Below are 72089 nucleotides of genomic sequence, written 5' to 3'. Positions count from 1 at the left end.
AGGAAAGAGGGAGAGAAATGGGATAGGTAGATGGAGGAAGGAAAGATGAAGGGATTTAGGGAGGAGGAGAGGCGGTGAAATGAAAAGGAAGATGGAGGTAGGGAAGGAGGGAGGGAGAAAGATCAAGAGAAAGGAGAGAGGGGCGGAGAGAGGTAAGGGATAAAAGAGAGTTATAAAGAGAAAGAAAGAGGATGGTTAAAGGAAAAAATAAGATAAATGTAGAGAAGGATGGAGGGAGAAAGAGGGAAAGAGAGGGGAGAGGCAACATGGGAGAGCTCATTTAATATGTATTTGCATAAAATAATTCTAGAATTTGACATTAATTTTAACGAAGGAGAACACAATCTTAGGTCTCATGTTATGACTTTTTGCTCCAATCCATGTTTTTTTTAAAATGATAGAGAGTAAATGAGAGAGAAATGTGAAAATAAAATATTTTTGTTGCACAAAAAGTGAAAAAAAATATAGTTATACAGAAATCTCCAATGATATAATTTGTTCAAAATAATTATATAAATGTTATGAATATTTTATAGATTAATATTCATTTTACAAAAAAAAATTATGATTATTAAACATTAACACTTAATAAAATTTAAACAAAAAATAATTAACTACTTTGTGTCTAAAATCTAAATTTTCATTTTTATAATTTTCACAAATAGAAATATAATCTACAAAATAAACTATAAAGCAACACCTCAAAGAAAATTATTAAAAAATGAAATAAAACTATTAAAATGTCCACTAATAATGACTACTAAACAAGATCATAATGAAAATCCTTGTTTTCATTAACACAATTTCTCCCACATTTTAGCAAGAATGATATTTACAAATTTGAAATAATAATACTAACCTTATTCTTGAGGTTGGATGATCGCAATATGCAAAGAAATCTGTCTAAAAAAGCTTTTCGTACCACAGTTGGCTTTGGGTTTTCTGAATCACCGTCTCGCAGACACTCAAATTCTCCATTATTATAATCACTGATGTTGCATTCATCAAAGTCAGTGTCTGTCATATACTCTCTTGAATTTTGGGAGCCACTAAATGCAATGATCCAAACGTTTTTATATTCAAATTTATAGAAATCTCTGTACTTGTAAGCGTTTTGGCATGCTTCCCAAGCTTTTAAAATGAGATGGCTGCCCACAAAATAGGTGATGTTCTCTTCAGCCCTGTAAACAAAAGCCATTGCAAATTGAAACAAAATTAAACCTCCCAATAAAATACAACAACAATAATGATAATTATAGTTTCATTTAATTTTCTTACTTGGAATTGGAAATCTTTGAGGTATCCATTTGATCTGGAATTAAGTTGAGTTGCCTGCACTTCCTCTGTTCTCAACTGCAATTGTACTGCTATTTCATTAACATGCATTGGCATTTATACTGTTAATTATTATCAATTTCTTCTATGTTCGAAGGAAATCAATTTGGTGAAGGAATTTAATATTCTTTCTTAACCATTGCACAATTCAATATTCTATGCTTGATCATGGAAAATCATTTAAAAGAATTCTTTACTTTATGTTTCTATTTCTATATATTCTTTCTTAACCATTGCACACTTCAATATTCTATGCTTGATCATGGAAAATCATTTAAAAGAATTCTTTACTTTACGTTTCTATTTCTTTTTTTTTGTTTAATAAAAGATGTCAAATAAATTTGGAGACTTCCAACTTTTTTGTGTGGTGGAAGTTTATATATTTTTGAAAGTTAAAAAAAGTTAAATATCAATATTTGATTATAAAAAATTGAAAAATAATCATAAAACATGTTTAGCTTTCAAAGTTAGTAAAGACAATTCTTTTCTTTATTGGGTCTAGTTGAAGTAAAGGATAAACAAACATCTATATTTGATTGTATTGGAAAATAAATAATAGAACATGTTAAGCTTTTAAAGTTGGAAAAGACAATACTTTTCTTTATTAGACTTATTGAAGTAAAGGATGTACAAAATGATTAAAATAGAAAAGTATGAAGATAGTTATCTCCACATTCTTTAATATTACACGTGAATTCCACTTAGTTAATTAACTCTAAACACCACCATGGACAATTATTTAATTGATCTTACTAATTCCATCACGTTCTCTTATCAATTAATCAACTAGTTCTTAAGTAGATCCTCATGTATTTAACTTAACTAGTTACATTTTAACTATTACCAACACTTCACAATAAATCTATTTTAACTCTTAACAACACCATAATAAAGAAGTGATTAGTCACTATTAATTATTTATTCAATTCTTAACTAAATCAATACACATAATTAATTAAATATATAAAAAATGAATCAATTATCTTTGTTAGGATTATATGTTGTATAGAGTTGTATATAACATTAGACAAGCCTTATGTTTCAAAAATATTCATGAAAACTCTCTAAGCACAAATTCACCATTGCAAGTTCAGCCAGAGGTGTAGATACATGATTTTTAGAGCAAAAAGGCATATTCCCTTATACATTTCAAGGTGAGTACTTCATCATTCATTGCACTTTTAGTCTAGACCTATTTTCATATCTTAATTAGGTTAATTGCATATATTTAGCACCTAGATCTATCTTACTCTTCTCATTTAATCAATTGGTTCAATTTCACATTTACATTTACACATCTTTAATCAAATTAACATTACATAAAAGAGGACTTGTGTGCATGTTTAATTGATGCAATTTGAGTTTAGCATTGACATCCCTTGAGTTTTGCTAATCTAACTTGGATTATATTGAGAGTTGTGTTTGGAAGCCCCTATTTCTCTTGTCTTTTAAATTTTAGTGTAAAAGTGGTTAGTTAAAGAAATTATTTCACATAATTTATATTACTAAATTCATTGGTCTCCATTTCACCACTAAACACTTACATTTGCACTTTTAACAATCTTCTTTGGCCTTAAATTATAACATTTGTAACCCTTACTTTTAGTAGAATATCCAAGAAATATACCTTCATCACTTCTAAGATCAAACTTCCATATTTTATCATCTCTTTTGATATAACATTTGCTTCCAAAAATTATGAAAGATTTAATAGTAGATGTATGACCAAACCAAAGTTCATAAGGTAACATGTTCCTTTTCTAATCTAAACTCTGTTCATGGTGTATATGGCTTCTCTCAAATGCACATATGTCACTTACCCTCAAGCAACATTTCTCTTATTGCCTCACAAACTGTCCTATTTCTTCTATCTACTATTTCATTATGTTGTGGTGTTTTAGGGGCTGAAGTTTGTCCCTGAATTCTATTATCCTCACAATATGTGTTGAACTAATTAGATGTTAATTATGTATCTTTTTCTGATGCCTGGTGCAAGGAAAAAGAATTCCCAAAGGAGATGTCCTAGCCCCCAACAATTAACCAAACGACAGAAACACAATACAAGATACAAGATCTGATACCAAACTCAATCCTTTATTTATAAAAAAGAACTGATTACATGTAGTGTGTTGAGTTGTAAAGCCTTCCCGGTTATGAAAGAGTACAAAGAAACTAATAGTTCTACAAGATCCCTCAAGATCCAACCTAAACCCTAGCTAATCCAAATCTGTAACACAACAACATTCTAGTTGAAACCTCCAATGAGATCTAAACTTGTGCTCGCAAGCCTACAAGTCATCTCCTTGTTCCCCAAGCCATAGCTACTAGCTCTACCAACAAAATTCACCCTATCAGCTATTCCATCTTCTTCATGTTGGATCATAATGATTGAAGACTTCACAAGACCTTATACTTATACCCAACTAAGCCACAGGTTGACCTAGAGTTACAAAATAATTAAACCCTTACATTGAATACATATTTGAGCCACAAGTCAATGTACAACAAAAATTAAATACAAAATGTCTTAGTCGGCTTACAACACCCATTAAATGCACCTAGGACAAAGATCCAAGGCCTAAATAAATTCATACATCCCACAATCGATCCACATCATGATCACACACATTAAATATGCCAAGTTGATCGATCCAATCCACAAGAACTCCATTCAATGTGCCACACTATCGAGCATCTGCAAAAACCACAAGCATCGTCAAGCTCACACAAGCACTACCAAGTTCCACAGGTGCCGAACAACCAACACACATCGATCACTACAATGAATACCGAGCAACATAGTATAAGCCAAGAAATGTAGTACATGTCTAGTTCCCTTAGTTTCTGAGCACCTTTAATGACCAAGCTCCTTCAATGATTGAGCTCATCGGTCAATACTGCATCCAAAACTACCCAATAACAACTAAGTTCTCCAACTCCAAGATGAGAACCATTCCAGAATATAGGATTGCCGACTACCCTAGGATGCTCCTACATCAGACACCCTAGGTATGAAAAGATGTTCTTAACAACTCGAAGAACATCTTATGGGATTCAATGCATAAATCTTGAAATGGTTCTTCGCATACATATCCTCCAAGTTATCACCTTTCACACTCTTCCCTTAATTCCACTTATGTCAATCCTTTTTAGCAACACTCACATGGTTTCTCTAATTCTACACATCCTTGCTCACTGTAGCACATGTTTATTTTCTATATTGATCTTTAACCCTCTAAGAATCCGTCATCTCAACTCGGTTCCCAAAGCTCAGGTTCCTACTATTGAGTTCTTCATTTTTCAAATGAATTAGTGAAAAATTCCTGCCAACTTTCTCGATTGTAAATATATTCTTAACACAATCATGCATAGCCCTGCAATCATACTACCAAGGTCTACCAAGTAATATGTGACAACTAATCATGTCCACAATATCACACAACACTTAATCCTTATACTTCCCAATATGAGAATCAACAAGACACTAGTTGCTCCCTTACTTCCAAAGCATGTTCATCTTGTAACCAACCAATCCTATAAGGACAAGGATGTCTCACTCTCTTCAAACCAAGTTTCTAAACCATTTCCTTAGGAACAAGGTTATCAATACTACCACCATCCACAATCACATTGCAAATTTTACCATTAGACTTACAACGAGTTCTAAACAAATTACTCCTTTGATAAGGTTCCAAAATTCATTTACCAAATAGTACTTGTCAGGCTAGTAAGCTCTCTCCTTCCCTTTTGGGTTCATTGACTGAGCCTTTAGCCTCATTCACAATAGCATCTCTTCCATCACCAGTCTTCTGTGAATATTCATAAGCTCTATATCCTTCTTCACCACAACAGAAACAATTACGTTTAAAGGAAACCTTACCCATCCTCTTCCTTGGGTCAATGGGTTTTGGTTCGTCTTCTACACTCTATTTATCCTTTTTCGAGTTATCTTGCTTCTCCTTTGAACTACCTTGATTTCTTCTTTTTAACTTATCTTCTTCCTTTAGAGCATATTGATAAACATCCTCAATCGAATATTAAATCTCAAACCATTAATGTACTAAGCCACCTTCTCCTTAGAAAGTTCTATGCCCAGGCCGAGTTGTTAACTTGTAGAACTCCTTAGTATAATCCTTCATAGACAAATCCTTCTGCTTCAAATTTTGTAATCTCTTATACAACTCAAGTTCATAATTAGTAGGAATGAACTTAGCCTTCGATTTAGTCACCATTAATCTCCATCTAGTGATTTTTATTTCACCTTCTTCCTCTATCCCTTTGTAATTTTTTCCACCATAAAGAAGCATGTCCTTTCAACTTAGTTTGTGCCAACCTCACTCTGACTAGATCACTAATATCCTCTAACTCAAAGTAGTCTTCCAATTCACCAATCCAATCAATCAAGTCTTCAAGATTTAAAGTACCTGAGAAATTAGAAATATTAATCTAATGTTTCAACTTCAATTAAGATCCAAACCCATCCAATCAACCATCCCTATCTTCCATAGGTCTCTTTATTCGATCAGTTATGTCTTCACCACTAGATCCAACAATTTCAAAGTCGTCAAGAGCTTCCTCATATCCATCCTCACAACCCACATTCCTAAGTACACCATAAATAACTCTCATGATATCATTCTTCATCAACTGTAGCTCTTATCTAAAATCTGATCTCACCTTCTCTGAAATCATGATCTCTACAGCGTCACAGAGATCATAAATTTCCCTAGGGTCCAATCTTCTTGAGGAATCTTCCAAGATCTTCGTAAACCCAAAGAAACAAATCCACAAGATCAACCAAATCCAACCTTCAACTCCACAAAGTCAACTAGGCTTTGATACTACTTGATGTAGTGCAAGGTGGGAGAATCCCCAAAGTAGATGTTCTAGCCCCCAAAAAATTAACCACACAACAAAAACACAACACAAGATACAATATTTGATACCAAACGCAATCCCTTATTCCTAAAAAAAATTTATTACATGCAATGTGAGCAAATACAAAGCAATAATAGTTCTACAAGATCCCTCGAGATCCAACCCAAACCCTAGGTAGTTGAGATCTATAACACAACAACACTTTGGTAAAAACCTCCAACGAGATCTAAACTTATGCTCGTAGGCCATCAAGTAATCTCCTCATTCCCCAAGCTGCAACTATTGGCTCTACTAACAAACTTCTCTCTCTCATCTACTCCATCTTCTCCATGTTGGATAATAATGATCCAAGACTCCACAAGACCCTCTACTTATACCCAACTAAGCCACAAGTTGGCCTAGAAAGTTACAATTAAATAAACCTTTACATTAAATACATGTATTTGAGCCACAAGTCATCCTGCAACAGATACTAAATACAAAATTCCTTAGTCATCTTACAACACCCATTAAATGTACCTAGGATAAAGAACCAAGGCCCAAATAAGTACATACATCCCCACAACCGATCCACATCGTGATCACACACATTGAATACACCAAGTCATTTGATCCAATCCACAAGAACTCCATTCGATGTGCCACGCTACCGAGAATCAACAAAAATGACAAGCATTGTCAAGCTCCCACAAGCATTGCCAAGTTCCACAGGTGCCAAACAACCAACACACATCGATCAATATAGTGAATATTTAGAAACATAGTATAAGCCAAACAATGCAGTATATGCCTACCTCCCTTAGTAGCCTAGTACCTTTAGCGACTGAGCTCCTTCAGTGACCAAACTCCTCAGTCAATACCGCACTAATAATGACCGCATTCTCCAAAGTTCCAAGATCAAAACCACTCTAGCATGTAGGATTTCCAACTACCCTAGGATTCTCCTACATCAGTCTTAGACCTTAAACATTTTATCTTTAATTCATTATCAAATTTTATTTTAAGGATCTTGTCAAATGCTAAATATTTCTCTCTTAAGAGAGTAACACACATCATTCTACTAAAATCATTAATGAAATGAATAAAAAACCCCTCAACATAGATTTTTCTTGTCTTGGTAGGTCCACACAAGTCTATGTGTATAATCTCCAAATTCTTTGAAGTAATAAATGCTTTACTCTGAAATTTACTTCTTTTTTGCATTGTCATCACACACTCTTTACACATCATGTTAGAAGGTTTCATAATCTTAGGTAGATATCCGACTGCATTGGAATTATTGACCTTCACTATGTTATCAAAATTGTTATGACAAAATCTTCTATGCCATAGCCAACTATCATCAACTTTTGCAATAAAACAACTTATCTCATAGGGATGTAACTAAAATACATTAGCTCTAGTCATAGTGTTAGTCAAAATCTCATTTCCTTCCTTATCCTTGATTAAACATTTCTTATCACTAAATTTTAAACAATAACCCTTGTCCAAAAGCTAATCACTACTTAAAAGTGTTTCAAGTCATCAAAAAATAAAACATCATCACTATTAGTCTTACCATCAAGTGATATCGAATGTTTTCCTTTTATCAAGAAATGTGCATTCTCATAAACTCTGACAACACCTCCATCATACTTTTTCTACTCCATAATCTTTGTCACCTGTCATATGATGTGAACATTCATTTTCTATAATCTAGTTTTTTCTCTTTCTCTAAACATGTGAAACACGTGTTTTTTTCTTCTTTAATGAGACTTTCCTCTTTAATAGAAATAAAACTCATTTCATCTTCATTATCACAACCTTCAAACTTAATATCCTTAATCTCAATCTCATCATTACTAACATAAAGATATTCTTTAGAAAAATTTGACTTTTAGGGTCTAGGTTTAATCTTAGATTTTCTTTTAGGACATTTTGATACAAACTAAGCGATTTTATTGTATGTATAATAGTGTATAGGTAAATTGTCTTTAAATACTCCCTTACCTCTATGTTCTCTCTTCACAATCAAAGCTTAAAGTTCATCCAATTTTATTTCTTCTTCTTCTTCAATTTCTACCCATTGTTGGCATGTTCTCACAGATTTATGTTGTTGGTGCTTGCACTCTTGTTTAGTACTCTTTTATCCTTATATTGTACACTATCTTTAAATGTGGTCTCAATTCTAGGCAAAAAATATTTCAATAGTGTGGTTTCAAAAGCTTGTAACTTATCAATTAACATTTCCATATTAAAATTTCCAATGAGAGGAATGCCTTCCTCAATTGCACTGGCCTTGTTCTCGTAGGCTAGTATTAAAGATCTAAGAGTTTTCAGAACAACTTCATGTTTTGTTATAGTTCCTCCTATTCTCTTTATCCCTATTACAATTTAAGTAATCCTTTGAATATATTCTCTAATGGTTTCATCAACCTGCATTCTAGCATTCTCTAATCTAGTTTTCCAATTTTGTGACTTCAATTTCTTTGTATATTCATCAATTGATATAGTTTTCCTAATTTAGCCTAAATATCACATGTTAGGTTAAGTTCCTTTACCTCAATGAGTTTTTATTTAAATAGGGAACCTTTCAAGGCTTCCCTTAAAATTATGTTGTACTAAAATTCCTTCTTTTCTTCTCTAGTGCATGAAGACAACTTGCTTTCTATTTTAACATCAACTTTGTCTTTTGTGATCAACCACTTACTGATTGCCATACAAATCAGATGTGTTCACATCTTGTTCTTCCAATTTTTAAAGTTATCACCATCAAATTTAGAACTCTCCTCTAGAATCAATTGTTCATCTCCTCAAGTTGTTAATATTACTTCTCAAAGAGAACATTGCAAGAATTTGGTATAACTCTGATACCATGTAATAATTTTTCTTAGGGAAAAATTACCCAAGATCAAGGAACTCAAGCACAAGCACAACAATAGACCAAAGAGTATGATCAATATGAGAATCAATATCTTAGAACATGTGCATACACACTAGGATGCCTGTATATAAAGGCCTCTAAGATGCATCTAGAATGGTTCTAGAAAAAACTAGGAGATAAGCATGACAATTGAGCACACATCCTCCATTGTGCATGAATGTACCTGCATTAATGAGAGGATAAGTATGACAAGGTGTCTCATGTGTAGAGATGTTGTAGACACCATGTGCTCAAACAAAGTGCGAACTCGTGTGTTTTCAACATGACAACTCACAAGAGTGTGCATACTCCTAGCTAACTAACTAATAAATAATAAAATAATGCATTAAACTAAGTAAAATTAAGTAAAGTGTAAATAGTAAATACTTATTTACACCAACACCCCCCCTAAGTGTAACTTAGGGAAATGTACTTAAGCTCACAAAGTCTAGGATGAAATGCAAAATGGGTTCCGGCTACTAGGCCATGTTAGGTACCCATGTACAAAATGAAATGCAATCTCTCATAAAGCAGAGAAAGAGGGAAAATCTCATGGGAAAAATCCTCCCCCAAAAAGAGAGATGAAAAAATAGGATGCATGGATGGATGGAGTAATCAAGACCCCCTCATAATGACATACATCAAATATATACAATAGAGAAATAAGAAAAGGACAAAACCCCATAAGAGGAAAAAGTTCCCCCATAAAAGAGAAGAAGGAGACAAGGTAGTCCCCCCCTTAAATGTAGTGTGTCGATCAGTGATAGTTGCTCCAATGTAGAAGCTAATCCATGACTGTTGAATAATGTTCCTCCCCTTTGGAAGAAACAATGGCAGAGGCACAAGTGAGATGCTTTCCCTATGTGTAGAAAGAATCTCGATGACGAATGGTATCTCTAAAACCTGCTCAATTGTCCCTGTGTTGATGTTGACGGTCGCCCCTTCCAATAATGCAGAAAAGAATGAGTGCAGTTCTAGCAAGGATGGATGTAGAACATGTCCCAAAGAATGAATTGTCTCCTCAAATGATAAAGAGACTTCCTACAACTGGTGTTCATAAGAATCCACAATCACATCAACTTGAGAAGACTGATCATGTAGAGGATGGATAGGAGGGTCAAAGTGAGCCCTCACATCAACTGAAGAAGATTCTTCTTCATCAAAGAGAAGGTGTAAATCATCAATTATGTCCTCCAAATCTGCTATGTGTGACTCTACAAACAAACCTACAATATCTGTCAAGAAGTCATCCACTAATGCTAGAGTTGGAAGACTAGGTGTATCCTGTTGTGCTAGACCTATCACTGTAGCAATGGATGAAGTATTCACCTCATCAAAGAGAAGACGAATATCATCGATGATGTCTCCTACATCTTCAATGTGAGACTCCACGAACAACTTTGCAATGTCTGGAAGGAAGTCATCCCATGAAGCTAAAGTAGGAAGACATAATTTATCCTGTTGCACTGAATCAAAAGCATCTGTGGCTGGAACTAGATCAATAGAATCAACAGGAGCATTAGGATGTGGGATCTCATCTAGAGTTGAAGGAAGCATGACTGAAGCAACAGAAGATATAATGTCATTTGGAAAAGGAGGAACTGTAGGATCTCCATATTCTTTCCAAAGAGCCATCCACATATCATACGAGTGAATGAACTTTTTAATGACATGCCAAGGATCAAAACTCATATTCATTATAATAATATCCAAGAGTCTGTTAATAGGTGGTTGTCTTTTAGTGTCAGAGATCAGTTCGTTGGAACATAAATAAAGAAATACTCCCTTATGCTCACTTCTTAGATGATCAATGACTAAAGAACTCCATTTTTTATAGTTCCTTTTTGTCAATGGGGGTCTAATCCCAAAATGACATATAAAAAAAACTCCTCCATAAGATCAATGAATGTAAGCACCCCCAAAAATGCAAAAATAATCAATCAACCCCCCCTAATATATGATTTGGCACTTAGTGCAATAGCCACATGCCAATTTAGGGACAATTTATGAAAGCAGTATTTTTGTCCATAGAACCTATAATCTGATTGCAGATCTAGAAAGTAAACAAAAAAAATGCACTTTCAAAAAAAAATGTAACCTAATTTGGAGTCCAGATGAGCCCGTACTAAGCATTTGAAGTGGCAAAGATTAGGATTCACAAGTTGTAGAAAAATTCAAGCATAGAGATCTCAAACCACTTGCACCAATGTGTAGATCATGAAATTCTAGCCCAAAACAAAAAAAATTGCTCGCAAAAAGGAGTCCGTATGAGGGAGATATCATTGTTTGAAAATCATTGCTATAATTATTTTTCCTGAATCGCCGTTGTCACGCCTCCAAAAAAAAATGGTTCTAGATTTTGCCTCAAATGTCTGATTTGGATGAAACAAAATTTGATTTGATGGTTTTTTGACCTTTTGAATCTGATGCAAATATCGGATTTGCACTAGCAAGCTTCAATTTTCACCTACAAAAAATCTCTCCTACTGGCCGGATGGCCAAACAATTTTCTTAAAATAATGTAGATCTTAAAAAAATTGTAGAGATGCCAATGAAAAAAATGCAGATCTAAAAGTTAAATGTACAGATCTTAAATGATCATACCAATTCACAAATTAGGCCTTTGGGTTGCTAGTTTGCAAAAAAAAATTGCCTCAATTTTGACTATTGTCCAACATAGGCGAATTTATAGTCAATTTTCATTGAATCGACATTTAAGATGCAATGGCAAGGTTTTCTTTGGCTCTAAATGCTCTCAATATTTGTGGATTCTCTAGATCTGAGTCGAGGTGCTAAAGTAAGAATGGTCTTGAATGACTATGTGAAGAGAAATTCCCCGAGCTTTGATACCATGTAAGAATTTTCTTTAGGGAAAAATCACCCAAGATCAAGAAACTCAAGCACAAGCACAATAGTAGACCAAAGAGTACGATCAATATGAGAACCACTATCTCAAAAAATGTGTATACGCACTAGCAGTGCCTATATATAAAGGCCTCTAAGATGCATCTAGAATGGTTCTAGAAAGAACTAGGAGATAAGCATGACAACTAAGCACATGCCCTCCATTGTGCATGAATGTATGTGCATAAATGAGAGGATAAGAATGACAAGGTGTCTCATGTGTAGAGATGTTATAGACACCATGTGCATAATTATAGTGCTAACTCCTGTGTTGTCAACATGAAAACTCACAAGAGTGCACATACTCCTAGGTGACTAACTAATAAATAATAAAATAATGCATTAACCTAAGTAAACTTAAGTAAAGTATAAATAGTAAATACTTATTTACACCAACAAACATGATGTTCTCATACCAATTAATAACAAGTGAAGTCCACACACAATTGAGAGTGGGGAGGGGGGGGGCGACGCTAAACTAATCTCCAACAATTAAACTAATGATGCATAACAATAAGAAACCATACACTTCAACATAGTGGTTTTTTGATTAGGCAAACCCTTGATCAGAGAGAAAACCTCAGTGGGGATGGTACTCGCAAGATAATATACTAATATACAAGTTCCTTATGAAAAATGTGACCCTATTAGGAGTCCAATACAATTCATTTAGTATAACATCCCTGTTAAAGGACCAATCCCTATTAGGAGACCTTGAACCATTATTAGAAGGCTCTAATGTTGTTAAAGGCTAAAAAGAAAAAAAAAGGCTCCAAAAAAAGTGTGTTGGAAATGTGTATTGGAAATGTAGAGTGTAACTGAGAGGGGAGGGGTGAATCAGTTACCACAAAAACAATTCCTTGTCCCTTAGATGTCAATACAAACTTTCATTGATTATGCAATATTGTCCATCTCAATCAACACCAAAATATTACTAATACTCGGTTAACAAAGAAATCTTATCATTATTAATATGTTTTAACCTTTTGTAACTTAGTTGTAAAAACATAAAGCATAAGAAAATAACATGAACATAGATGACACCAAAATTTAACATTGAAACCCAATTTGGGAAAACCACCTTGTAACTAGTCACAATATTTTTCACTCTTTTGAAGTAAGCCCTATTAGGAGCCAACCCTGTTAAAGGTTACAAAACACACTATTAAGTATGACCTTGTTAGAGGATTTAGATTACCCTGTTAGGAGTGGCTTGGTTAGAGGTCTTTAAACACTTCAATCTTGAAATGTCACATTGTTAAAGGATTTACAATATGACTGTTAGGTCAACTTTGTTAAGAGATTTCTTTATTGCTACAATGGTTAGAAAGCAACAACAAGTTGACCTGATTTTTGAACAAACTTCCTTTGTAGATTTAGATCTCTATTTTGGCTTAACCTCTGGATCCTGACTAATCAGAATATTCTTTGCAGCTTGACTTTCGCACTTTCTTTCTCTTCCTTTGCCTTCTCTCACATGTCCATCTTATTTCATGTTCCACTACTTCCTCTTATCCTCACATCTTGACCTTTCCTATAAATCATAAGCTAGGATAAGTCATCTTGAATACTTTTCCAAAACATTAATAAACATCTAAATAGTCGACCTTAATTAATTAACTAATGGGTAAAAGTACAAAGTTGTGTCACCTTTCATGATGACTTATCAGAATGATTGAATTTGAGTATTTCTATCTAAAAATATATTTTCTTCAAACATATGATCTTGATAAATTTAGCTAAGTTATATATGATCTCACACTTTTTCAATTGGAAATTTCTATTAAAAGCATGTTTTATACTATTTTGTATCCAATTACTAAAGAAATAAAATTATTTTAGAAAACTAACATTTCAATAACTCTTACTAATTTTTATGATATTTTTTTAATAACATATAAACCACATTTTATAGAGCTCAAAGTCAAGATTTTTATCATATAGAGTTCATAGAGTTTTAATTAGATACAATATATTGTAATTAAAAATTCTACTAGTATATATATTAACACTTGAAAAGATGTTGATTTTGAGAAAGAAAGAAATATTAAAAAAATAAAAAATTATATGACATTCTAGAGTAGAGAGTCCTCTTCTAGAATGTACAATTTTTCTTTTGGTTGGAATAGATTTATTTTGAAAAATGTGGTGGGAGATGAAAATTATCAATTTGAAATGAGTTGAAAATTGAATCATTATAGAAGAGAAAATATAGGTCTAAAGCCCATTTTTATTTTTGATTGTTCTAGATACATATGTTATCTATAACATAATCTGAGATCAAAGGGAAATAAGTTCATTTCCATGTAGTTTTGTGGTGGGAACTAGACCCCTAATTTCCAACATTTTTCAGCAACGAAAAAGTTATCTTTAAAAAAAAGGAAAATATATAGTTTCTTATTTCAAATAATTACTAAAAATTATAATCCTAAACTTAATCCATTTCTACATATTTTATTAGTTTACTTCATTTTTCAAATTCTAAATAATAATACCAGTTTTATGGCATTGAAGGTGAACAATTATACGTTTCTTAGCCTTTTCCTTTGTAAAAGAGTGATACAGGTTTGTGCTTTTACCCTAATATAAAAATGCTTTCTGTTGTCACTCGGTCAATACTAGGATTGAACGCTTGGTCAAAACTGTGACTCCTTTGATGCCTGACCACTCGGTCAAAACTGCAAGCAAGAATCCCTTCATTAACCAACTGCTTGGTTAATACTGGAAAGTCTTCTTTTCCCAATTACTTAGTTAATACTAAGATATACACGCTTAACAATACAAACTCTACATTGCTCAGTTAATACTGATATTTGTGTAGCATCAATGGCAACATACAATTGAATAATTATTTCCAACAAAGTGAAATATAATACTTTTAGGATAACATATCCAACAAACACGAACTAAATGATCTATAACTTATTAGCCAAAATAGTTTCTTTAAAGTCCATGCAATCATCCAACGTCATCATTTCTCTATAATGCTAATCTAACATCAAGGCTTGTATCATATGTATCAAGACATATAACTATTACTCTCAAACATGGAAAACTTATTTCTTTTATAAATTTTACAAATAATTAATTAGGTCATCCTATTAGAGATTCCCTAATATATAATTAATTACATAGGACCATGTTAAGGCATGCATGTCTCCATAAGTATTAATAAAACCATTACATTAAGTTTTCCACACTTTACAATAAGAATATTATATTTTGCACTGATAACTCATACACTGCAATAACTCAGTTTTCAATAACATACATCATATTTTACACACTAGCAACCTTTATAGAATAATCCAAATGCTTCACACTTTGGAAAATACATTCATTAACATGTCATTGGAAATAATTCTTCAATTGTATGTAGTCATTGATGTTACACAAATGTCAGTATAAACCTAGAAATGAAGAGTTTGCAGTATTAACCTTGCATATTTTAGTATTGACCGAGTAGTTGGGTAAAGAAGAACATTTAGTATTAACCAAGCAGTTGGTTAATGAAGGATATCCTGCTTGCAATATTGACAGAGTGGTTGGGCATCAAAGGAATCATAGTATTAACCGAGAATTCAATCTCAGTATTGACTAAGGACAAAAAAAATGCAATTGTCTAATATTTAATTCATTGAGGCTGACTATTTTGATGTTTACTAATTATTTGAAAGGGTATTCAAGCCAACTTGTCCCAACTTATGATATATAAGAAAGATCAAGTTGTGACGATAAGATAAAGAAGTGGAATATGGAATAAGATGGCTATGTGAGCGAAGGAAAAAGTAGAGAAGGAAATTGTGGAAGATAAGCTGCAAAGAACATTTGATTCATAAGGATCTAGAAGTCAAGCTAGAACAAAGATCAAAATTTGCAAAGATAGTTGCTTCATAAATTAGTTCAAATTATTGTTACCTTTTAACCATTGTAGCAATAAATAATCTCTTAGTAGAGTTGACTTAATAGTCATATTGTAAATCATCTAACAAGGTGACATTTCAAGATTGAATTATTTGAAGACTTCTAACCAAGATACTCCTAACAGGGTGATCTAAATCCTCTAATAAGATCATATGAATAGTATGGTTTGTAAACTTTAATAGAGTTGGCTCCTAATAGGGCTCACTTCAAAAGAGTGAAAAATATTGTGACTAGTTGCAAGGTGGTTTTCCCAAATTGGGTTTCAATGTTAAATTTTGGCATCATCTATGTTCATGTTATTTTCTTATGCTTTATGTTTTTGCAACTAAGTTACAAAATGTTAAAACATATTAATAATCATTAGATTGCTTTTTTAACCAAGTATCAGTAATATTTTAGTGTTGATCAAGATGGACAATATTGCATGATCAATGAAAGTTTGTATTGACATATAAGGGACAAGGAATTATTTTTGTGGTAACTAATTCACCCCTCCCCTCTCAATTACACTACAAGAAGAAGAAGAAGAAGAAGAGGTGGAATGGGACGGAGAGAATGAGAAATGGAAATGATGGAAAGTGAGAGGCATATATAGAGATATAGAGGTGATATAGATAAAGAGAAGTGAAAATTAAGACTTGGATGGAAAGATAAAGAGGTATAGGAGGGAGCGGGGATAAACCTAGAGAATAGAGAGAAAGAGAGATGGTATGAGGAAGATATAGTGAAACAAACAATAGAGGAGGATGAGAGAGAGAGAGAGAAGAGAGGAGTGACTTAGAAAATAAGAGATTGGTGTGACAAAGAAGAGAGAGAAAATGGAGAGATAGAAATAAATATCAATATGGACAATACTAATCTTCCTTTTGTATCCTAAACCATGCACCTGTTTAGTGGGAAATGTGAATCAAGGAAATAAACCCCAAGTTCATCACATAACCTATCGCCTTAAGAGGATGTGATCAAGGAGAAAGACTCTTTCCAACCAATTCTCAAGGATGTTAAATCTTAGTAGGTTAATGTAATCCAAATGATAGTGGAGCACCAATTCAAACCAAGGTCTAACAATTATGAAGATAGGTAAAAGAATGTGTCATGTCCTTGAATCCAAGTAAATTGCTTCTAAATACATGAATACAAATTCAAGGTAAAGTAAAAATTACTAAATTGACAAAAGGAAAATGGAGTATTTATCTTGAAGAATGAGCCAAATAGTTAGAATCTAAATTTATGCTTGTTGTGCTACTCTCATCAACAAACAAAGTTTGATTTGGGCCTAAAAATATCAACAAATCTTCCAAACCTAGAAATCTTTTATCATTCTGGTAGAGTCAATTTTTTTAAGAAGGGGTGACTTTTCTTAGTAGTGAATAAATAACACACTGATATGTTGTGTCTGAAAATGAATTTGATTTCACACTTCCAAAGTTCTATAGAAAGGGTATATAGATCTATACTTTATTTTGCCTTTCGATATATATATTTATTTCTAAAATAGGTGGTTATGAAGGGGTCTACCTTAGTCAACCCCAAGTTTTGGTGGTTTTCACCCCCATAGATAGTCAATGAATCAATTGTAATGTTTGTGATACTCCTGTATGAGCTTTGAATTCAAAATTCCATGATCTAAATCCCTAGATCCAAATGATAGCATGAAGTTTTAACTTGAATGATGAAGAAGTAACAATGCATAGATTTGAGGATAACCTACAAATCATACCAAACCTCCAAGGCTACTCTAATCCATACTTATAATCTATATTTTTTATTCCATGATTTAATCTTGAATTCTTGAATGATAGAATGGAAGGGAAAAAATAAGAGATCTCTTTCTTCAAAGGGTGTTTCCAAGTCTCCTTGCTTTCACCTTGAAAATGTACTAAGACAAATTGGGATGTCCAAAATGTCTTGTATACATGTATATGTGTTCTTTCTTCCTCTTTCTTGTTTGATAACTTGAGGTGTGCTCACCTATCATTGCATGTGCATGAACAAAATTAAGAAATTGAGAGTGTATATAAAGGATATCAGATTAACTTTCTCATGTTAGTCAACTGGGAAGGAAACAAAGCCTCAGTTCAACCCCCAATATAGGGCCTAAAAGGGAGGACCCAAGATAGGATCCAAGTAGGGACACATTGTATCCCTGATTGGTCTATCTGGGATGCATTTTATTCCTTACTAAGTAGGAATGAACTATGTCCTTTCTTATTAGATCCATCAACCCTTGGGACTTCCTCAAGATACTAGAATAGGTCTCAGAACTCTAAAATCATGTGCAGATTTTGAGGAAATCTCATTTTGGTGCAATAAAGGAGTTAAGATGATTGAAAGAAGAGAAAGGGGAGGACCTAAGTAAATAGATCCTACCTCAAGTTTTGTATTATAGGATAGGAATGAGAAGGAGGACTTATTAGGTCCTACCTAGTGTATCACCTAGATCAGCAGTGCAAATTGAATACTAACTAATTAAATAGAAGCATCAACAATACTAAGCAAGCTAATACTTAAGATAGGACTTAGGGTTATCACCACAAAAAGGAAGCAAACCAAGAATGGTAGGCTCCTAATGGCATAACACAATGATGGAATGGATTTGTCCTTGATTGTAGGAATGTATGCTCACAAGTTGTGCTTCAAACTTCAAATGGATGGGTGGAGTAAGTGAAACAAGGTTTCAATAATGGAGTCATGAAGGGATTTTGCATTATAATGGTATTTTGATAGTGTTTGTGCTCTCAAAATAGCATTATAACTTTGCAATGGAGGATGGATGATTTTTTCAAGAGAGGGGGTTCAATTTATAGGCTAAGGGCTGGAGGGATGGATGGCTAAGATGCAAGGAGAGATGAAAGCTTATGGAAGGCTAGGATGCACTCAAAGGGGAGCACATGGATTGTGCTTGTTTAGCACCAATCAGGGAGTGACACATGTCATAGGGTCATTGGGTAGAGGAAAGGGCAAGGATAAGTAAACAAAGGTGGCTCAAGGCCTTAAATGACCCTCATAAGTGCTTGTAAGAGCATTCATTGGGTTTGTAAGAGCATTGAAGGCTTATGGTTGGGATAAAGTTTTATGGTTGGGATATTTTGAGGGAGGAGACTTTGATTTGGTTTAGGAAAGTCTTAAGCTCACTTAAGGAATGTGACAAGGTTGGGGGGGGATTAGGCTTGGGTTAGGATTAGATTAAGGATGTTAGAGATGTGCAAGTGGATGGCATTCATGAGGGTGGGTGAGTTAGTAGCTAAGCTAGGTTAGTATGGGTGGATGGTGTGGATTATGCCAAATGGAGGATTAGGGATAAGTTAGAGGTTATTAGATTTTAGGGTTTTATTTATCAAATAGATTTATTTAATAAATGGGGATTTTGGAATTAGATAGGAGAATAATATTAATTGATAAATAATGGGTTATTTGATTTATCAATTAGGACTATAGATGATTAATTAAATTAATCAGCTAGGGGATGGCAAAGGATTAATTAAATAAGAATTTAATTAATGATGCCTTTAGAGATGGCTAAATTAGATTACCAAAGTGGTGTAATCAAATTTAGGTGTCTACACCTAGATCCCATTTTAAAAAGTGCAAGGGAGATATGCAAATGCATCCTAAATATAGATCATTTAACATTAAATTACATTAAATAGGTTATAAATAGTTATAAATTAAAGTCCCTCCAATTTAAGATGGTAAATTTAGCCCTTACTTTAGATGGATATGACACTACATAAATATTGTTAATCTCAAATTGGTTTTGACATATGAGTGACAACACACTTAAATCATTTGCTTAGTTCATGACAAAAAAATAGTGTATATTGAGCGTAAGTTGTCAGATATACAGTATGTGTCGAGTGACTAGTAAGTTCCAAGTCACTCAAGTGATGAGAAGACAATAGATGTCGAGTCATTCAAATGCCAAGTGATCAATGGATGTCGAGTCATTTAGAGGTTGAGTTACAACATTGAATATACAATGGATGTCGAGCATCAGGCACTTCAAGTGTCAAGTAAACAGTTTTGGACATAGTTGTTTGTAATGGCACACAATTATATGTAAACCATTTTTGAGCCAACTTAAATATTGTTTTACAATTCTAAGATGATAAGGAAAAATATATATTATAGATCCCTATGCAATGCATGCAACCAATCAATTGAAGGGATGTTTTAAGTGGCAAAATGGGTGAATCACAATCATTGATTCATACCTAACCCTAAGTTACCTAGGTCTTCTTAAGGAGGAAAAACCCTAAAATATGAAGGAGTAGAATGCGAGAAAAGAGAAGTTTTTCATGCAGAAACAGAGCATTCATGGTGGCTAAGGAGTTGTGAATTTAGATACATTGCAGAATCATTTAGAGGAGAATAGAGGAAAGGAGTTAGAGGACAAAAATGATGCATCTGATCAGAGAGGATCAAGTACACATCAGTAAAAAGGTAATTTTTTATCTAGTAGTATAGTGTTAACCAAAAGATCATTGTTGATATTCTAACATACACTTAATTTGGGTCCTAATTAACAACTAACATATCAAAGAAATATAGTTATTACTTCATTTTCATAGGAAGTCAGTTAAATCAGTTACGTTCATATGAATGAGATTAATAGTTAACAATATTTAAATAAAATTTCATAAATTAAGAATTGAAAACACCATCAATAAATTTACTATGGAAATTAAAATCTACATACCATGGAAATCGAGATTGAATCATTCTAGGGATGCTTCTGTAACCACCCAGGTTAGTCCAAAAATATCAATATTAAATAACAATTGACAACTACCATCTAATGCCACTATTTCAAATTCAAATGACGATTACCATCAAATACAACTATATTGTTTAGGGCATCACATACCACTATATCAATTAGGGCATCAATTACCATTGGATTATTTAGGGCATCAGATACCACTGTATCATTTGGGGTGTCAATACCACTATATCATTCCTTTCCTTCTGATTTGCTTAACTGTAGCAATAACATAAGATTAGAAAATATGCTCATAATAATTAATATTATAAATGAAATACTAAAATAGTAATTCATCAAATAAATCTATCTTTCGCAAATAAATATATTCCACATTTAGTTAGAAGATCAACCGATCTAACTGGTTGCCAATTATATTGATGATAAGAGTTGCTTTCATTTAAAGAAGTAATTGTAACGATGATACAACTCAATTAATCTTACCTTCTACTTGAATATATATCACAAAAGTAAAAATATCTATTTCTGACAAATGTTTGAATGCATAGCTTATCTTTGTCTGTTGCATGTTCGACAACTTGTGGAGAGGTGAAACATTGTCAGGGGCTTAACCGCCCAACCTTAGATCATAACTTATCTCCACACAATATCTAACGAGAAAGGCCCTCCCTACCTAGAATAGATAAGCATTTTATGTCATATCTGATTCTATTTCATGTTATTATAGGTTCTTTTCTCTCAAATCTTCACCCTTTTCCTTGGCTATATAGTTGGGTGAGTCCCAGGTGTTTGAATCTCAGAGTAACCTACTCTTTCTATTGATCCTTAACTGGTAAAAGAATATTATATGTTTCTAGCTTATCACAAACTATGACTTGAAAGAATTTGTTCTTTAAAACTAGCAGAAATATCATTGATTCTTATTTCCAAAATATATATTTAAATCATGATTTTATTGCATCTTTAATAACTCTTTCTCAAGAGGTTCCGCCCAATGATTATAACTATGATTTAGATATTATGGAAATTGGAAACCAGTAGGAAATGATAAGAAGTAAATAGCTATGCTTGGACCATGATTGATTATGTACTTCTAGCTTTTACAACCAATGATTTGAGAGGTTATATTCTTAAAGATTACATAATTTATTGTTTAATCCTAATATCCATTGGCATACTGATTTATGGATCCATACTATGGTTACTTGGCTATCACTTGCTATGAAGAAAGCTAAATTAAAAGAAGTTTAAATCTGTAAAATCAAACAAGATATCATCATGATAAATGTTGAAACTTGCTACTATGAGATTTGATGTTATTGCACCTTTTAAGGAAATCAAATTGGAAATATTATTTTTAGGTGTTTCACATCACTTGGACAAATTGATAATATTGTCTTGTTGAACCCTCAACTACTTTTCCACACCTTACTTGCAAAGATCAAGTCACAACTCCAACCAAAATAACACTCACGATTTTTGGTAGAATGTTTGAATGGGCACAAAATCATGGAGAGAAAATGTAGACCAGTATTAGCAAATATATTAGCACAAGAAGAATGAGAATGGGTGTTATGGGGAGGCGGAAATAATTACTAGAAATATGTAGCAAAAGTAGGGTAGTTGGATGTTTGGAAATGATGTCCGCCTTCTTCTCTCCATTTATGATATAAAAGGTTTTAAAAAGGAAATCAGAAATAAGAATTCTCGTCTCTTTGTCTCACCTAACTCAAAATATAAAAAGGGTTAAGGAGACTCTTTGGCTTCCATAACTTAAAGAATATTTGCCAATTTTAAATGCCAAGGTTCAATAAGTTTCAAATAAGGAAAAAGGAAAGAATAAAGGTTGGAAGAAAATTTGAAGGCTTCAAATCAAAATTATTATTCTTATATTTATCTATGTACACATAGATTTATTTGTGAGGTGGCATCATTATATTATAAAGAAGATAATATTATGGTGTCACTTTATATTTATCTCTATGTGTACGTACATAGGTATAAATTAAAATAATATTGAGAAAGATCAATGAAACCTTTAAGGTACATATTATATTTTAATTAATTAATTTTATGTTTTAAATGTTTATTTAATAGCTCATGCGGTTCCATCAATTGTATCCTGATGTTCAAGTCGCTAGGTCCTCAACCCATTTGCCAAGTGATGGTGATGCTCCTATGCCTAATTCTTTTTTGACAATGCTTCCACCCCTTCGATGTGCTTCCTATAAGAAAATCCTCTACAGTTAAATCATATTATCATAACAAGTTATAAATTATCATAATGGCTAACCACCTTTTCAATTTCATGAATTCATGATAAATAATCAACTAGCATGTTATCTTTACATGAAATTATAATGACTAACCATCTTACCATTTCATAGGATTATAAAAAATTTAACTATCAACTAACTTCATGTAAACCTCAATGGATATATTTTTAATTGGGTAAAAAATTGGGATGTAATAGATACATTCTAGTAGGTGAATCAGTTAAATCTCTTAATAGAGTAGTCCTAACAGGCTGTTGTAAATCCTTGAATAGGGTGCTCACTTCATTGTAAGTTAAAGTCCTTTAATCAGGTACACTTCTAATAGGGTGTTGAAATCCTTTAATAGAGTAAGATCTAACAATCTTGTAAGCCTTTAATAGGGAAGACCTTTCATAGGGTAGATCATAGTTTATGATCAAACATTGTAGCCTTCATTGGATACACTTTATTACTGCAATAGTGGAGATTTGTGGGCGTCATCCCCACCCCAGTTTTACCTTCTCATCGGAGGGTTTCTGGGTAACCAAATATCTTGTGTCATATATGTGTTAAATGTTATTTTCTTTCATACTATGGATGAATATGTTTAGCTAGCTATTTTAGTTTACATGCAAATTGTGCGATGGATGTGTGGTGAATGAATTTATGGTTAAAGATTTGAAGGAATGATTCAACACCCACCCCCCCCCAAAAGAGTTACTTTCCTTGTTGTATTTCCAACAAATATGTAAGCTAAACTAAAGAAATCTTTTACTTAAAGAAAAATAATATAGAAAAGTCCACAATGTCGAGAATCTACAAGAGAGTGGTAGTACCTGCACCCTACAAAACACACATTAGTAAGAAATTCAAAATCACCAAGGGCTTACTAAGAATTATTCTGTGAGGTTCATAGGTCCCATATGTCGCCCTATTTCAAATTTCTCTTTTAGGGAAGGTGATAGGGTGATATAGCTATCCCTATGAACCAAATATGTAAATTGTTGAAAAAGTACCTTTAAAATTATTGAGGAATCTATTAAAACTTTATTAACTATTTTTAAAAGAAGGGTAACTAAATTGCAATTCCAATGCCTGTAACAAGAAGAAATTTGGAATTATGTAGCTCAAGTTATGATGAAAAGAATGAATTCCTATTCTAAATACATAGAAAGGAAAACCCTAATTGTAACCCTACTTTTATTTTAAAAGTTATAAATAGGGACTCTTACCATTTATTTGTTACCTTTGTAGATTGGACAAGTTGAAGAGAAGTCTTGAAGATGTCGAAGAAAGAGTCCAAACCGACATGGATGGAGGTTCTTAGAGAGTTTGTGACTACTGATGAGTCACTTCTTGAGCTAAGTGCTAGTATCAAGTGTATTTTACCTTGATTTGTATGCTTTTAACCTTTTCTACATTAAATCTAGAGGTTTTTGATGAATATTTGATGTATACCTAGGAGTCTAATTTCTAATTTGGGAAAATGTTGATCCTAATAAAAAATGTTGACCTTGCTCGAGGAAGTTGACCTTGATTAAAAAAATTCAACCTTGATTACGAAAGTTGACCCTAAGTAGGATGTCCCAAGTGTGGTGCTATCTTTATAATTAATGATTAATTAATTGCATGAAAATAACAATAGAAAGATGGGCACTAATGCTCCTAAAGTAACATTTCAATGACATAAACATTACACACTAATAAAACTCAATAAAATGTTCTATTAGGAGAAACATTAGCACATGAGGAGAGAAGAAAGATTTAAACATAATAATGATGAAGATGCATAATATTAATGGGCTCTTTAAGAGGAGCACCATACATATAAGTGATCCTATAAGCACTTGAGCCATAAATTTCAATAACCATAAATGGACCTTGCTAGCTTGCTTTCAACATCCAAGTTTTAAACATTGAATATTGGGCCCCATGGAGAAAATTCCACGAACATTCTCTTGACTTATAAAGATTTTTGTTAATGATGGATTTGTGAAGTTATGCTTGCAATATTATTATCTAAAGGTATTGAACTTAAACCTCAAACCAACAGTTCAAATTTCAAAGTACAAACATGGTTTCAAAAGTTCAAGTTTTAAAGTTAGAAGGTTCAAAATGCAAATTCACAACTCAAAATTCAACTTCAAAGTTTGAGTTCAATGATTCGAGCTTACATGTTCAATGTATAGGTTTAGAATCAGAATTCAACAGTTCAGAGTTCAAAGCTCTAATCAATTTTAAAATTTCAAAATTTGGATTCAAAGTGATTAAGAAACTAAACATTGATAGCAAACCTTAGATGGTGGATGGTTCAAAGTAACTAATAAACTTGGTGGGTTTCCAAGTTTTATTTTCATCCCTTCATCTTGCTATGGGAAATGACATTTAACCAAAACTATGAGCTAAGTTGTGCTCATCGGAAGATTCATTCTATTTTGAAAGTAGTCAAATCAACTCACCCAGTCCTATACAAAGAACACATAGTATTTCAAGTTATTACTAGAGGGTATTATCATTGTACAAATACACAAAGGATTTCAATCACTTGATACCTCCCTTATATAAAAAAAGGAGGGATTAATTCTTGGAATGGTCATCAAAATCCTCACTAAATTTCTCTTCTAGATTTTCTCATATGTTGTGAAGTCTCTACAAAGTATTTACAATTTGATCCATTCAAATTAGCTCACAAGAATTATAGAAAAAATCTAGTAGATTACACAGAAAAATAGTGGGATGACTCAAAGGAACTATGCAAGGTGTCCTTGTTGCTACAACCTAGAGCATTCTAGTGGAGAATATCATCTTGTAGAATGAAAATGCACCCAACATTGGTAGCAATGGACAACACTTTGGAGAAATTAATATAGTTATGAGAAGAGTGTAGGCATGCATGTAAACTATTTGACATAATGTTGACCCAAGCATGGCGTCTAGTCATTCATTTGGAGGGGTTTTTTGTGAAACCATATTAGAAAAAAAAAATCAAATCATAAATTATCAAAGCCTTTACAAGCTCATCATACATCAAAAAATCATTCATATAGAATAAAACATGTTAATCTCTTAAAAGGATTTCTCCAGCCTTCTATAATCATGAATTTTCTGATGGAAAAAAATGAGTCTTAGTGCAATGGGGCATGATCACAATCTCACTGTTGGATCAAGCTGAATTTTCTCTCCAAGATGTTTTGCAAAATTTATCATGGATCGAAAGTTATAAATGTTAGAATACAACACTTTCTAAACTGTCAATAATAATTATAAGGTGATGACAACACTTCATAATCAACATGTGCCACCTGCCCAAGAATACATATGGGCTTTATTTTAATTTGGTAAAAATATTTTTTTATTATCTTTGCACCTTGAAAATGGGTAAAATATTAAATTTTTATAAACTTATAAGAGGGAGATTATTTACAAGAATCAATCATGATAATTGAAAAAGACCATCCAAAGAGAAAGAAGTTTAAATATGTAAAATAATAACAGAGACAAGGTTCCTCTTCTTTTTGACATAGGTCTTGAGGCCATGAAAATGGGGTAATATCTATTGGATGTTTTTGTAATAGAGGGGAAGGGGGATTTACTTTATTTTCTACAATTTGATTATATTGGCAGCGACATAATGATCTTGTGATTATTTTGTTGTGCTCTTGAAATAAAGAGAATTATGCATATGTTAGATCTTAAGGTTGTATGTTCATTTTTCTAGTTGAAATTGATCTTGTGGTGTTTTCTTGCCTATTTTGAATACAATTATGAATTATTATGTTAGGTATTTTATGTGATTGTGAATCAGCCAGTTCACAAAATTGTCATTTGTAGAATAAGTCATTTAACTCCTCGTACTTCCTATGTCATGTGAAAGACTTGATAAATGGTCTTGGGATTGAATTTTGTTTTTTACCTTATTTTCTAGTTGTAACTATGATAATAACATTCAATCAATCTTGATGGGTGAACATTAGCATAGTCATCATGTCTTCTGGTCAAAGATATAAGTTGTTTAATTCATTGTAAATCTTTCTAGGAGGGAGTTATACCTCACAATTCAAAAGGGGGTTATCAATCCAATGATAACTCATTCATCATTTGGTAGTATTTTTTTTTCTATTCAGTTATTTTGAGTCATCTTTTGTAATTCTTTCCTAAGAACAAATCTATTATCCAACAAATCTAAGAAATTAGGACTAAATTTTCTCTTTTTTTAGGTAAAGTATTTATATTCCTTTGATTTTTATAAAGAATAAGATCACCATCCAAGGGGTTTAGCTTAGTTGGTTGAACCAATGAGTTCTCATTGTGGACACCCTAGTTCAAATCCCAAGAGGCACATCTTTGTAAAATTCTAAGTTGTGACTCTTGGTCTTCAATTGGTTGTATTTGTCTCATTTGTAAAAAGTGGATTCTAAGTTATGACTCTAAGTCTTCCAATTGTTGTTTCTAGTGTGATTGCTCAAAAGGACCTTGAATAAGTTGTAATTGTTGCTCTTAAGGAGCACCTGATATGTAAACAATCTAAATATAAAATAAAGAATAAGACCACCAACAAAAAAAGAGCATTTAATTAATTTTCTTATTATAACTCTTTTGAAGATATTTATGATAGGCTCTTATATGTTCTAGCACATTAATTTGTTGTTCATATAACATTTCTAATTCTTGTAAATGTTTTTTCCCAAAAGTGTCCTTATCAATAATCCCATGAAAAGATATCCAAATGGGAGGAATCTCTAATTCTAAAGGCATAATAACATTGGTACTATATGCAAGGTTATAAGGAGAGGTTCCTGTTAACCATATTTGCCTCCTGCCAAAAATTTGAATTCAAATACTTGAGCCCACCCAACGGTCACTTTCCATATTTAAGTATTCAAAATGCCATGGAAATATGAAAAATAAATAAAATAAAACCTTAATGTATTTCCTTGTTTCTAAGTGACTGTGCACTTTAATGTTTCTGCTTGCTCGCAATTCCCTCACCGTCAGATCTTTCATGATCTATGGTGGCCGCTTTCCCACTTTCTCAAAATGCACTACCTTTACCTAATGTAGGCAAGCACCTTTATGCCACATAGCCCCTACTGACATTCAAACCTCAGTGCACCAAGAAATTTCTTGGTTGTCAGAAGCAGTTAGACCTGTTGCAGAGTTGTCAGTGTTCCTTGTGCACATTTTGAATTTCCTGTGATGTCATTGGTTGGTCTTTTAATGATATTAATACTTTACAGTTTAGCCATTGTAATCATTGATTTAGCGAAGATCAAGGGCAGGCATAGTATAATGAAGATCTTTCATGATCATTGATCTTATAGAGATCAACGATCAGCGCTTTCCCACATTATGAAGATGCAAAGATGTTAAGGAATGTGGGCAAGCACCTTGTTGATGTGTGTCTTTGTGAGGTCAGGTTGATTTCATAAGCTCTAGAGTGATGCCAAGTGGGACCAGGTCATGCTGAGGTGTATGTTGTATAGTTCATGGGCCTAGAAGTATTAAGGGTAGGTGTAGTATAATGAAGATCTTTAATGATCGTTGATCTTACGGAGATCAACGATTAGCGCTTTCCCACATTATGAAGATGCAAGGTAATTAAACAATGCGAGAAAGTGCCCGAAGGACATGTGTCCTTATGGGCCCAGCTAAGGCATTAACAGTTACGGATGATAGTTTTGTGACATTGCAGTTAAGTTGGGAAGGTGGCTTAGTTAATTTAGAAGATGTGGTCAATTGCATGGAGACTTTATAGGGTGGCAAAATGAAATGAAATTATTGGCCCGCATGGCCCATTTTGGTTGCAAGATTCAGTTGACTTTTGACTTTGCTGACTAATGAGCCAGAAATGAAGGAAATCGAGTTTTCTTGCACAATTTGGTCCTCACGATCAATTCTAACTACTCTCGAATGAATGTTGAACCCAGTAAATAGTAGGAGAACACTCCACCACCCTGGTTCATCCATCTACTTGGTCAGAATGGTTTAATGACATCATTTCTGTCAAGGCCCTGGTTTTAACAAAATATCATATTTCATTGTATTTGAATATGTGCCCAAATCAGATTTTCTTAAGATCTCTAAAGAGACTTAATGGCAGTGGTTGTGGAGTAACTTTAGTTAGAGAACATCTCAGGTATGCCTAAGCTATAAAGGCATTTTTGTAGATATTGTTCAGGTCGACTCTTCTCTATTTTATTTGATATTGCTCTACAATTTCATTGTAGATGCCTTTTGCCTCTGAATTGTATGACATTCTTATCTCCTTTAGCCATTGATGTGAAGTGCAAGAACTATTTGTCTCTCATTGGTGTATTGTAGATATTAGCAATCTTGCATGACTGTATCTCTTTTGGCCTATGAATGGTATATAAGTGAATCCTCTCCTTCTTTGTGTCATTCATTTGGTTTTTTCTGATCTGCATGTGATTGTTAGATTAAAGCAAGTCTAGATGTGTATATCTTTTGGTGTCATGATGGTTCAATAGTGCATGTATGGGCAAAGATTAGTTTGAACACTCTATTTTTGGTTCATCACCCCCCTTAGGTTAAAATAGGTAGGTTTTCTTCTATGCATTCTTTCTCCCTTTTCCTCTCCAAGAGTAGTTAGGTGCACCCTGATAGTAAAGGAAGTTGGCCTTCTCCAGAGACTCAACCTCATAGTTCAAGTCCCACAGCTTGGAGGTTGTTTCCATGTTTCACAAGGTTGTCCTTAGGTAAAAACTTTGGACAAGGGTGCAAAATTTTGTGACAATAATTTTTGGCATGCCCAGTGGGACTGTACTCAAAAAAATGTCAAGTCTACTGGTGTCAAAAGGAAGATTTCAAGATTAATACCAAGAAGATAGTACTAGCTTTAGTGTTCAAGCCTTCTAGGGATTCATTCTTCAAGTACTCGGTGACTCTGAGCTTCAAATACATTTGGTTCTAGACCAAAGTTGCAGTAATTCATGTCCAAAGTTGAAACAAGGGCATCTTCTAAAGGTAAATTTCAATATCAAGAGCTTTCATTTTCAAATCCTAGAAGAAGGAAGACTAGAGTATCTTTATCACCAGTTAGGAGTGCAATAGTAACAAATACACTTGCAAGATCCATCTCTACTCCTCCTATTGTTAGATCTTAGCCTAGATTGCCATCAACACATATAAATAGATCACTTGTCTATATGGTGCAGCCTAGAGCTCATGCTTTTGCCACCTTTAATGGTGGAAGTCCTCTTTTATTGGCCCAAAGACACGACATACCAATAGCTGCACTCAGAAGTATACTAGAATTTACTGGTGAAACTTCTATCTCTCTATTAGAACACATTCAAGAAGTTGCAAATATCTGCAATATCCATGGTATTATAGAAGATGATGTTGCAGTTAGGCTTCTAGCCACATGCTTGAAAGGAAAAGCACTACGATGGTATAGAGGTTTGGCTCATGGTTCTATAGCAGATTGGGATGGATTAGGAGTAGGACTGTGCAAACACTTTGAGGACAAAAGTGACCATTTGTCACTTTTAGAATAGTTGACTACTATAAAAAGAGCTCCCCATGAATGTATGACTGATTTCAACTATAGATTTCAAAAGACATGGGATAGAATACCCACTTTAGTAAAGCCTACGCCTGGTAATTCCTTCTTGTATTACCTCAGAGCTTTTAATAGTGACATTTCCACTACAATCCAAACTATGGGAGGAGATACCTTTCCTAATGCTTATGACTTAGCAATAAAGTCAGAAAACATCCTAATACAAGGAGGTAAGCTAGTTCCAAGGCCTCCTATGCCTTTCTTCCCTGACGTTCCAAATCACCAACCAGCAATGGCTCCTCTTCCCAAAACTTCCACATCACAATCCCTTGCTCTAGTCACTCAAGCTTCCACATCTTCAAATGGAATAGATGAAATCCAAGAGATGATGCAATCTATGATGCTGAACATAGAGAACATAGATAAAAGATTTCAAGGCCAAGAGAAGAAGCTGGAGGATAGCTTCTTTGTGATGTAGAAAGTGAGCAACAAGGTGGTGACTTTAGAGAGACAACAAGCTCAAGGTATTAAGTCTCATCAATTACAATATCAAACTCTGAATAGTGGTAGGCCTCCAAATCATAATCATGGGAACAATTCTTTTGATCAGAATGGGTAGAATAGCCATGCTTCAACCTCAAATGTAAACCAAAGTAGGGTCATAGTTCCTCAAAACAACATGGCCCAAGATCAAGATTTTTGTCCCTCTTGTAACTACTCCTATGCCTGTTGCATGTGTCAAAAGGATGAATCTTATTTGGCTTTGACCATCCAAGAGCTTGCAATAGGACAATCATACAAAGAGGACCAATTTAAAGATGCCTCGTATATGCAAGGACAAGATGATTGCTCCTTTATGAATCATCAGGTGGAGGAACATTGTAATTTAAACCAGGATTCCATTGCTCACAACACTAGGATCAAAAGAAGAGCTATTGAAGATGCTACCCCTCCTCCTCCCAATCATGCCTCAACTTCAAATGCAATACCTCATGAACAAGTAGTAAATGATCAATCAAATACCTTTCAGCAATAAAGGTGAAATAATGGCAAAAAGGATGTAAGTGATCCTCAGGTTGTTCCATCTCAACCTCCTACAAATGCAACTCCCAAGGCTTCTACCAAAGTACCTACTACGCCATTTAGTGTGGTAGAACAAATGAAGAAGAAAAATGTGAATATTTCCATGTGGAATGTTGTTGCTACTATACCCATGCAAAAGAGGTTGCTACAGCAAGAATTGGAAAGTATTGAACCAAAGGGTCAACCACCCAGCATGGAAAGTGCCACAAGCCTAGTACAACCATCAAAGGAGGTAGAAACAAGTAAAAAGGTTAGACCCCCTCCATTTTATGTTTCTCTAATTATAGGGGGTAAACTAGTCCACAATTGCATGATTGATTCAGGGGCTAGTAGTTCAGTGATGCCTAGGTGTGTTGTTGATGTTTTTGAAATGAAATATGAACCCATTGTTAGAGATGTATTACAATTGGATGGTAGTACTGTCAAGACTATAGGGATCCTTAGGAATGTGGAAATGGCCCTACATGCATGCCCTAGTTGTATTGTAACTCAAGATATATCCATTGCTGAAGTCAAGCCACATTTTGCCATCTATCTGTCAAGAGACTTCATTGCCCAAATAGGTGGTTACATATCTTTTGATTGGTTATATATGTCTTTTAGAACAAGATATGGGACCAAATCTTCAATCAAAGCAGAGTCTCTAGCCCTCCATCATATTGAACCCTACACCCCTAATCTCATCAACATGAATTGCACTATCCTGGAAATGGATGAGAATGACATAATGAATGAGCCTTCTACTTCCCTAGCAGAGACACCTGATTTTCTCTTAGATGAATGGGCTAATGCATATCAATTTGATCCTATGTCAGAAACCCTTGAGACAGGCCTGAATACATATTGTATATTAGAGAAGGATGCTCTAGTTTCCAATCTTGTGGAGACTAAAGAAGATGTGAGTGAGATATGGAGTATGTACTTTGATGGATCAAGGAATAAGAATGGATCAAGGGCTAGTGTGATGTTAATTTCTCCTACACAAGTAAGGTACTACTTCTCCTTTAGGCTCCAGTGCAGTTGCACTAATAATATGGTTGAGTATGAATCCTTGATTCAGGGTCTCCTACTTGCTTAGAAAAGAGGAATTCAAGCCTTAAGTGTATATGGAGATAGTGAGTTTGTGGTTAATCAACTGAGAAATCAAAATATCACCAAGAATGGTTTGCTCAAGTCTTATAAACATAGGGTATGGGATTTTCTTGAGGGTTTTGATGCATTTAATATTCAAAGCATCCCTAGAAAAGAAAATAGATATGCTAATAGACTTGCAGCAATAGGTGCATCTCATGATGTGCCAGGGAATCTTGAGGAGAAGAAGAAGCAACAAATCAAAATGGTAGTAAGGCCTGCCATCCCTGACAACAACATCCATTGTAAGTGTTTGAATCTGATGAACAAATTGTAAGCTTCTTGCAAAATGAAGCAAAAATTTCAGATAGAAACTAGTGGAGACTGCAGGATCAATATGGTGATCAAATCATTAATCTCAGTTTCAACAAATTGCCTAAGGGTCTCATTACCTTAGAGAGTGTTTTCAATCTTGATGACCAAGCAAGTGGCAGAGTCATGAACCTAGTTGCTGATGAAGACGATCACACCCCAGTCATGGTTGCTAATGGAAAATCTTTAAACATGGGGAAGGTATGTTCTAAGATTGAGCAAGAAAGTTTTATTCATCTATGTCAAGAATTTAATTATGTATTTTCCTAGACGTGTGATGATTTGAAGGGTTTTGACCCAAGGTTTTTTCATCATACCATAGATTTAATTCATAATGTCAAACCAATAAGACAAAAACAGAGGCCAGTGAATCCCAAAATTGAACCCTTAATGAGAAAAGAGCTATCCAAATTGATTGAGGCCAATATAATTTTCCCCATCAAGCACTCATCATGGGTAGAAAACCTTGTCCCTTTTAGGATGAAGAATGGAGAAATTAGATTGTGTGTGGATTTTAGGGGCCTTAACCAAGCTTCCCTTAAAGATCACCATCCTCTCCCTTCCATGGAGAAGATTTTGTCCAAGGTCAGTGGTTCAAAGAAGTTTTCATTTCTTGATGGATTTTTTGGCTACAATCAAGTGCTGGTCAAAGAGTCTGATAGGTACAAGATTGCATTTACCACCAAATGGGGTACCTATGCTTATTGTAAGATGCCATTTTGACTAACCAATGTAGGTGCTACATTTTAGAGGGCAATGGAGATGGCCTTCAAAGATGTGATTGAAAAGTTTGTATTAGTTTACCTTGATGATATCACAGTGTATTCAAAGAATGTAGAAGATCATTTTGATCATTTGAGATAGGTGTTCTTAAGGTGTAGAGAGTTTGGGGTATCCCTTAACCCAAGCAAGTGTGTCTTTGCTACCAATCAAGGAAAATTATTAGGACACATTGTATCTAAGCATGGTTTATCCATTGATCTAGAAAAGACAAAAGCAATACTTGCTCTCCCTCTTCCTAAACATAAGAAAGGGTTGCAAAGTTTCCTTGGTAGGGTAAATTTTGTGAGAAGATTTATCCCTAATCTTGCTACCATGGTAAAACCCCTTACGGATATGCTCAAGAAAAGTATGGTCTTTGCATGGACCAAGGAAGGGAAGGAAAGTTTTGAAGAGATCAAGGTAGCCATAGCCTTAGCCCCTACTCTCATTAATCCAAATTTTGAAAAGGATATCATCCTTTATGCCCTAGGTGGTGAGTCAAGAATTTCTACTGTCTTGACTCAAACAAATGATAAAGATGAAGAGCATCCTATAGCCTTCTTTAGTGAAGGGCTTAAAGAGTATGAAAACAAATATAGCTATGTAGAGAAGCAAGCCCTTGCAATCATCATAAATTTACAAAAATTTAGACACCTCCTATCTCATAATAAAATTCATTTGTTAGTACCCCATGCGAGTGTGAAGGATTTCCTTTTGAGAAAAGATATTAGTGAGAAGAGAGCTGGTTGGATTACTAAAGTAATGGAATATGATGTTGACATCCAGATCACCAAGCTGGTAAGAGGGAGGGGATTGTGTAAACAGATGATATCATATTAGGAATTAGATGAGGAAGTCACTATGATACTAATAGAACAACAAGAGACAAGAAATGATGACCCAAAGAATTGGATGGATGATATGAGGAATTTCTTATTAGGCAATGGATATCCTTAAGGATTAGATAGAACTAAAAGGAGAAAGTATAGATTATAGTCAATTCCTTATGTCATAGTTAATGGTATCCTTTTCAGGAAAGATTTTAATGGAGCCCTATTAAGATGCATTGACATAGACCAAGCTGAAAGAATGATCAAAGAGTTTCATGATGGTCCTGATGGTGGTCACTTCTTAGCAAGGACAATTGCAATGAAGATCATGAGGGCTGGTTACTACTGGCCATCACTGTTCTATGATTATCATAATTATGTGAGGAAGTGTGAAAAATGTGCCTTCTTCTCTAGTAAGCAAAAGCTTTTAGCTCTTCCTCTTCATCCCATTCAGGAGGACTAGCCTTTTGCTCAATGGGGATTGGATTTCATAGGCCCTATCAATCCTTCTTCTAGTTTTGGTCACAAATGGATTTTAGCTACTACAGATTACTTCACCAGATGGACAAAGGCAGTTGCATTGAAGGACACCAGAGAATCTTCAGTTGTTGAGTTCCTTGACAGAATTGTGACTAGGTTTGGTGCCCCTTCAACCATTATTTCAGATAACGCAAAATCTTTTGTAGGAGCTCAGATTTGTGCATGGGCAATTGACCATAATATCTACTTGAGCACATCTTCAAACTACTATCCTCAAGGCAATGGTTTGGTTGAGTCATCCAACAAAAACTTGATTAGGATTATAAAAAGAACTATAGAGGATAACCAGAGGTGTTGGCATCAAAATTTGAGGACTGCACTATGGGCTGACAAAATAAAACCTAAGAGGTCAATAGGAAATTCACCATTTATGTTGGTATATGGTAGAGAAGAAAGGCTTTCAATTTCATTAGAATTCCCATCCCTAGAACTAGCTCATTAGTTGGAGCTAATTGAAGATGATGCCATGATAGTGAGAATGGTAGATCTAATGGAGCTAGAAGAGAAAAGAAGTCAGGCCATGTAGACCCTAGAAACACATCAGTAGCAGGTGAAAGGGAGCTTTGAAAAGAAGGCTAGGGTCAGAATCTTCAGAGAAGGTGATTTGGTTTTGAAATGGGATGCAGACAGGGCAAAGCAAGGGAGACACTCAAAATTTGATGCACTATGGAGTGGTCCCTATGTGATTGTCAGTTGCAAGAAAGCTAATGCTTTTCAATTAAGCAAGCCTGATGGTGAAATTTTGCCTATCCCAGTTAATGGGATCTATCTCAAACCATGTTTTTGAAAGGGGTTGAGGTTTCATGTACATAGGTAGCTTAGTTTTCTTCCTATTAGTTTTTGGCTTGCCAAGAAGTGCACGAGCACATGTGTTTTGCTGAGTTTGCAAAGGAGCAGAGACATAGCTTTCAATGTTTTACTACCACAGATGTAGGGTTAGGGTTTCATAATGCACGAGATCCACCTTTTTTATGACTCTATGGCCCAATGGATGCATAAGGTCACTAGTCATACACATAGTAAGCTTATGTCCCCTCTAAGTCGCCAAAAATGTTAACCATATTTGCCTCCTGCCAAAAATTTGAATTCAAATACTTGAGCCCACCCAATGGTCACTTTTCATATTTAAGTATTAAAAATGCCATGGAAATACAAAAATAAATGAAATAAAACCTTAATGTATTTCCTTGTTTCTAAGTGACTGTGAACTTTAATGTTTTTGCTTGCCTGCAATTCCCTCACCGTCAGATCTTTTGTGATCTATGGTGGGCACTTTCTCGCTTTCTCAAAATGCACTACCTTTACCTAATGCAGGCAAGTGCCTTTACACCACATAGCCCTTGCTGACGTTCAAACCTCAGTGCACTGCAAAAGTTCTTGGTTGTCAGAAGTAGTCAGACCTATTGCAGAGTTGTCAGTATTCCTTGTGCACATTTTGAAATTCCTGCAATATCATTGGTTGGTCTTTTAATGATATTAATACTTAACAATTTAGGTGTTGTAATCATTGATTTAGCAAAGATCAAGGGTAGGTGCAGTATAATGAAGATCTTTCATGATCGTTGATCTTACGGAGATCAACGATTAGCACTTTCCCACATCATGAAGATGCAAGGATGTTAAGGAATGTGGGCAAGCACCTCGCTACTGCGTGTCTTTATGAGGTCAGGTTGATTTCATAAGCTGCAAGGTGATGCTAGGTGGGGCCAAGTCATGCTGAGGTGTATGCTGAGTAGTTTGTAGGCCCAGAAGTATTAAGTGCAGGCACAGTATAATGAAGATCTTTCATGATCGTTGATCTTACAGAGATCAATGATCAACGCTTTCCTGCATTATGAAGATGCAAGGTAATTAAACAATGTGGGAAAGCACATGAAGGACACGTATCCTTATGGGCTCGGCTAAGGCATTAATAGTTAAGGGTGATGGTTATGTGACATCGCAGTTAAGTTGGGAAGTTGGCTCAATTAATTGAGAAGATGTGGTCAACCACGTGGAGACTTTATGAGGTGGAAAAATGAAATGAAATTATCAGCCCGTGTGGCCCATTTTGGTTGCAAGATTCAGTTGACTTTTGACTTTGTTGACTAATGAGCTAGAAACGAAGGAAATCGAGTTTTCTTGCACAATTTGATCCTCATGATCAATTCCAACTACTCTCGAATGAATGTTGAACCGAGTAAATAGCAGGAGAACACTCCACTACCCCAGTTTATCCATTTACTTGGTTAGGACAATTTGATGGCGTTGTTTCTATCAAGGCCCTGTTTCAACAAAATATCAGATTTCATTGTATCTGAATCTGTGCCTAGATCAAGTTTTCTCCAGATCTCTAAAGAGACTTAATGGTAGTGGTTGTGGAGTAACTTCAGTTAGAGAACATCTTAGTTATGCCTAAGCTATAAAGGCAATTTTTGTAAATTTTGTTGAGGTCGACTCTTCTCTATTTTCTCTAATATTGCTCTACAATTTCACTGTAAATCCCCTTTGCCTCTGAATTGTATGACATTCTTATCTCCTTCAGCCATTGATGTGAAGTGCAAGAACTATTTGCCTCTCATTGGTGTATTGTAGATATCAACAATCTTGCATGACTGTATCTCTTTTGGCCTATGAATGGTATATAAGTGAATCCTCTCCTTCCTTGTGTCATTCATTTGGTTTTTTCTGATCTGCATGTGATTGTTAGATTAAAGCAAGTCTAGATGTGTATATCTTTTGGTGTCATGATGGTTCAATAGTGCATGTATGGGCAGAGATTGGTTTGAACACTCTATTTTTGGTGCATCACCCCCCTTAGGTTAGAATATGTAGATTTGCTTCTATGCATTCTTTCTCCCTTTTCCTCTCCAAGAGTAGTTAGGTGCACCTTGATAGTAAAGGAAGCCAACCTTCTTTGGAGACTCAACCTCATAGTTCAAGTCCCATATCTTGGAGGTTGTTTCCATGTTTCACAAGGTTGTCCTTAGGTAAAAACTTTGGACAAGGGTGAAAACTTTTGTGACAACAGTTCCCATAGTAGTATGAACACGAATCCTATAATTTCACAAAGAATATTCTAATTTAGTATACCAATCCTTTCCATGTTCATGAACTATTTTGTGTAGAATTTTTTCAATAACCTTATTAGATTCTATAGCTTCCCCATTAGGTTGGGGATAGTAAGGTGAAGAGAAACACTAATGAATTCAATATTTCTCCATAAATTTCATAACTTCCTTAGTTTTGAAAGAAGTACCATTATCAGAAATAATGGTAGAAGGAATATCAAAGCAAGAAATGATATTTTGAAGGATAAAATCATAAATAACCTCCTTTGTAGTAGAATGAAAGAGGGACAACTTCAACCTATTTTGTAAAGTATATGGATATCAAGATATATGTATTTCCTTGTGAGGAAGGAGGATAAATCATGTCAATAAGGTCAAAACCCCAATTATTGAATGGCTACGAGGCCACTTGAGTGTGAAGTGTGGTAGAAAGAGTATGAATAAGATTATGATGTTGTTGACACTGTAGACATATTTTGAAAAAGGAAGAATAATCTTGTGTTAGCTTGAATCTTGATGATATTCCTATGGGGGAGAACTTTATTATTTTTGGAGACTCGATTAAGTGCTTATGTGTCGCATTCATGACAACGTTTGTCATTAAATGTCACTACGTACATTCTAGAAATGATCACAATACATTACAAAGAAGGAAAAAAATATTTCCTTTATACAATATCTTCATAATAATTCCTTGAGTTGGCCTTGAGAATTTCCCAATTAATTAGAATAAGACAATTAATTAATTATATTTACAATAGCACTTTTGACTCACAGTCTATACAAAACTTCACAATGTGAAACTAGGGTTTGCACCACTCGCTAACATCATCAATTGATTGTCCTCTATCACTTCCTGACTGCACATCTTCTTATTGTATCTTATATGCAATCTAGCAAACAAACATCAAGAATTTCTTTTCTAATACTCTGTCTCTGAACTGCTCTCTGTAAATCAGGTACAAATTTTGTACATCTTCAACTCAGACTCTGTGCACTCTACCATATCATCAGAACACTGTGTTGAACAAGTCTTTAACTACACATCACTAGAAAATCAAACCATTGTCCTTATCATCAAGATCTATGTCTATTACTTAGCCAATCTTTACAGAAACTATGCTATGTTGACATCAATGACAAACATAGTCATGAAAGAAACATGTGAATACTCTCCAATTCTTAGAATGCTCGCCCAATATAGTATCATCAACATTCAAGCTAACAATATCCCCCTTTGGCATTGATGGCAACATAGATGAAAAGACCATCTAAATTCCAAGAATACCAAACAATGTTCTATTGTTGTTGTTGACCAGCATCAATTGTCCACGCACTAAAAAGAATCTCAAAACAACATGTGCATATTCCTTCTTCTTAGACCTTAATTGTTTACTTCACAGTAAACAATTCACAATACATCAGATGCATATTCATGCTTGTTTTCATGAATCTTTCTAAATCTCTCTAAAGGGATATCTCTCCCCCATACTTAGGAGATGTTTCTTTTCATGCATACTCTCCCCCATGCCCTTAGAGATACTTTCCCCCATACCTTAGCATATGTGTTTTTTTCATGCATATTCTCCCTCATTGGCATCAATGTCAAGGACCTCAATCGCAATGTTACTACATACCAATTGATAAATACCAATTCTCAATATGTTGCTCCAAGTCTTCAACTAGCTGAAGTGTCCAAAGACACTATCAAATACCAAATACCAAGAGTCCTAAGTGACTCAGATCATCACAGATACTCCTCCATATGGGAAACATCAACATTCAGTCTAGGCTAACAATAGTGCTCTGTATCACTGGACTGATGCACTCTCTGCATCACCTACTCAGAAGTAAGCATACATCTCAAGTAATCAAATGTATCTTTAGGCAAAGGCTTCATAAAGATATCTGCAATTTGATCTTTAGTACTCACATACTCCAATCTTATCTCCTTTTTAGATGCTTTCACTCTTAGCACATGATACTTAATAGATATATGCTTAGACTTAGAATGAAATACAAGATTCATAGACATACTCACTGTACTTGTGTTACCATAGTAAATGATAATAGGTTCTTCAAACTCAATTCTGATATCCTTCAACATATGCTTCATCCACATAACTTGATTATAGTTATTTGCTGCTACAACATACTCTACCTCAACAGTACTCTACAAGATACAATCTTGCTTCTTTCTTAACCAAGAAACTAATCTTCCTCCAAGAGAGAATACTCCACCATTAATGCTCTTTCTGTCATCCATATTGTCTACCCAGTTTGCAGTAGTATACACACATAGAGTGAAATCGCTTGATTTTTCATACCAAATTCCATAGTTAGATGTCCCTTTCAAATATCTAAATATTCTCTTTATTGTTGCAAAATGATATTCCTTAGGATTAGTTTGAAATCTAGCTACAATCCCAACTACATTTGCTATATCTAGTCTGGTGTGAGTCAAATACTAGAAACCTCCAATCATGGATCTGTACTTCTTCTACTCTATTATGGGTGTCTCATCTTTTCTAGATAACTTGTGACCAGTTATCATAGGTGTACCAATAGGTTTATAACTTTCCAAACCAACCCTTTTCAAAAAATAATTCAAGTACTTATCTTGTGAAATAAAAATACCATCAATGTTCTGTACAATCTACAATCCTAGGAGAAACTTTATTTCTCCTATCATGCTCATTTCAAACTCATTCTTCATTTCTTCATAAAACTTATCACTTGCTTCATCATTACCTCAAAAAATGATGTCATCAACAAATATTATAACAATTAGTAAACTATTTTCAACTTCTTTCAAATACAAGTTACTATTTGCATACCTTTAGCAAATCCAAACTTTTCCAAATAACTGACCAACCTTGCATACCAAGTTCTAGGTGCCTGCTTCAGACCATATAAAGTTTTCTTTAATCTACATACAATGTCTTTGTCCTCTGATAAAGGAAAGGCTTCAGGCTTCTCAATATTTACCTCTTTTTCAAGTTCTCCATTCAAAAAGGCTGATTTAACATCCATCTGATAAACCTTGAACTTTTTATTGCTTGCATAAGCCAAGAACATCCTTACTACTTCCATTCTGGCTACAAGTGCATATGTCTCCTCATAGTCTATGCCTTCTTGTTGTGAGTATCCCTTGCATACAAATCTATTCTTGTTCCTCACAACTTCGCCTTTCTCAGTCATCTTTCTTCTGAATACCCATTTGGTTCATATCACATTCTTGTCTTTAGGTCTAGGAACTAACTCCCATGTATCATTCTTCACAATCTGATCTAATTCTTCTTTCATCACTTGAATCCAATGATCATCTTTACATGCTTCATTTGTGCTTTTAGGCTCAACTTGAGATATCAAACATATCTCCTCATTTACTTTGTTCCTTGTCATCATACCTTTGTCTTTGCTTCTAATTATATGTTAGGGAGGGTGATTCTTTGTCAGATTCCTATTAGAGGTAGGAGTTGACATCTCAACTCTTATCTCTTTTCTAGGTTCAGATCTTCGCTCTCCTCTTTGGTTAGTAGTTAGTATATCATTCTACAAATCATTGTTAGTCTCAATGATAACTTCCACATTTTCACGGTTAGCCTTTGGATAAATAATAGTTACCAAAGTTATCTCTTCTACAACTTCATCTTTCTTAACCAATTCAATCTCATCATCACAGTCATTCGAGAATCTTTCCATGCATGCTTTAAATTCTTCATCTTCATCAGAAAGAAAACTCTTTCTACTTTTTCTTACTCTCTTAGGACATCTAGATGAAAAATGACCAAACTCTTTACATGTCCAACAAACAAAAATTTCCATAGCTCATTTCTTTGTTTCTAGAATCAGATCAATACCTTCTTTGATCTTAATGTTTTCTTCAGATTTGGATCTATCTTTACTTGCACCTCTATTCTTTTGTATGCAACAAAAGGATTATGGATTAGGAAATTCAATGTTTAGATCATTGCACATATTTGAATACTTGCCAAGAATCTCCATCTTCTGGGTCTCAAAATTTCCTCCATTAGACTTAGGACTATTTTTCTAAAATGATCGCCATGGATCTCCCAAAGTCGTTAAGCTTATCTTTCAAGGATCTGATGCTTTGCTACTAATTGTTAGAATAAATGAATCATTTATCTAACTATTATCATAATTATCAACCTTAAACAAACTTAACCATATGAGTAGTATAAACTAAAACCACAACAAGATACTCATACACAATAACATTAGATATGTTAACTAGGGAGAGCCTTGATTAGACGAAAAACCTTGGTGGGGATGGTACCCACAAGATGATGTACTAATATAAATGTTCCTTATTAGAGGATGGACCTTGTTAGGAGTCTATAAATACATTCAGTACATATGAGTCCATGTTAGGATATTTTGAATCATTGTTAGGAGATTCCAACTGTGTTAGGAATTCTACAAACCTTGTTAGGAGATGTGGAAGACAACTAGACCCACTGTCCAAACAACTTCAAGGGTAAGACCAATGAACCCAATTTTAAAATGATCTATGTATTATTCCTTGTATTGTATTGTATTGTTCCTTCCTCTTCCTTTGTCTTTTCAACCGAACCTTTGCTCCTTCTAATCTTGTAACTAAATCACAAATCTTGCATCCAATAATCCCTTGGATCACTTACACGCATTCAGTAAGCACTCTACTTCTTTTCACACTTTGTACTTTTTGAAATTGATCATGATACATTACAAGCAAGGAAAACATCTTTCCTTTATACCATATCTTCATAATAATTCCTTGAGTTGGCCTTGAGGCTTTCCCAATTAATTATAATGAGATAATTAATTAATTACAATTACAATAGCACTATCATCCTACAATCTACAAAACTTCACATGTGATACTAGAGCTTGCACACTTGTTGACATCATTACCTGACTATCCTCTATCACTGCTTGACTACACATCTTCTTATTGTTAGAATATATAGTCCATTGATATAACTGAGAGGGAAAGGGGGGGCAGGTGAATATGTTATCCAACTATTATCACTATTATCAACCTTAAACAATCTTAACCATATGAGTGATATTAAATGAAACCACAATAAGATACTCATACATAATAACACCAGATATGTTAACTAGGGAAACCCTTGATTAGAGGGAAAACCCCGATGGGGATGGTACCTACAAGATGATGTACTAATATAAATATTCCTTGTTAGAGGATGGACCCTATTAGGAGTCTATGAATACATTTAGTACATATGAGCCACTATTAGGAGACTTTGAATCCCTGTTAGGAGATTTCAACTCTGTTAGGAGTTGTGTTAACCCTGTTGTTGGACCCATTGCCCAAACAACTTCAAGGGAAAGACCAATGAGCCCATTCTCCAAAAAATCTCTATATTATTCCTTGTAGAATAATAGAATGGTACTATATTTTTCCTTCCTCTTCCTTTGTCCTATCAACCAGACTTTTGCTCCTTCTAATCTTGCATATAGATCACCAGTATTGCATATAATAATACCTTGGATCATGTAAATGCATTTAGCAAGCACTCTACTTTTTTTCGCACTTCACACTTCTTGCAATGATCAAAACACTTCATCTATCTCATTAAAAACAAGGAAAACATCTTTCCTTTATACTATATCTTCATAATAATTTCTTGAGTCAACCTTGAGGCTTTCTCAATTAATTATAATAAGATAATTAAATAATTACAATTACAATAGCACTATTGGCTCGCATGCGATAATAGGGCTTGCACACTCACTAATGTCACCATCTGACTGTCCGCTATCATTGCCTAAATGTGCATCTCTTTATTACATCTTAGATGTAAGATAGCCAAAAAATATCAGGAACTACTTTCCCAATACTCTGTCTCTATACTACTCTTAGTAAATTAGGTATAACTTTTTTGTCTTTGACTTAGACTCTACACACTTGAACACATCACTAGGACATTGTACTAAAAATGTTGAGAATTGTGCATCACTAGACAACCAAACCATGATGGTCCATACCATCAAGATCTATGTCTAATACTAAGAAAGTCTTTATAGAAACTGTGCTATGATGACATCAATGACAAACATAGTCATGAATGCAACATTTCAATACACTCCAATGCTTAAGATACTCTCCCAATGTAGTATCATCAATATTCATGCTAACAATCTCCCCCTTTGGCATTGATGACAACATAGATGAAAATATATCTAAGTTCCAAGAATAAAAAATACTGTTCTGTTGCTGTTGTTGACCAACATCAGTTGTCCACACACTAAAGATAATCTTAACACAATAGATGCATGCTCCTTCTTCTTAGACATCAATTTTTTACTTCACACTAAACAATTCACAATAAATCAGGTGCATATTCCTACTTCCTGTCATGAATCTTTCTAAATCTCTCTAAAGAGATATCTCTCCTCCATGCCTTAGGAGATGCTCTCCCCCATACCTAAGGAAATATGTTTTTCATGTACATTATCCCCCATTGACATCAATATCAAAAACCTCAATCTCAATGTTACAACATATCGATCGTTAAATACCAATTGCCAATATGTTGTACTAGGTCATCAACTAGCTCGAGTATCCAAAGACACTGGTCAATTTCAAATACCAAGAGTCCTTAGTGACTTAGATAATAACAGATAATCCCCCATATGGGAAGCATCAACATTCAATTGAGGCTAACAATAGTGCTTTATACTATTGCACTGATGTACTCTCTACATCATCTACTCAGAAGTAGGTTGGGGCATACCCCAAGCATACCTCTCAAGTACTAAAATGTATCTTTAGGAAAAGGCTTCATAAAGATACCTGCAATTTGGTCTTTAGTACTCACATAATCCAATATGATTTCTTTTTCCACTGCTTTCTCTCTCATCACATGATACTTAATAGATATATGCTTAGTCTTAGAATGCAATACATGATTCTTAGACATAATCACTGTACTTGTGCTATCATAGTAGATGATAATAGGTTCTTCAAACTCAATTCTAATATCCTACAGCATCTGCTTCATCTACATAACCTAATTACAATTATTTTTTGTTGCAACATACTCTATGAAATACAATCTTGCTTCTTGATTAACTAGGAAACTAATCTTCCTCCAAGAAAGAATTCTCCACCACTAGTGCTCTTTTTGTCATCCATACTGCCTACCCAATCCACATCACTATATTCATAGAGTGAAATCACTCGATCTATCATACTGAATTCCATAATTAGATGTCCCTTCCAAATATCTAAATATTCTCTTCACAACTGTAAAATGATATTCCTTAGGATCAACTTGAATTCTAGATACAATCCCAACTATATTTTCTATATCTGGTCTAGTGTGAGTCAAATACTACAAACCTCCAATCATGGATCTTTACTTCTTCTTCTCTACTACAAGTGTCTCATATTTTTTGGATAACTTGTGACGAGTTATCATAGGTGTACCAATCGGTTTACAACTTTCCAAACCAAACATTTTCAAAAAATATTTCAAGCACTTAGCTTGTGAAATAAAAATACCATCATTATTTTGTACACTCTACAATCCTAGGAAAAAGTTCATTTCTCCTATCATGCTCATTTCAAACTCATTTTTCATATTTTAAGAAAACTTATCACTTGCTTCATTATTACCTCCAAAAATGATGTCATCAACAAATATTGCAATCAACAAACCATTTTCAACTTCTTTCAAACACAAGTTACTTTCTTCCATACCTTTAGCAAATCCAAGCTTTGCCAAATAACTGTCCAACCTTGCATACTAGGTTGTGCTTTCTTCGGATCGTATAAATCTTCCTTTAGTTTGTATACCATGTCTTTTTCTTCTAATAAAGGAAAACCTTCAGGTTGCTCAATATATACCTTTTCTTCAAGTTCTCCATTCAGAAAGGTTGATTTTTTTGGAAACATGAATGTTGATGATATTCCTATGGGAGAGTATTATAGATATGTTACTATGATGATATGTTACATTCATGACAGAGTTTGTCATTGATGTCAACATAACAGTCTTTTATGGTATCTGACAGAAGAACAACGAAAAGATCAAGTTGGTATGGATGGCTAGTTGAGTATTCTCACTATCTAAGGTTATGGGAGATACTTCTAAGTATCTAGTATATGTAGTTAATGTTGGATGAAGAAATGTTAGGTCTAGAAGAAGTTATGTAATTTTTTGGTGATGTGTGTTCTGAGATAGAGTTTATAGAGCCATGTTCTGGTAAACTTGTTATTTCTCTTAGCAAAACTTTTATTTTGAGAATCGAGGTTGAGGATGTGAAGAAGACATGTTGGTGATAATGTGGCTAAGCTCTCTCATCATAATATTACATGTGTGGAAAGATATTCAAGTTGCAAGATGAAAGATTAATGTTATCACTAAGTGTAACATGTTCTTAATGTGGTCCTATAATGATTAATTGAGAAGGTCTAATAGCCGACTAATGGAATTGTTTTATAGACTCGGTATAAAGGAAGGACATTTTCCTTTATCATGTAGTATGGAATTATATTGACAAGAAGTGATTGTAAGCACTAGAGAGAAAGAAATGTGAAGTTGAGCAGAGCAGAGAGAAAGTGAAGGAAACTTTATTGTTGAGATTATGTTGAGTGATCTAAGGTTTGATATTTGGATTTGAGGTTCATGACCTGGTCTACAAGGTCTGACAGTGATTGGTTCAATTGACAGAATAAAAGGAAAATTAATATAATAGTAAGTTACTTGTTTGAGTAGTGAGCTCTTCTTGTAGTTGAAATTGCATGTTTGGGTAGTGGGCTCTTCTTGCATACATTGTACTAAAACTCCTAATAGGGTTGGCACAACTCCTAACAGAATTAGAATCTCCTAACAAGGATTAAAAGTCTTCTAACAGGGACTCATATGTACTATGTGTTGTAATAGACTCCTAATAGGATCCATCCTCTAACAAGGAATATTTATATTAGTTCATCATCTTGTGGGCATCATTCCCACTGGGGTTTTTCCTTTGATCAAGGGTTTCCCTAGTTAACATATTTGGTGTAATTGTCTATGTGCATCTTATTTAAGTTGTTTCTTACTTTGGTTGAATGGTTAATTTTTTTAAAGAAGATAAATGTTTCAATTTTTGGATAACTGATTCACCTCCCCCACCCCCCTCTTAGTTATCTTGGTGGACTATTGTTTCTAATAGATTTAACATCCATCTCATAAACCTTGAACTTCTTATTTGCTACATAAGCTAGGAACATCCTTACTGCTCCCATTTTGGCTATAGGTACATATGTTTCCTCATATTCTATGCCTTCTTGCCATGAATATCCCATGCATACAAGTCTAGCCTTGTTCCTCACAACTTTGCCTTCCTCATTCATCTTGTTTTTGAATACCCATTTGGTTCCTATCACATTCTTGTCTTTAGGTATAGGAACTAACTCCCATGTATCATTCATCACAATCTAATCCAATTCTTCTTTCATTTCTTAAATCCAATGATCATGTTTACATGCTTCATATGCGCTCAAGTTCAACTTGAGATATCAGACATATCTCCTCATTTACTCTACTCCTTGTCATCACACCTTTGTCTTTGCTTTTAATTATCTACTTCGGAGGGTGATTCTTTGTCAGATTGATATTAGGGGTAGGAGTTGACATCTCAACTCTTATCTCTTCTCTTGGTTCAAATCTTTGCTCTCCTCTTTTCTCAATAGTTAGCACATCACTCTGAAAATCATTGTTAGTCTCAAATAAAAATTCATCATTTTGTCTAAAAATTCCAGAATTATCTTCTTCATCATCTAAATTATAATCTACCATCTTTTTCTTAGTTCCAAACTTTTTATCTATCTGAACATTTGTGCATTCAACTATTGTCTTAGTTCTATAGTTGAAACATATGTATGCCTTACTTTTCAATGAATAACCAAGAAACATACCTTCATCACTTCTTGGATCAAACTTACCAATGCCATCATCTCTCTTAATATAAAAATTTCTGTCAAATATTCTAAAATACTTAACTAATGGTGAATGACCAAATCATAGTTCACAAGGTGTCTTGCTCATACCTTTTCTGATTTGTACTCTATTTAAAGTATATATTTTTGTATTGACTACTTCTCTCCAAAATATTTTAGAAACACCATTCTCAAACATCGTCACTCTTGTTGCTTCTGCTACTGATTTATTCCTTCTCTTAGCAATCCCATTTTGCTCAAGTGTTCTAGATTTAGATCATTGCCTTTTGATTACATTATCTTCACAAACACCAAATTCATTCTCAATTCTATTCTTAAATATCTTAAACTTCTCAAAAGCTTTAGATTTCTCTTTAAGAAATGCTACCCACGTCATTATAGTGAAATCATCAACAAAAACCATAAAATACCTTTCACCATAGAATCCTTTTGATCTAGAAGGACCACTTAGATCTGTGTAAACGATCTCCAACTTCTTTGTGGTAGTGAACTTCTTGCTAGGAAATGACACTTTCTTTTTCTTAGCCAAAATACATTCCTTACACACAAGATTAGTAGGCTTAGTAATCTTAGGCAAGTCTCTAACTACAAAAGTGCTACTAACCTTCACTATATTGTCAAAGTTTATGTGATAGTATCTTCTATGCCACAACCAACTGTTATCCAGTTTAGCTACCAAACATGTTATTTCAATAGGATTCAACTAAAATACATTACCTTTGGATCTAGTGCCAATTCCAATCATCTTACCATCTTTGTCTTTGATAATGTAGGTCTTCTTAGTGAGCTACAATTGATAACCCTTGTCCAACACTCAACAAGTTATGCTTCAATCCATCAACAAAATAATATCATCGGTATTAGTTTTACCATCCAAAGTAATGGATCCAATTCCTATTATATGGAAGGTTACATTGGTACCTATTGAGACTCAAAATTGAAGCCCTAATTTTGAGTACCATTCTAAAAAATTGAGCCCTATAAGTGCTTGTAATGTATGTGTACCTAGCTATCACTTTGAGGCCTATGAGGTATTTTATGTTTCTAACACCTTTCATTCAGCGTGTGCATGTGTCCCATATTGATAAATTATCATTCTGAATCATTTCATGAAGCATCTTTTTAAGCATTGTCCAAATATGTATTTTTGTAGTGTCAAACAATGACAAGAGGCCTAGTTTGCAATTTAATATCTTGCACCAGGTAAAGTTTCATGTCTCACCACATTGGAAGTATGTAGTATGCATATTAAAGAACCTATGTTTGAGTTTTCAAGTCATTTTGATATGTTTTAACTAGGTTTTGAATCCCTCAAAGTTAGTTGTCTGTTGTTGTCATGTTGATGCAAATTGTTCAGAATCCTTGGAAGCCCTATTTGACTAGTTATAACTTTGACCCACTTGACCAAAATGAGAAAATTCATTTTGCATTGTATACTACAGGTTAGACACTTTCTATATTCTATATTTGAGCCTATGATGAATCTATTTTATTAGTTTTCAAATGTGATTCCAAAGGCATTTTGTAAAGTTTTACTAGTGTAAAAAAGTGCACATTGATCAGTACCCATGTTTGGGATTTCATAACTTTGATGTGTCACAGATGAGACCAAATGTACTGTAACTCTATGTTCTACTCTAAAAATACTTTGAGTGTGCCATTTTTTAAGCCTTGACGAATCAATCTACACACTTTCCTTGGTCCATTTACATTTGTGAAAATCACTATTCTACTAGTGTTCCCAGTTCTGTAATTCTGAGTACCCCACTTTGACTGCTTTCCAAATGCACCCAATTTTTTTTCATGAGCCCAAATCACAAATTTAAACTCTCCTTGTGATAGTGAACTAATGCCCTAGTTTTCATGCCACCAATTGTCAGTTGGACCTATTTTTGAAGCCAAACCCAAACACGTTTTATGGTTTTCTAACATGTTTGTTTGTAGGCAATTTCAAGTGAGCAACTTTAACGGTCAATATCTTTTGACCCAAATGTCATCATGAGATGAAATTTGACAGGGTGCAAGAGTGCAGAACAAAGAATCAGTATGTTTGATTTTAAGGTTCAGTCAAGCATTTTAGTCAATCTTTTTAGGCCAGTCAGAGAACCCCTTGGCACAAAATTGGCAATTTGTAGGAAAGGTTTAAAATGAGTTTTAAAGGTTGAATCAGTGATGCAAATTGATTTTAGTTAGTGAGGTAAGTTCATTGGATCAATCTGACAGTTTAGGTGTTTCAGTTCAAAAACAAATTTTAGCCAGACCCACTTTGGGGCCCTACAAACTTCATTAGATTGGTAGAACTTGAGGGAATTGAAGATATTTTGAAGGAGGTATTATAATGATGTTGATCATTATAAGTTCTCAATATGTTTATCATTAATCAAGATCAAATGAGTGTGTAGCTCTATACATCATATGGACAATTCAATTGAAATTTATGTTCTTCAAAGAGAGTGGATCACATTACTTTCTTGATATGATTTTGGAGGTGATAAATGTTCAGTAGAATTGCTCTTGAAATAAGCATTGTAGTATGCAATTTTAAAAAAATATTCTCGGGAGATGACATATTTTGGGATCCTTAATTGATGAAGTGGATTTAGTAATCTTAGATATCTAAAAAGGTGATAGGCCTTCCTACATGTAGATGGATGGAGATACACAAACCACTCATTGTCGAGGAACAAGGATGGAATCTTGAGGCACAAGTTTGTGCTAACAGGAGTCTTCACCTAGAAGCGCATTGGATAAGCACATCGCTACTTTGGGATGCATTTGTCGGCCTTAAGGTAGGAGTGACACAAACTTTTCATACTCGTTAGCTATTTCTATATTGGCTTGGTCTGGATGAAGTATTGATCAACAGTTGAAGCTGCAACAACTGAGGGATGTGGGTACTTTGCAACATTAAAGTAGATACATTAGTTTTATTAGAATTTTATAAGACATTATGCTTCAATAGACATAAATCATACATATTGGAGTGAAGCTTGACGATATTGTTGAAACCATCGATGGCTCTAGGCATTCCCACAAGGTTTTGTAGCATCTCATTCATGGTATTGCTCTTCCCTTCCTATCCTTTCCCTCATTACCCCATCATTCATCACCCAAAATCATTGGTTACTCCTAATATAAAGCACCTTTCTTCCATTCATGGATAGATCCGATCGTCAAAATCAGTAAGAACACCATCATGGACTGAAATCTAAACAGATCACTCTATGATTATACTCATGCCGACACTATCCACACCAAAGGCTTTTCCCTATTCTTGATGGTGGCTTGATCTACTTGGATTCTAGTAGACTAATAAAAGGTTGATTCGTGCATTATAAAGGACAAGGTAGAGAAAAGGTTCCCTAAGTCTAGATTGCGCTATTTTTGATGGAAAAGCATATTTGTTATATCCCACATTAAGTGGGTAGAGGAACTTTTAAATGCTTAAACACCAAAGTAATCTATTAGCAAGTGTCTTTAAGACACACAACTTTTGAAGCCACAATCTCATGCGTGAGGGCCCACCTAGCTAGCTAGAGGGAATTACAAGGATATTTTGAACAAATATGTTAACATGGATAAATAATGTTGTAACGATGACAAGGATCGAAGGACCAACCAAAAGTGGACATGTGGCACCTAAGTGGCCCAATAAACAAGTTACAAGTGGCACAAAAATTGAGGAGCTACTGATGTGGTGACATTCAAAATGGATGCTCAGGATGGTGATAGATGGTAGAATCGACTACTAGTGCTTGCCTAAATTTCAAAGATGCAAGGTTGTTAATGAATGCATGGAAGTGATGATGTGTCATGTGTCATTAGTGATGAGGTGGTGCCGAGTAGGAGCAACACATAGGATCATGACACGTGGCGAGATGAATGGCTGGCACTTCCCCGTAATATGAAGATGCAAGGAAGTTAAGGAAAGTGAGAAAATGATGAGGTGCCATGTGGTACTGGGCCTAGGTGGTTGATGACATGGTGTTGAGAATGAAAAACTAATCAAGTGATGCCATGTGGCAGTGATATGGTGGGGTGCCGAGTAGGTTGATGACATGGCAAGATGAGTGTGCAAGGAGATCCAATGGGAGCTTGCCACATGGCAGTGCATCAAGTACCAAGTGGTAGTTTGGAGACCCAATCAGAGGGTGCTACGTGGTTCCCAAGTGGTGGTGCAGAGCAGAGGATAGACCAATCACGTGATGACACATAGCAAAGCCTAGTCAAAGCAAATTGACCGTGATCCAAATTTGGAGGGAAAATTCCAAGGTTCAAAAATATTAATTTTTAATTATGTTTCATGGTTTGAATGTGCATATGATTATAAATAAATTTGGTTATATTCTAAAGTTTGGACTTCAACCTAAATGAGATTTTTGGCAAATTTATGGTCCTATCATGCATTTTCAACCTCGAACTTCAAATGGATGCCCTAGGTGTTTTTGATAAGTAAATATAAGACTATCATATACCAATGGAAAGCTCTTAGAACAAACTTTCTAGATTTGTAGATTGTTTTTGCATAAGAAGCAATATGTGTGAGATATTCAGGGTTTTTTTTGAGGTACCTATTTTTCAAGTGTATTCTAGTAGAGTAACTTAGACTTGATTTTTGGTAAAATGGCAAACTGGGTGTATGCCAAAGTTAGTAGGGATGCAGTTGGTGATGCCTATTCACATCCAAGTTAGTTTAGTGAAGGATTTATTAGCATTTTAGATGTATACTTGATATTTTATCAGAATGAGGGTTTCTCATCACTAGGAGAAGATATTTTGAGTTTGTTGAAAAAAATGATGAGATTCCATTCAAATTTTCATTGTAGAAAGAAGAGAGATTTTTTTGTAGTAGAAAGGGATATAGATTCAAGTGGACATGTGTCACTTCCAGATCAGATCTAGGATTTCTTTGCTCTCCTATATCTTTCTTCTTCCTTTCTTTCTCTAAGATTGGTTCCCAAGTTCTCTGAGCAAGCTCTCAGCTGGGTTTTGACCATTCTTCAAAATTCTCTCTTGTATGAATAGTAGTAATAAAGTTAATATAGATAGTTTTGGTCTATTCAGTGGTTTTATGAGTTATTTACATGCATCTTAAATGTATCGTTTCAAAGAAATGAATACAATGAACAACAAACTCTTAGTTTCATTTTGATTCTCTTCTCATATCTCTGTTATCTACAATGTTTGCAGCTCCTTAAAGTTGTATGTCTTATATGTTTTTTTGTTGGAACAAAGAGCCAAGTAAATGCTTAACATATTTGATAGGGTTTTTGGATATATGAGAAGGATATTTCATGAGTATGAGGTCTTTATGAACATTGATGTCTAATTTACAAAGTGATAAGATATATCTGATATCTTGATGTATGGAATATGTCACCAACACCATGGATGTATATGTTTGATTTATGGAACTACCTAATAGATAAGGCTGATCAACTATAGGATCAATATGTTCTTGATGTTGCATATTTGGGTTTTGTTGATATCAAACTTAAATCAATTATACATTTCCCTTTTTGTTTAAGAGTTGAAAGGATGCCCTCACTTAGCTTGTGGATTACATAGGCTTTACAATTTTGTATTGCATGTCTTTTTCATTATATAGGTATAAGAGAAATAAGGTATTTATCTGCTTTATAAGATTCAAATTATATGCTTTTGAAATTGGCACCATATAAAAGAGTCTAAGGTTCACCCACCTAGGTCTTGTAGAGCCTAAAGAAGGAGTATAACCTTATAGTTGGCCCTAGTGTATGAATATATATATTGAACATGGAAATTAGCTACCCCTAGATTTATTTTTTCCTATCACCTGGTTATTCAAAAGTTGTTAATTTAAGAGCCAACATTACCAACTCTAACAATACCTCCATCATGATTCTTGAACTTAACAAAATTATTCATATCACTAGTCATGTGATGTGAACAACCACTGTTAATTATTGAATCAGATTTCTTTTCCACTTGGGAAACTAGAGCTCTTTCTTCTCTCATTTCTCTATTAAGATCATCTTCCTTGATAGCCACAAATCCCAATTCATCATCACTTTCACTTTGACCTTTCTCATCAGATTCTTCATCTTCGTTAGCATACAAACAGTTTCTATCTCTGTCTCTTCTGGGCTTAAAATTTTCCTTGTACTTTTTCTCTCTTTTAGGACATTTAGATGCATAGTGACCAAATTCATTACAAGTCCAACATTTAAAGACTTTCTTACCATATTTTTCTCTTCTCACAAGAAGGGTTATTCCTTCCTCAATCTTCTTTTCTTCATCAGATCTATTGTTACCAAAAAATCTCCACGTGTGCTTGCATTCCTTGTCAAATTAGGTTGAATGTTTAGGGCATTGAAAGTTTTTTCGACTCTTGCTATATCTCCATACTATCTCAGATCTTCTTCTACTGATTATAATCTTCCAAGCAATATTTCCTTTGTGAAATCCTTAGTGTGGAGCATTACTAGCTGAATCATTTGAGCTACTGGCTTGAATGTTGGTGTCAAACTTTTCAAGATCTTCCATATTACTTCATCATCTTCCTTGGTTTCACCATGAGACTGAATTCTTACAATAATTTTTGATATTCTACCAATATAACTTCTCACAGATTCATCTTCCATCTCTAGCATCTTGAAATGCACATATCCAATTCTGTAATCTCACTCTCTTTGCATGATCATCACTTTCAAAAGTAGATTCTAATAATTTCTAAATTTCATAAGATGTTACCAGTGACTTTACTTGACTGTATTCATTCTCTGGAAGAGCTATTAGTAGAGCTTTTCTTGTTCTCATGTTACACATGAATAGATCTCTCTCTTCTTTATTGCATCCTTCAAGCTTTCATTCTTCAGCGATTGTCTTCTTACCCTTTGTCAAGATCCAATATCTTGGACCCATGCACTATAGATGAGTGTTCATCTTCTCCTTCCAACTATCATAGTTAGGCCCATCAAATCTAAGACTATCATTTCTAAAAAGATTCATCATTGATATCCCAAAGCTATTAAGCTTATCCTTTAAAGGTCTGATGCTCTAATACCAATTGTTAGAATATATAGTCCACTGATATGACTAAGAGGGGGGTGAATCAGTTATCCAAATATTATCACTATTATCAACCTTAAACAATCTTAACCATATGAGTGATATAAATTGAAACCACAACAAGATACTCACACAATAACACCAAATATGTTAACTAGGGAAATCCTTGATTAGAGGGAAAACTTCGGTGGGGATGGTACCACAAGATGATATACTAATATAGATATTTCTTGTTAGAGGATGGACCCTATTAGGAGTCTATGAATACATCTAGTATATATGAGTCCCTATTAGGAGACTTTGAATCACTGTTAGGAGTTGTGGAAGACAATTGGACCCACTGCCCAAATAGTTTTAAGGGAAAGACCAATGAACCCACTATCCAAATGATCTATGCATTATTCCTTGCAGAATAATAGAATGGTATTGTATTGTTCCTTCCTCTTTTTCTGTCTTGTCAACTAGATTTTTGCTCCTTTTGATCTTGTAACCAAATCACCAATCTTGCATCCAATAATCCCTTGGATCGCTTACACACATTCAGTAAGCACTCTTCTTATTTTCACACTTCTCACTTCTTGCAACGATCACAACACTTCATCTATCTCATTACAAATAAAGAAAACAACTTTACTTTATACCATATCCTCATAATAATTCCTTGAGTTGGCCTTGAGGCTTTCCCAATTAATTATAATAAGATAATTAATTAATCACATTTACAATAGCATTGTTGGCTCACATTGTATGCAAAACTTCATATGTGCAAAAATAGGGCTTGTGCACTCGCTGACATCACCACCTAACTGTCCTCTATCACTGCCTGACTGTGAATCTCTTCATTACATCTCAAATGTAAGATTGACAACAAACATCAGGAATTACTTTCCCAATACTGTGTCTCTTTTTTGCTCTCTATAAATTAGGTACAACTTCCGTACGTCTTCGACTTAGACTCTGTGCACTTGGCCACATCATTAGGAAACTGTATTGAACATTTCTAGAACTACACATCACTAGACAACCAAACTATTGTCCGTACCATCAAGATCTTTTTCTTCTACTTAGCCAATCTTTACAAAAATTATGCTATGTTGAAATCAATACAAGCATAGTCATGAATGCAACATGTCAATACACTCCAATGATTAAGATACTCTCCCAATGTAGTATCATTAGTACTCATGTTACACTTACTACATCTCAAATGCAATCTAGCAAACAAACATTAGGAACTGCTTTCCAATTACTTTGTCTCTGAACTGCTCTCTGTAAATCAAGTACAACTTTCGTATGTCTTCGACTCAAACTCTATGCACTTGACCACATTATTAGGACATTGTGTTGAACATGTCCATAATTGCACATCACTATAAAATTAAACCATTGTCTATACCATCAAGATCTCTATCTGTTACTCAACTAGTCTTTACAAAAACCGTGTTATGTTGACATCAATGACAAACATAGTCATGAATGCAACATGTCAATACTCTCCAATGCTTAGAATACTCCCCAAATGTAGTATCATTAGCATTCATGCTAACAAAATGCATTTTTGAAAAATAGAAGAAAATTCCATTTCCAAGCATGATGTTTACTACTTCAGCAAAGTTGGAGATTGTGCATACAGATTTGAATGGTCCTACAAGAACAAGATTTTTTATGGTGAAAGGCATTTTATGCTTCTTATTGATGATATCAATAGAATGACGTAGGTTGCATTTCTTAGAAATAAATCTAAATATTTTGAGAAATTGAAGATATTTAAGAGAAAAGTTGAGAATGAATCTAGACTAAAGATTAATTCTTGTTATTAGATAAACGAGGAGAATTTATTTCAAATGAGTTTCACAATGTTTGAGAGGATAATGATATAAAGAAACAACTTTTATCCCCTAAGACTTTGTAGAAGAACGGGATAATAGAAAGAAGGAACAAATCATTGATAGAAACAACTAGAGAAATGATGTTTGAGAATAATGTATCACATATTTTTTGGAGAGAATACGTGAACACTACAGTATACACTATGAACAAAGTGAAGATTAGTTAAGGCATGGTAAGACACCTTATGAACTTTGGTTTGGACATACATATACTATGAAATACTCTAGAATCATTGGAAGTAAATTCTATATTAAGAGAGATGATGATTCTAGAAGTGATGAAGGAATTTTACTTGGATATTCATTGAAAAGAAAATCATATAGGTTTTTAACCAGAGATTGAAGACTATTATTAAAAGTACTAATGTGAGAGTTGACAAAAGATTAGAATTCAAGAAAGAATACTTGATTAAGATTCTTATGGAGAAACTAAATAGAGAACTAACTAACAAAATATTGAGTAGGAATTATTTAATGAAGTTGACACTGACTTTCTTATTGAATTTCAAAGAGAAGAACTTAGATCAAGACCTAGAGAAGAAATTAGAATTGAGCAAGTGATACCAAACATAAATGTGGCAAAGAATCACCCTATGAAAAAAATCATTAGAAGTGTAAACAAAGGAGTTATGAAAAGAAAAAAAGGTTAGTGCCGAATCGTGTTTAATATCTCAACTTGAACCTAAGAATGTTGATGAAGCTTGCAAAGATGAATTTTGGATAAACGCTATGAAAGAGTGATTAGAGAAGATTCAAAAGAACAAGGCTTAAGAATTGGTTTCTACACCTAAAGATAAGAATTTTATTGGAACTAAATGAGTATTTTGAAACAAAGAAAAACTGATTTGTAAGGGATATTCACAACAAAAAGGAATTGATTTTGAGGAAACTTTTACACCTATTGCTAGATTAGAGGTAGTAAGAATATGTTTGGCATATGCAACCCTTCTCAATGAAGAACTTGAAGAAGAGGTATACATTGAAAAACCTGATGACTTTCTTTTGACTAATGAAAAGGACATGGTTTGTAGATTGAAGAAGGCATTAGATGGACTTAAACAAGCACCTAGAGTCTAGTATGTAAGATTGGATAAATACTTGACAAATTTGGGATATGTTAAAGGGAATGTTGATAATAATCTATACCTGAGAAAGAATGAAGATGATTTATTGATTGTTGTAGTAATTATGGATGATGTCATTATTGGAGGTAATGATTAAGCTAGCAAGACATTTTCAAAAGAAATGAAGAAATAACTTGAGATGAGTATGATTGGAGAAATGAAATACTTCTTGGGATTGCAGATTATGCAGAACAAGATGACATTTTCATATCACAAGATAAATATGAAGACTTATTGAAGAGATTAGGAATGGATAATTGCAAGCCTATTGAAACACCTATAGTAATCGAATCTAAGTTATCTAGCAAAGATGAATCTCCTAGTGAAGAATAGAAAAGGTATAAATATATGATTGGTAGATTGTAGTATTTGACACATACTAGACCTGATATAGCTAATGCAATTGGAATTGTGGCTAGATTTCAAGAAGATCCTAAAGTGACACACCTTGCAGAAGTAAAAATACTTTTTAGATATTTGAAAGGAACATCTTATTATGGTTTATGATAGGATAGATCACATGATTTCACTTTGTGCATGTACATTAATGATAATTGGGTAGGAAGTGTGGGTGATAGAAAGAGCACCAATGGTAGAACATTCTTCTCAGGAGGACGATTGGTTTCTTAGTTGAACAAGAAATAGGTTGCATTTCATAGAACACATCAGAAGTAGAATATGTAGCAGCAACAAATAATTCTAATCAGATAATTTAGATGGAGCAGATGCTAAAGGACATTGGAATTGAATTTATTGAGTCTATTATGATACATAGTCATAAAACAAGTATGGTATGTATGTCAAAATCTTTGGCTAAGGAAACATTTGAGAATTTGAGAGGTATTCTTAAAGCTATGCCTAAATCTACTTCAAAGTAGTTGATGAGGAGATTGTATCAATCTAGTATGTAGCAGAGCATTGTGTCTCTGTCTAAATTGGATGCTTGATGCTTCTCCTATGGAGGAGTATTTGTGCTTGAGATGGGTCATTAAGGACTCTTAGTACTAATATTTAACAATGTATTTGGATACTTGAGCTTGATAAAATTATTTTGGAAATGATTGCACTTGGAGAATTGACATAATGATAGTTTTTTCATTGATGTCAATGGGGGAAAGATTCATACATGAAAAACATAATGGGTAAGAAGATTTGGGAGACAGTATTGATGTTTATGTATGGGGGAGATTTACACCTTCTTTGTGCATATTGGTTATCTTATATATTGTACAGATGTGATTTGAACATGAAAAATAATTTGGAACCTATCTAAGATTGGGATGTAGGTTTACATTCATGGGTAGTGTGAGTGGGGGAGTAAAGGTAGACGAGGAAAAAATTAATTTGGTATTCATGGTACTTAGATGTTTTTCATTTATGTTGTCATCAATGTAAAAAGAGGATATTTTTAGAGTTCATGTTGATGATATTCCTATGGGGTAGTATGTTAGCATTGTTAAAAACATTATTTAGTGCTTATGTACTACATTCATGATAGAGTTTGTCATTGATGTCAACATGTACATTATTATGTGAAGATTACTAGAGTTACAGAGCAAGATTTGTTTGGGGTGGTCAACGGTCAATGAGTTGGGTTATGTGCACTTGGGAATATATTTAGTGATGTCTAAAGATTCTTTAGTTATGAGCTCAAAAATAAATATAGAGACACGATAGGGTTATGCAATTTTTTTTAAATGTAGCTTTTAGAGAGAGTTTTTAGAAAGTAGGTACTGGTAAATCACTTGTATCTTTTAGCATAGAGAAAATTTGGTTAAGTGATCGTAGAGGATAGTCACAAACATGGCTAGGATGCTATGTTCTAGGTGGGAAAAACAAATATGAAGTTTGAGCTAACTTATCAAGTATGTTCAATGTGTTTTTTCCTATGAGTTGACTATTGATAAAATCATTACGAGAAGTGTAAATTTTAATATCTTATTCATGTCCTATATCATTTATTATAAATTGAGAAATCATTAAGGATGACTCAATACTTGTATTAGGACTTGGTCTAAAGGAAAGGTAATTTTCTTATGGATTGGTACCCAGTGCAGATGTTTTGTAATCAATGAGATTGTTTTGTTATGTATGTGAACTTCAACGCAAATTTGGTTATAAGAAAAAGAGAGAATGATGTTGAGGATGCACTATGATCTTCAAAGGAAATTTATTGGAAAAGGATTTGATGTTTAGTGAGTTTAGAACTTGGATAAGTTTTATCTTGAAGAGTTTTTAGTGAGCACAGTCTGAGGCTATTTGGATAGTGGGTTCATTTGTCCTCCTTTTAACTCTTAATAGAGTTAGAATCTTTTAAGAAGGATTCAAAGTCTCCTAAAAAGGACTAAGATATACTGAATATATTTCATTGGCTTCTAAGCTAGTCCATCTTTTCATAAGGAAATTGTACATTAGTACATCATCTTGTGGGCATCATTTTCACTAGGGTTTTCCCTTTGATCAAGGGTTTCCCTAGTTAACATATATAGTGCTATTGTGTATGTTTATCTTTCTATGGTTGTTGCATCTATTGTTTACATATTTTATAATTAGGAAAGACATAAAGGATTTTTAATTGTGTAACTGAGTCAACCCCCAACCAACCCCTACCCCCCCCCCCCCAGCCCCCCCTCCACCCCCCCGCCCTCCCCCCAAATTAACTATCTTGGTAGACTTTACTTTCTAACATGTTGTTTCATTGTTTGACAATAGTATCCCATTCTCTATAATTTATTTACCAATTATTTTCCACCAAAATTCCTTCTACAGGATCCTGTATCAGTACCTTCTAAAGCTATTAGGACTTCACTATTTCCTAGACATCTTAGTAGATGACCATCATTAGATCTTTTATAAAGAGTGCTAGCCAAAATGATATAACAAATAGATAAGTTTTTTATACAATTATAGACATTATGGGAGGTAGATTTAGAAAAGGTTACATCCTTCAAGAACTAAAACATATTAGAAGACCACTCATTTGAATGTAAATTAAAACATTTAGCCACCATAGGACCATTCTCCAAAATAGTAAGTTCTGGGAAAGTATGAGTAGTGAACTGAAAATCCTTATTATCATCAAGGCATATCAAAGATGAAACACTAGTCATAGCATCAATGTGTCTATTATCCTTTTTAGGTACCAACTAAATATTGTAGGATAAAAATATAGACAAAAAATCAAGAGCTAGTTCACGATACCTTGTCATGTTAGCATTCTTATCTAGATATAAACCTTTCTTTATTGCACAATCAATTGTGAGTCACAAAAAATATCAAAGTGCTTGATTTAAAGGGATAAGGTTGTCTATAACCCAACAAGAAGAGCCTCATATTTTGCAATATTATTTGTACATTGAAAAGTGAGCTTATAAGAAAGAGGAATGAGTTTCTTAGAAGGAGGAACTAAGATCACACCTGTACCCATGCTAGTTTAACACCTAGATCCATCAAAATATATTTCCCAAGCACCATTTTTACTCACAGGTAATATTTCTACTTCAGGAAAATTGATATGAGTAATAACGGTGTATGAAGAAGGAGCCTCAACTAAGTGGACAGCCATGGCTTATCCTTTGATTTCTTTTTGAGTGATAAATTTTAAATAAAATTCTATCAAAAGCATCACCTATTTTGCAAGACATCTAGTTAAATTAGTTTCAAAAAAGAGATGCTTTAGAGGATAAAATTTCACAATGACATTGACTTATCCATAAAGGAGATAATGTCTAAGTTTCTGACATGCAAAAACCAAGGTAATACATTGCTTCTCTATATCTGTGTATCATGTCTTATAGTCAATCAAGGTACAATATCTAATGTGATATACATGATACTCTTAACTATGATCATCATTTTGAAAGAGACCAACACTTAAGGCCTTTGGAGAAGCTGATGAATAAAGATAAAAAGGTTTATTAGATTGTGTAGGTTTTATGATAGAAGGATTGGTAAGATATTTCTTAATCTGGCCAAATGATTTCTTGCGTGCATCATTCCAATGGAAAGTAGAATCCTTTCTAAGAAAGGAAGTGAATGGAATAGTCTTGTCTGCTAAATTCAAAAGAAATCTTATGATAGCTTGAATCTTCCCTTGTCAACTCTGATGTTGTGATATTCTTAGGCTAAGGTATATTGGCAATAACCTATCTTTTTTTAATATCCACTTCAATACCTCGATTATAAAAAATAAATCTGCTAGTGTAAATAATTAATTATTATTACACTTTACTTAAGTTTACTTAAGAGTATGCATAGTCATATGAGTTGTCTTGTTGACAACACAGGAGTTAGCAACTTATTAGAGCACATGGTGTCTACAACATCTCTTTATGAGATACACCTATGTAAACTTATCCTCTCATCATCACACAAAATCATGTACTCAATGGAGGATAATCCACCTTTGGTGGACATGTGTTGAGTTATAATACTTATCTCTTGTGTGACTTCTAAACATATCAGTTGCCCTTATATACATGCACCCTCTATGATGTATTCATGGAATTATCCAATTATCCAATTATTTGATATCCATTCTCATTTGATCATCATTATTCTCTCTTGTGCTATCTATTGAGTTTCTTGATCTTGGTGTTGAATTATTGCCTTAGGAAAATTCTTACATGGTATCAGAGATATACCAAATTCTTCATGGTATCAGAGCCATAGGAGTTTCATTGCATAGCCATTGGAGAGATTTTTTTGCAGGTCAAGATTGGAGTTTGCTGGTGTAAATAAAATATTGGTATCACATTCTGAAGGTCAAAAAATCTCCAAATCGGCTTTTGTTTCATCAAAATTAGACATCTGAGATGAAATCTAGAGTCATTTGAATTTTGAAGATGTGACAACGGCGATTCAGGAAAAATAATTATAGAGGTGATTTTCAAACAATGATATCTCCCTCATACTAACTCCTTTTCCGAGCAATTTTTTTTTTTTTTGGGTAGAATTTCATGATCTACACATTGGTGCAAGTTGTTTGAGATCTATGTTCTTGAATTTTTCTATAAATTGCAAATCTATATTTTTGCAACTTCAAAGGCTTAGTTTAGGCTCATCTGGACACATATTTAGGTGCTATTTTTTTTTAGAGTGCATGGTTTTTCGTCTACTTTCCAAATTTGGTATTAGTTTGGAGTAATTTTGAGTAGACATAGTACTTTCAAATTTTGGTCTCATTTTGCCCTATTGGCACTTGTAATTAATTAGATCCTTGAGAGGTCTTGTGTCTTATCTTGTTGAGTCTAATATAGCTTCATATTTGTTGTTGTAACCATCAAAATTAGAAGTCCACTTAGGCCCTAAATTGGCAAGTGGCCATTGTAATTGCACTAAACATAAAGTGCCAAATCATGCATTAGGGGGGGTCTCTTTGATTTTATTTTTTTCATTTTCGAGGTGCATACATTATTTGATCTCATGGAGTCATATCACAAGTGTCAGTTTGGTTTAAGATTTAAATTGGCAAAAAGGAACTATAAAAAATGGAGTGCTTTGATGATTGATCATCTAAGAGAACATAAGGAAGTATTTCCTTATCTATGTTCCAAAGAGCTACCTCTTCTACTAATTGGACGGTTCTTAGAATGATTTTTCAAGCTATTTTTATAAATATAAGTATGGATTGTTTTGCTATCCTTAGAAAGGAAAGTAATCCTTATGAACTTTGGATGTGTCTTTGGAAAGCATATGGAGATCCACAAGTTCCTCCACTCCCAGAGGACATTCTCCCTCCAGTCACTCCAGTTATGGTACCTACAACTCCAGTTGAGATCATACCTCCTAATGATTCTGTTGCTTCTACTGATCCAGTTCCAGCCACAGATGATATTGATTCAATGCAACATGAAACACCATGTCTTCCTATTTCAACTTCATGTGATGACTTACTTCTAGACATTGCAATTTTGTTTGTGGAGTCTTACATTGAAGATGTGGGAGACATTATTGATGACATCCACCTTCTCTTTGTTGAGGAGAATTCTTCTTCACTTGTTGTGAGGGAACACTCTGACCCTCAACCACTTGATCTTTCGTTTGAGATTGACATGATTGTGGACACTTCTTTTTAGTAGTTGGAGGAGGACTCTTTTACTTCAAAGGAGACATATTAGTCTTCAGAGATTGTATTCCAGTTTCCTTAAACATCATATCTTTTGAGGATTATTCCTACTAGTTGGGGAGCATTCTCTACTACACCTATGGCACCACTTCTTCCTACAAGGAGGAACATCATTCAATTTTCATGGTGCGGCTTCTTCAGTCATCAAGGAGCTTCTTTCATGGGTGTGCATTCATCATTGAGGGGAGGCTACATTGCTTCTCTTCCCATATCTTCCTATAAGGATGATTCCTTGTCTTTGGAGTTTGATTCACTTTCATACATGGACATGTTACCTTGTTTGCCACCTTCTTTTGGGCATTGACTAAATTAGCTTATGGCATCTACATTCATCAAGGACTTGTCAACGTATGAGCATACTTCAGAGGTAGCATCTATAGCATACTACATATGGATTCCTCATCCATCTTCCTATCCACAATGGGAAGTATACTTGCACCTATACTTGGTGTATCTTCTTCCTAAAGGGAGAAATGTTGTTTGTAGGCATTGGATACTTTTTTTTCTTCATGACATCCTTGCAAGAGATTATTCAATAAGGGGGGATACCATCATGTATTTTTTCTTATGGGGGATATATGCTTGTACATGCATGATATATGTCATATTAGGGTGGTCTTGATTACTCCATCCTTGCATGCATCTTGTATTTCTTCATCTCTATTTTTGGAGGAGATTTTTCCCATGTGGTTTTCCCTCTTTCTCCATTTTTAGAGAGATTGCATTGCATTGCATTGCATTGTATGTAGAGCATTGCATTTGTACATGGGTACCTAACATGTCCTAGTAGCCGAGACCCACATTCACTAGTGCATTTGCACCCATTTTTCTAGCAAAATTTTTGACCAAAGTTATAAATCCTCTTTATTTTTTGTTTTCATTTCTGCATTGGTCGCAAATTATTTTTTTTCCTACTTTGGTCAAAATTTTGACCAACTTGGGTCATAACAAAAGTTTGACCAACCAAACTTGGATAAAGTTGATGCAAAAGGTAGAATATTTTTGCGTGCATTTTATGATGCCCCATCAAAATCCGTATTCCTTTCTGCTCCTTTTTCGCACACATTTTTTGATGCCCCATCCAAATCCTTATTCCTTTATGCTCCTCCCTTGGGGAACACTCGAAATGGCTCCTACGTCAAATCAAGTTATAGATGAGTGAAAACAGGCATAACCACCCTCCATGAAGTCCATCATCATCAAAAATAAAATAAAGAACGTCTTCTATTAAGGTTCTCGAATTGGATGCATTTGTAGAAACATAGAAAAGAGCACACGTGCATTGATCTATAAACTTTGAGTGGCTCTGTGGATGTTGCAAGGGAGCTATTATATTTGGAACAAGTAGCCAGGGTTTGAAGAAACCTATGGCATTTTCAATTGAAATCTAGTCTTTGCTACCAAATTGAAACCACTTCACCAGTCATTCCAAGGTATTGTCACATTCAATTCAAAATTTAACTTTAGATTACATAAATTTAATGTCATTTAACAGAAAAGCTCTGTTTTGTTTTAATGGTGGATCAATACCATTTTTTTCCTCACTAGAAGCTTTGCACCAAATAATCTATCACCCAATAAACGGTCTTTGTGTCTCCATGAATCACTGCAGACTTCCTTGGCACTTTAGTAATATAGTGGGAAGGTTTGAAATTAAAAACTAAATCATTAACTTATTTCCATAAAACATCTTCACTTTGCATTATTTGTAACCTCCACTCAATCCACATCTCAGATTTTGAAAATCTAATAAGGCATTCACCAAATTTTAATACAATATCTCAAAAGTCAAATTCATCTTTCGACATAGGCCTCAGACCCACCTTCTACGGATTTTTCTATTTATGTGTACTTGTATGAGAAATAGTCAATGACTTCTTAGGTATGGATGCTTGTTACAATGTGAAGTCATAATTTTCCAATAATGGTTGTACTTTTTGCAAGTCATACCTCATGGAATGAACTTCAGCAATGTTTTTGTACAAGGTGATAGCATAGAGGAAGATTTGGAGAATGATCCTACTCCATTATCTGAGTCTCCTTTGTGAGCTGAGGTAAGAGAGGGACAAACTTTGTTCCTTTCCTCTATATGGGGTTTGGTATACTTTACAAACTGGTTGCATAAACATGTGCACTCTAACTGGAAACACAAGCATTTTTAGGTCTAATGCATTGTCATGAACTTACCATAAATGATATGGACCTAACACCCATCTTTTAATTTTTAGACCCTGTGATTCTTGAACAATACTTCAAAGCCAATAATATTGGCTCTTGCTCAACCTGATCCTTAAAAAAATATCACAACTTTAGTGAAGGCTTTTGGGGAGTGCAACAAACTGAGGAAATTAGCAAATTTGGTATGCTTTTTTCCTAAAATTTTGTCTCCTTTCTATGATATGCTACACTACTTCTACAGCTAATGATTTTTAGTTTTTGTTTTGAACTGGCAGATGTTGATCATGGGTGATTAAGATGATATTGATCTAATGCCTGCAGCAAGTGCAAATTTGCTTACTACTATTCTAAAGCTAATTGACAAGTATGATTTGTATAGAGAAGTGGCATATCCAAAGCATCACAAACAATCAGATGTCAATGACATCTACAAAATTGTTGCAAAAACAAAGGTCGGTGAAGCTTTCTATCTATATATTGGATAAAAACTCTAAATTGCACTGCATTCTCCATAATAAATGAAATGCATGTACCTTCAGAATTATTGTGTTACAATGTGCAGGGTGTTTTCATTAATCTAGCTTTAGTGGAACCCTTTGGCTTGACTCTCATTGAGGTAGGTTAAAAAACTTTTTATTGTCAATAATGTTTTATCTCATAATAAAAATAATACATTTTAGTAATTTTTAAGAAGAAAATGTACAATTCATGTGAGGAATTTTGAGAGAGAGTGTATGTGTATTATTGTAAATCATAAGGAATGATGAAACAAGTCTCAACACATGACCAGTGCTAGCTAAATCATCAAAAAGAAGTTCACATAGTAAAGAATTAATTTTGTGTAGGCAATTGCACATGGATTGCCCATGGTAGCCACAAAGAAGGGAGGACCAGTTGATATTCATCGAGTATAGTCTATATCTAAGAATTTTAGCTCAAGAATTTGTAACAGATTTTTCATATAATATATTAGTGTTTGATTAATTTCAAGCACTTCATGTGTAGACATTACAAAATAGGTTATTGATAGATCGCCACGATGACAAGTCTGTTGCATCTACTCTCTACAGACTTGTAGTTGATAAGAATCTCTGGTCTAAGTGTAGAAAAAATGGCTTAAGGAACATTCACCTCTATTCTTGGCCTCAACATTGCAAAGTATATTTGTCAAGAATTTCACAATGCAGGATGAGACACCCACAGTGGCAGAGTGATCCTGTTGAAAATGCAGAATTAAAATCAGAGACTAATTCATTTAAGGATGTATAAGATACATCTCTTAGACTTTCTCTAGACCTAGATTATTGCTCTAGTCATTGAATAGTTCAAATAGACTTGCGCAAGATGATAGTTCTCATAATGAAGGCATTCCTGAGCATATTAGGAAAGCTATAGAGAGATCTAAGGGAAGATCATCCAATGCACAAGAAAGGCATGATGAGAATGGACAGGAAAAACAAAATCTTGAAATTGGTAATAGCTTAAACTCACCAGCAAAATTGCTTCTAAGGAGAAGAAAGCATCTATATGTGATTGCAGTGGATTGCTATGATTCCAATGAAGAGCCTTGTGCTTAGAAACTAGTGAATATGATCCAAGATATTATCAATGCAATTCGCTCTGTACACACCTCTGCATTCTTTGGATTTGTTTTGTCGACTTCATTGACAGTTACAGAAAAACTTTCTTTGCTCCAGTATGGTTCAATCAACCTATCTTCTTTTGATGCCCTAATTTGTAGCAGTGGAAGTGAGCTCTTCTATGTCTCTGGTGATAATGTAGATTCACACATATTACCAGATCTAGAATATGATTCTCATATAGATTACTGTTGGGAGAATGCAATAGCACTGAGAAAACATATGTTAAAATTAAGTGGACCAAAGGATTCTCCATTCTTTGAACAAGATGTGTCAACATCTAATTCTCATTGTTTGGACTATAAATTGAACAACATATCCACTGTGGGTTCCAAATCTATGGTTACCATGACTAAGTTTTTGCAAGGTTATGTTATTTATAGTTTTCAATGTATTCTTGCTTTTTAGAATAATTTCCTAGTATTGTCCCAACTAACAATTTTCTTGTTGATTACTTAAAATAAAAATTGAATCCATCTGATGAAACAATAAGCACAACTTGTTTTGTTAGAAAGTACTCCAATTTCCCAATGAAAAACTTGACTATTAAGAGAGTATCTTAGTCCGTGATTGACATTAGTTGATATTCTAAGCTTTATCCTCTAGATTTTTGTAGGCTCTCAAAGAAGATGATTTGTTGAAGCAATTGAGAATAAGAGGTGCACGGTGTTGTGTCATTTGCTATCAAAATTGTTCTCGATTGTAGTTATTGCCTTTGCATGCTTCCAGGTCTCAAGCTTTGAGGTAATCAGGATCAAAAAATTTGCATGCATTCCTTGTCCAATTCAAACAATTTTATTATTTTCAGCAAGTATTGATGATATATAAAGCTATTTTGAATATCACTTAACATTTCTAGATCTGGTGATGGCAAGTACTTATATGTCAAATGGGTTCTGGATATAGCTAACATGTGTGTGTTAATGGGAGAAAGAGGTGACACAGACTATGAAGAGCTGATTCTAGGTATGCACAAGATGATAATACTAATTAATGTTGTTAAGAGTGGAAGTGAAAAGATGGGGAGGAGTTCTAGCAGTTATAGAAGAGAGGATGTTGTTCCTCCAGAAAGCCCAAATATAATGACAGTTACTATAAGTGAAGACTATGAAGGCTTTACGAGTAGAGTTAATAGCTTCTATAAAAAGATTTGTTTGACACAAGAAAGAAGAAACTGATGGAAAATGTTTGTAATGCATTGGTAACTTAGAAGGAAAAATCTACAACTTTATATCAGTCAAAGTAGCACAATAAACCTGCTAAATTTGTAACAGCAGAAGATAAACAGTTTGGTGCAAAAATTAGGGGAATGAGTCCATGCATGGCATGGGTGAAGTTTGATGAAGTAGCTGGATCGAGGAGCGGGGGACTTTTTCCAGCTAATTGTAACATCCCTATTTTAGGGTTACTTCATTGTGAAACCATAAAGTTGTGTATGAACCCTTAGGAGTGGTTTTTACTTACGTAAAAAATAAGTCATTTTTTCTTTTTGAGAAATGGTAATACTAGGAATTCCTCTCTTCCGAGAAAACATGTCATCTTGGTCTATTGCTTAGTGAAGATCTCTGAGGCAAGGTTAAGTCTAAACACTTTTTTTGAGCATAAAAAGCATACACAGTATAACTCAAAAAGAGTGATCTAGTTCTATGGGCTATGGAAAATTAATTCCTTCTAAGGTCTGTATTATTTAATTTTCATGTCACCTTGTTACCCATTCATTTTGCATTTGATTTGTAGTGTAGCATGGTTCAATTATATCAGTTACTTTAGCATAACTTTTAGTTGTTTTGATGGTTCAATTATATTGGGTTCATTTGCATAATATTGTATTTTTAGTTGGAATTGTGCAGTTCATGCTTGGGTCTATTCAACTATGCAATAGCTTTTGATCAGAAGATAATTTCATTGGTTGGGCAAATGTGGGTTGATTTGGACCCCTTCTAAACAAAAGATAATGGTGCAGCGATAAAAAAACAAGTTCTAATGTCTGATGATAAGGTATATCGTATCTCCGTTTGTGAAATAATTCTTCATTTTTTATTGTTACAAGATTAATCTAAGTTAATGTTGTATGTATAAAGAGTGGGCAATTTCCAATAAGGAATTTATATGCCAATGATTTGTAGCTTTCAATCTCTTAGACTTTTCCTTGTGCATTCCTACTGGATAGTCATTACATTTAGTAGTCACTCTAACTACTTAAACTTCACATTTTCATAAATGAACAAGGGAGTGGTGGAATAGTGATCCCATTGAAGTTGAAGTTGAAGCAAATGAAACTGGAGGTGTGCTCAATATTTTAGATGCTTTCACTATAAATGGACAACTAGGAGACCTCTATTCATGCTCAACATCAGGTACCCATTTTCTTTTTGTTAGAAAAGGCTTTGGATTCAATTGGGTATAGCTCAATAGATCAAAAATAGTTAATGGTTCGTATTAAATTATGAAACAATTAATGGTTCATAATACATTTCATAGTTAGTATATTTAAGCCCCAATTCCTTACTTCTCTCCTAATCACTATCCCTAAGGAGGATGGGGAATTACCTGTGTTAGGGTAGATGGAAACCTATTTACAACCAAACTTCTTCACGGCTTCAGGATCCTATCCTTATTCCCTTTTGGGATTCACCTATCTTCCAAGGAATTACTTTGCCTCTCCCTAAAAATATCAACCTACCCTCTTAAACAGAAATAGCGAGTGATTAAGGATTAGTCATTCTACACCAAGTCCAAGAGGGATGTCTACCACAACTTTCTCACTTTGTAGCTTGTATCTACTTTTAACATTTGCTTCATCTTCCTGAAAACACACACAATCTTGTGTAGTTGGGAGGAGGTTGTAAGTGGGTTCCTTGGCAATCCAACATAAAGACCCTTGGTCCATTCTAGGATTCAAGATGGGATTCAAATAGTTGCACACATTTACATGATCATCATAATAAGCTATTGATCTATCCATAATAATAATAATCACATAGTTGAAGCGTTAAGCATTATGTATGTTGATATATACAATTTGGATTTAATAATCTTGATGAATCATCAACATAAATGCACTGATTGGTTTGTGAAGTTTTGTAATATAGTCTCTTGTCGAATGTTGTCGATGTCCATAGTCTGATCCTTTTAGCACTGGTATATACTTATGCTTCATTGTAGATACAATATTGATATGTATTTCTTCTATCATGCTCTTATTCAATGCCATTACTGTGTATATCATTTTTTCTATTCATGAGATGCAATTATATGTTCCAAATTGCTGAATATAGCTGCTATTTGTATATTTGTTGCCCCCCTCCTTTTCCATCTTTTGACCAGTGGTGTCCCTTGAGAAGAGACATGCTCCTTATAATTTTGTTTTCTATTTCTGTTTGCACCCCTTCATTTAGGTTAGCAACTATATTATTGTCCATTTTGCTTTAATCACTATTTGCCCTTATTGTTGATTGGTATGGTTTTGATTATTAGTATTGTCTTAGATCTTGATTGTTGTTTGCTAACTCTTACTTGTTTGATAGTTTATCTTTATAATGGTACTAATCACTTTCATTCTACAAGCAATTATATAACCGATCATTATTTTTAACTTGCATATGTCTACCCATTTTCATTCCATAACAATTGGGATTGCTCACAGAGTTCTGTTGTAAGACTACATATGGACCAGTTCCCCAGAAAATTATATCGTCTTATTTATTTTCTAATAGTTTTAGGGATGTACCAGGATGGGGACATGGTAATGCTTATCATTCTAGTTATAGAATTGGATGAAATTGGGGAATGAAATGCCTATGGTTTTGGTAAAAGAGTTGGATTTGGAATTTGGGTAAGAGTTGGGTTTTGGTATGAATTAATTATGACATCAAGTGGGGAATGTCCTTTGTGGTTGGAATTATTTGGAATCATTGACATGCATACCCAGGCAATTCTAGGCTAGATGAG

General features: G+C 34.1%; 2 pseudogenes across 1 annotated transcript in view; one reads left to right on the top strand and one right to left on the bottom strand.

Annotated features, from left to right (window-relative positions):
* LOC149564685 (protein EDS1-like) overlaps positions 1-1373 on the bottom strand; it is a 5616-nt pseudogene extending 4243 nt beyond the window's left edge. Inside the window, exons 1-2 of the transcript XR_016361888.1 lie at positions 1279-1373; positions 860-1181 (exon numbers count right to left, since the gene is read on the bottom strand). The product of XR_016361888.1 is annotated as a protein EDS1-like (transcript). The remainder of the gene's footprint in view (positions 1-859; positions 1182-1278) is intronic.
* A 57958-nt stretch (positions 1374-59331) lies between these two features.
* Positions 59332-69296, top strand: LOC149564684 (putative sucrose-phosphate synthase 2; annotated as a pseudogene).
* Positions 69297-72089: the final 2793 nt, after the last annotated feature.

The sequence above is a fragment of the Cupressus sempervirens genome, chromosome 3 (genome assembly GCF_028749045.1).
Source record: "Cupressus sempervirens isolate cs-2001-9-10 chromosome 3, ASM2874904v1, whole genome shotgun sequence".
Classification (NCBI taxonomy): domain Eukaryota; kingdom Viridiplantae; phylum Streptophyta; class Pinopsida; order Cupressales; family Cupressaceae; genus Cupressus; species Cupressus sempervirens.
Note: the sequence above shows the minus strand (reverse complement) of the source record. Positions and strands in the feature narration are given on the sequence as shown.